This window comes from Danio rerio, chromosome 14, assembly GCF_049306965.1.
Source record: "Danio rerio strain Tuebingen ecotype United States chromosome 14, GRCz12tu, whole genome shotgun sequence".
NCBI classification, from domain to species: domain Eukaryota; kingdom Metazoa; phylum Chordata; class Actinopteri; order Cypriniformes; family Danionidae; genus Danio; species Danio rerio.
Window position 1 is genome coordinate 58,845,725 of NC_133189.1, and position 61,776 is coordinate 58,907,500.

Sequence of the window (61,776 nt, forward strand, 5' to 3'; positions counted from 1 at the left end):
GGCTAATTCATACAAATTCATATGAATTCAGTCACACGAAAATGCACGATTTTAAAAAGGAGGCGTGGCACCAAACCCCACCCCTGACCCAAACCGTCATTGGGTGATGAGCACATCGTACTAAATTACAGGAATTAAATCATACGAATTCATACAATTAGCCACTCAATTAAAAAGTTAGGAATTGCGGTGAGATTGTGCCGGTATTTTATGTACAGCTGTCTTAATTCTGAAGATGTGCTGTAATGGAAATCTCTCTTTCATTCCTGCATGTTCTCTCAGAGTACTGTTAGAGTTTGCAGCACTTCTGTGTCGACAGGAACGTCTACACTCAAAAAAATGAATTATGGCTTTAGTTGGTCCAAAGAATGTAACTATGTTTGAATTAAACAATTCGCTTATGTTTGTGTATTAAAAATAAAAGTGTTGTGTTGGAAAAAATGAGAAAAAGTAAGTTTTCACATTTAAACAGCTCGCTTATGTAACATGAATGCAAGGGAGTTGTGTTGCTTCTGCAGTACTGCATTTTGGTCAATAGGTGGAGTAATATCTGCACATGCGCAGTTTCAAAACAACACAGGAAGTAAGAAGATTCAAACCACAACGATCACTCTCAGCTCGGCGCCATATTATGGGAATCAAAAGATGAAGATTACAGTACAAATTGAGAACGTGCACAAAGCTTTCCCCAATGTGGACACACAGGTGAGATTTTTTTTTTAACTTTTTATGTATTTATACTGAGGCTGTGACAACATTTGAGTCATTAATGTACTCTCTTGTAATACTATGTTGTGTTTGTGTATAGTATTGCTATGAAATTGCCATGTTCCCTGTGTCTTTTCCACATTATAGACAGATAAATGTATAGTTTGTTTTGCATTCCTGTGAAATTTTATACTTGGTATATATTAACTCCCCCAGAATAAAGTTGCAAATGTTGGTAGTAAGGAATAGTCATGTTAGAATAGTCTAAGCTTTTCACTCATCATAGCACACGTGCTGCTGATAATGTGACAATAAAAGTGTTTTGATTTTTTATTTGATTTGATAGTCTTTATTTTAAATGAGTGTCAAGCAGTTTGTCAAGTTTGAATGCCAGTTTTGATAACTTACATAATATTAATTAAAATGTGGTGTTGGCACATTGTTATTTATTATTTAATTGTATTCAAGCCTGTTAACTTAAAAAAAAAAATCTTGACAAGCATATGTGACACTTAAATAGCATGACATCTAGCATGATGACATATTTAACGTAAGCTTATTTGTTTGGTCATCTAACACGTTTAAATTTTTAAGTTTAGTAGTTTGCTATTTATATTATTATATTTTATTATTTTAAATCTTTGCTCACTCACATCTATTTTCTCCCTCACAGGTTTACAGCTCAACCTCTAAAGTCCCATATCTGGCTGAGGAGACTGTGGATCATCCAGGTACTATGCCTTTAGATGCCTATACACACATTGAAATGATGTACAGTAAAAATTACTAGTAATTTTAACTAATAATTATTTAGTAAATTACTAATTGTCATTTCATGTCATTTAGAACATCACCAGTGGAAAAAAAAGGTGTGAATGCATCCTCAAAGCCCCTAAGTGAGGGAGTACATGGTAAGCTATTTTATTTTATTGTTTTAAACATTTTGTATTTTCCTCTTAAACCAATCCCTCCTTTCACCTTTGATCTGTTGGTAAATGTTTTATTTTTTACCTGACTTTTTTTTTAGGATGCTGGGCATGATGAAGCGCAAACCTTGATGTGCAACACCACCTTATGAATCTACAGTAGTTACATTAACATTTAGCAGACTCTTTTGTCTAAAGTGACTTACAATTGAGGACACATTCAGCAAATCAACGGGAAGAGGCGATACACCCAAGATGTGCTAATTATACAAAAAAATTTAAGAATTAAGAATGCTTCTACATGTGGTTTGTCAAGCCCACACACCTGTGTGAAGCAGACTTCATGCAAAATGTTTTGTTTTTTAGATATAGGGACTGGTTGTAAGAAAGTGTCTGGTGCAAATGTGCATAAAAGGTGCAAGTGTCAGAGAGATGAATGTGTGTAGCTATTGCATGTTCTGTGATGGTTGGTCTAATTTATGGTTTAGTGCTTTTCGTGTTACTTTGCTTTAAAATGTTAATCTTTCTTTGAACAACTGAAGTGTTATCTGCTTTTTCAGTGTAAAGAAGGTACAGCATAGTTTACAAAAGAAGACTTAATTTTTCTAAGTATATTTTTGATAAATCATTTGAAGGCAGGATATTATTTTATGTTTTTTGTAATATATGAATATATTATATTATGTTTTTTGTAATATATGAAAAGTATTATTTTGAAAAGTGTATTTTATGATGTTTTTGTAAGCATATTTTTAAAATAATTTATTGTTTTCAATTTACTTCATACTTGTATTACTATTATTTTTACTAGTATTGATATTTTAACTTATTGTAATAAGTGAAGATACAGATAAAGACAGTATTTGGATTTTGATAATCATTTTATTGCTGGAAAATGTGTAAAACTGTAAAAATGCTATTGAATAAACTCAATGAAACGGAAACTGTTTTTTTATTTGGTTAAACATAACAATATCAATTTTAGAATAATTGAACTTAAATAACTACATTGATTAAAGCTAAATTATAAATGTTACATTGATTGAACTAAACAACATTACATTACCTTTATGTAACTAACTTAAGTTCACTAAAATTAATATTCTTTCTTAAAGGTAACTTAACTCGGTTACGTGGAACCAGTGGACAAAAAAAAGTTAATTAACGCCAACATATCATTTTTTTGAGTGTACGCTAGACTGATATACAGCAGAAACAGCTTCACTATGAGCATCGTGTCTGAAGGACTGATCTGAGGTCAGGAACAGGTGAAAGTGATGGAACTGTGCAGAAGAACCACAGCGCAGAAATAAACCTCAGCAATCAGCTCCGATACAAGCCTGAAAACAGCAGAACACAGAGACACCAGCAGAGTGAGGTTGAGCGTACACACACACACACACACACACACACACACACACACACACACACACACACGCAATCACACACGCACGCACACACACGCACACACACGCACACACACACGCACACACACACACACACACACACACGCACACACACGCGCACACACACGCGCACACACACACGCACACACACACACGCTACCACAACCACACACGCACACACTACCACACACGCACACACTACCACAACCACACATGTGCACACACACACACACACACGCACGCACACACACACACACACACACACACACACGCACACACGCACACACACGCACACACACGCGCACACACACACGCACACGCACACTACCACAACCACACACGCACACACTACCACAACCACACACTACCACAACCACACACGTGCACACACACACACACGCACGCACACACACACACACACACACACACACGCACACACACACACGCGCGCACACACTCATGCACGCACACAAGCACGCACACTATCACAACCACACACGCACACACACACACACACTCTGTTGTTCAGTCTGGATCTGTGTGTGCTGTAATCTCTCCTGCAGCACAGATTGGACCAAAGTCTGTATTAAAGATTCTTCCAGCCCCAAATCTGCCCCGGAGGATCAGAACTCCATCTTTCCAAGAAGATCCATTATTAATGCATGCTAAATTATGCAGATCTTCTCTAATAGATCTTCACACTTTCTAAAACATTCTTCAGGAAATGTGTCCTACAGGGGCCGTAATTTTCTGCCAGAATTTGAGTCATTTTGATGGAAGAAAGTTTTATTTTTAGAGATGAGGCAGGATAAAGCCGCTCTTCATCACACCGGTGTAGAAGACTCTCCTGGAAAAAGTGTGTCTAGTGTGTGATCGCACAGAGGTGTAGTGTCAGAACACACTGATCAAGCAAACACACACACACACACACACACACACACACACACACACACACACACACACACACACACACACACACACACACACACACACCTGTTTGATATGGATCCCTCAATAGCTTGAAACAGCCGTGCATCTCTCCTGCTCTCCGTCTGTCTGCTGCCTGTGAAACTCAGTGATTGTGTTCAGCTAATATTTCATCTACAAGCGTTCTGCTACACACTTCATAAACCACCTACTCAGTTCCTCCTGCGTCTGACGTGGAGAGTTTGTGTTTAATCTGAACACAATGTCAGACAGATTTTACAGTTTCCAGACCGCACACTGCAGATCTCACACCTACTGCTATACAGGTGTCAGCCAATGCTAATCTGCTTTAATTTATTTACCACTGAACACTGCTGTCTGTCAAGATATTCAATAAAGCAGACAACATTATAAAGTCAATTACCTACAGTATATCATACACCTCTTCTGTTCACCTGAACACCTCTCAAATCTGTTTCAGGATATAATCAACAATACAGTATTATGAACACACACACACACACACACACACACACACACACACACACACACACACACACACACACACACACACACACACACACACACACACACACACCCATCGATGATCTTGCTCTTCAGTGTTTAGACTCTCAGTAATGATTTAAAAGCACACTGAACTGAACTGAACTGAGCTGAACTGAACTTACAAGAAACTGAACTACTCTATTCTACTCCTGAAGAAATGCAGATTATGTTTGTGGTCAGACGGTTTCATCTTTAGATTTTATAAGCTTTTATTTCCAGGAATAAATTGAGCAGTTTTGTGTTAGCGCAGTATCATATTCGATTTGTACTTGCTTTTCATTTAGCAGATTGTCCTGTCGGTTGTCGGTGTCTTCTTAAAGCAGTTCTGTCAGATGTTTGATTTCATTTTCCAGAAACCTTCTGCCATAATGCCGAGAAGCAAAAGCAGACGTGACGGATGATGTTGACCTCAGCTGAGCTGAATCATTCATGTAGTGTTATTTTACTATCAGCACTTGCAGATTCACCTCCACCCTATCAAATGCTGAAAACACCCGACTTGAACACATCCTTCAGCTCCTTCAGTCGATCTGCATCTGTGTGTGGATCAGTGCAGTAAAGGCACAGCCACACTGTTAGACATGTATGAGACTCACGGCTTCAGGATCTGTGTTGTGCTGTTAGTGAAAGCAGATTCAGCCTCAGGTAGTTTGATGAACCTGAAAGCAGAACGCTCCAGTTTCCCCCACAGGCCAAAGACATGCGGTACAGGTGAATTGTCCGTAGTGTATGAGTGTGAGTGTGTGTGTGACTGAGTGTGTGTGGATGTTTCCCAGAGATGTGTTGCGGCTGGAAGGGCATCCGCTGCCTAAAAACGTGCTGGATAAGTTGGCGGTTCATTCTGCTGTGGTGACCCCAGATTAATATAGGGACTAAGCCAAAAAGAAAATAAAAGAAGAGATAAATGAAATCAGAACACGAGCAGATTTACAGAGCGTCTCACAAAGAACTAAGATATACTGCAAAGCCTCACACATCAGTGGAGATCAGCAGTCACGGCCATCGGGAGAAGGACAGCTTTTCTTGACCATTTTAGCCTCGGGGTGTTCGGCTTGGCTTATTCTATTATGCAAATATTTACATATACATATACGGTGACATTCCTCCTAGATTACTCCAAATCCCTGAAATAATATTAGTTTATTTAGAGATCAGAGAAATGGACAAAGTCAGCATGCTCTGAATAAGCCAGATGTGAATCTGAAAAACCCACTGAATAAGAGAAATGCAAGATGAGATGAATCTGTAGCTCAATGCGTTTACGCTGTGACCCGTTTCAGATGCAGAGATCGTCGGTCTGTACAGGAGTGAAGGGCTCTTACAGGAGAAGAGGACCAGGCAATAGTTCCTCATGGAGCTCGTGTAGGGCTTTAATGATTTCTGTATTGCACAATCTCCAGTCCTGCGGCAAATCTAACCATTAACATTCACTAAACTCAGTCCACATCTTACGCTCAGATCAGAAGACACCGCAGCTGAAGGGATGAAAACAGAGAGTTTTACTGAACAGTAATTCTGTTTCTAATTCTTCCAGCAGTAGAGGAGAGTGTTTCAATCCAGACTGAGGAAGATCACTTCAAAGAACAGCGCATGAATTAAACACACACGGAGATCAAACGAAGATGAAGTCTGTAGGTAAAGCCTGTGTAAAATACAGTTCATTTATTTATTTCATTCTTCTTCCTCTTGGTGAAAGAGATGATCTGAGACAGAGCGACTGGCCTTTAATCTCCTCCAGTTCTGCTCTTCAGAGAAGGGAAAACAGCCATAAACTAAACAGACAGAAGAGCTCAAAACATGCCCGCTAATGGGAAAGATCATCAAATAAAGGAACATGAGGGATCTTCGAATGCAGAGTAAAGTCTCGCAGTGATGAAACAGCTCCATTTCTCCTTTTTAATTGTGGTAACACTTTATTTTACATTGACCTTGTTACCCGTTGCATGCACTCACTAACATAATGACAGTAAATAATGCATAATCACATGCACAAGCCTAAACCTCATCTTAAATTCACCATATAGTAAGTGCATCTAGTTGATTAATATGAGCCATTATTTAATCGCATGTTCACGCTGGTACAGGGACACTGTGTGAATTAAAGCATGAACGTGTGTGTTTGCCAGATTCACACTGAACGCCACAGATCTGCCTCTTCATTCATTTGGCCGACTGAGTCTGGTCTTTCCAGGATGATTTTCTGAAAGCTGCTGGAGTTTGTGTTTGTGTCTAACCTTCAGCTCATGGTTGGAGCTGCTCTTCAGTGAAACACAGCTAATACACATTAGACATTTATTCTGAACTCCACCACAGCATTTCTGTGCCTGATCTACTGACCGTCTTTCACATCGCTGCTCACCTGATTCTGCTGTTTATCTCTGTAAAGCTGCTTTTGACTATGAAACACAACAGAAATAATGTGAAAGATGACATGAACAAGACTAATAATGTTTGCCTCTTACTTTTTTATCCAGTTGATGTACATTTGCTGGTAACATGAATTAAACCATTTAATAACCTGAACTAAACTTGGGAATTTATTATCAAAGAAGTAATAATGTGTGATTTTATTATAGACAAATATCTTTATTTAATCTGTTTTAAAATGTATTTATTTCTGTTTCAGAGATGAATTTTCAGCATCATTTCATCCATCTTGATCACATTCAGAAATCATTCAATCATTTAACAATTAAGCATATTGAGCTTGTGTTTAATACAGTCCAACAGGCAATATGCAGAAGGGCTTTTAATGTGTCAGTAATCTGGGTCAAATGCTTCTGTATTTCATTACAATATCATTGTGTTTAACCCCCAGGGGTCGGAGACTGCGTGTACACGTTTTGATTTGTCTTCTCCTCATAACGCTGAACAGAACTTAATTTACACTTTCAGTTTTGGTTTACAGATAAAATCAGTACATCAATCGAATCTGTTAGGTGTCTAGTTTTTAATGTGTACGCTCACAATGACAACTAACGAGTGTGCTTTTGCAAAACAAGGTTTTTAGAAACGCGTCAGTAAAATGTGCTGAAACTCTGTGAAAACAATATATTTTTTAAGTGAACGCTACAGGGCGGTGTGACGCCGCTCCTCTTCGCACTCGCCGGCTGACAGGTCACCTCCGTTTGGAGGGCTTTCCTGATGCAACCAGTTTGTCCAGTTATCTCATCTTGTAGTGGCGGATTGGAGACCCGGAGGGGACCGACCGGGTTCTAGTTGGGGGAAGAGCCAAAAACAGAATAAATGCAACGATGCCCATGATCACAGAAATACTTGTGTTATATATATGAGGAAAAAAAGAGCACATTCAGCATGTTTTAATAAATAATTAATTATCTGTGCCCCTAATTCACCCGCTGAAAACACACACCTCATTTGGTCAAAATCTCCCACTGTCCAACATCTAATGCAGAGTGTTTAGTTTGTGTAAATCTGTGTAAAACAGGCCAAACCCTTGCGTTTCTAGTTAGTTATGCATTTATAAAGATGCCTGTGGTTCATGTTTTATTTAGGGCCGGCAGTGCATGCACCTGTGTTTATAACCTGGACATGTTGCTGTGGTCAAAACAAATTCTTTTTAGTTGTGTTCTTAAAGAAAAACATTTATATTTAACTGTTTTGAACTTAAATATATGAATCAAATAAAAATATTAATTAAACAAATTATATTAAATTGTAGCGAAAGAGACATTTTATTCAGTACCGCTTAAGTGTTTTTTCAGTGTATGTTTTCTTTTCTTTTCTCTTTAGTTTTACAATTGGGATTTACACCAAATCAGCTAATCATAATAACAACAAACATGCTGGACATGATAAAACTTTCCAGAAATGGGTCATTTACCATGGTCGTCATCTAGAAAGAGTCTCTCACACTGAAGCATTACAGTCAGCTAATTAAACGACTGACGCATCTGTCAAACTGTGCTTAACTCTGTAACTCGTAACTCATCCCGGCACTGAAACCTGTGGTTATAAAGTTTCCAGCAGCCCTTTTCACCAAGTGAAGTTGAGCGGCTAAGTATAGAGCATGGGCCCGTCAGCTCTTTATGTGGAGATAATCTGTTCACCGCAGGACTGTGATTTACTCTGTCAGGGAGGGTTTGTTCTGTTCTTGGGGTTAGCACGAGTTTGTGCTGCATGAAGCTGTGGAAACCAGCTCTCGTCTATGAAGGTTCAAAAGAGCAGCAACAAATTATCTCTGCACTGTGATTTCCTGAACATGCCAATTAAAGCATTGCTGCGTTTAGTTGAGCCAGTGGTTAGCACAGCACGACCAAACTAAAAATACTACATTAATGAACATGAGAATCCATGATTTGTCTGTTGTGGCACTTCAAAGAAGTTTAGAAGAAAAGAGGAGATGCATCAGAAGAAGAAACAGGGCTTAAACCAAATGAAGTGATCTCGTATGAGCCTAACCAGAGAAATACGGGACTGCTCACATTTCTGCAGTGGAGTAAAACTGTACCGTAATGTGTAATCCATCACAGAGATCTGGTGAAATAAACGAAGTGGCAGTAAAAAGGGCTGGTGTTATTCTGTTCTGCACATTATGATTGTGAGGCAGATCGTCTATGAATCCTGTTTGTTTGTGCTGGCCTCTGGCTGGATTGCTTCATATTATTTAGCTTTTGCTGTAAGTTTAGAGGAGATTGTGTATTAATTTAACATGGAAAAGATCAACCTGTTAGTGACGGTCTCCAGATCTTTCCTTTCTGAAGTGCTGTAATGAATATAATAAATGATGTGGAAACATGAAGCCCCAGACATGCTCAGGAGTTTCAGACATAATTAAGCAGATGTGCCAAGTAAACACTGCACGTTTGCTACAAAACTGTCATAAAAACATGCCCAAGCAACCTTTTACAACTGTTTGTAAGCATTTCCTCTGTGGTGCTGAGGCAGGATAAGGAAGAGAAGCTGACTGATAGATCAGCGGGAGGGAAACAGGTTTAAGGCTGTACAGATTGAGTCCAGAATAAACTGATGTCCATTAACACACACAGCATATTCAGTTTATTCTGTACATTACTGTTTACAGTGAAGTGTTTTGACTGCAGACTGCTGTCAGATATCCAGCTTTTCTTCATCTTATAGGTGTCACTGAATACTGCACTTGACATTGACATAACGCTCTATATATGCTGATCAAATGGCTACAATAAACACACAGGAGATGTATAACTGTACATTTATATTTCATCCTGCCATTGTTTTACCTATATCTTATTCTGATATCACACTTATATCTTAGGCAGAGGCATCTGGTATCTGTTTTTCAGTCGCATAACCGCCTCACAGTAAGAAGATCTCTGGTTCAAGTCCCAGCTGGGTCAGTTGGTGTTTCTGTGTGGAGTTTGCATGTTCTCCCCGTGTTGGCGTGGGTTTCCTCCGGGTGCTCTGGTTTCCCCCACAGTCCAAACACATGCGCTATAGGGGAACTGATCAACTACACTGACCGTAGTGTATGAGTTAGTGTATTTATTTAGATGGGCTAATAATGACAGCATGTATTAATAGTTTAACATTTACTAATGCATTATTAAAATCCAAATTCATGCTTGTTTGTTAATGCACTGAGTTAACATGAACTACTATTGAACAATTTTATATCCAATTACTAACATGAACAATAAATGAACACAGTAATAAATATATTGTTCAATGTTTAGCTTAGTAAATACATTAACTATCATTAACTAATGCAGGAATACTGTAAAGTGTTACCATTTATAACCCTAACTAACTAACTAACTAACTAACTAACTAACTAACTAACTAGCTAACTAACTAACTAACTAACTAACTAACTAACTAACTAACTAACTAACTAACTAACTAACTAACTAACTAACATTTTTTTAAGCTCCAGACTTTCTGTTTGACATAAAGCTCTTGAAAACTCCCCCAAATAGACAGATTTAGTTCTCTTTATCTGTAAAATAAGAATCAGCAGTGTAATAAACACAGATGCAGAGTGTAAAACAGAAGAAGATATCGGCTTCAGCTGAGCAGATCAATAGTTCTGGACTTGTGTGTAAGAGTTGTTTGTTTGCGTCTGCAAGTGTGTGTTCCCGAGAAGCAGAAACAGCATGAGCAGAGTTACTGACAGCAGCCAGATTTACTGGAATCAGTGTGTTTTGGGACTGAAGAATTAGAGGAGACTCTGGGCATAAACAAACACACGGCTGTTCAGATTAAATATCCAAGTTTGGAGGAAGATTGATTATACTTCTACTGAGAGCTGAATAAGCTCTAATATATCAGAGCAATAATAGGCTAAATACTTTTTATGTTCATGCAGATTAAGTTCCAGACCACAAACTTAGCATGGTTACTCTGATTTACCCAAAATCTAAAGAGGAAGTTTGATTAAATACAATTTATTTCAAATTAAATACAGCGAGTACATTACAGATCTCATCAGGGTATCAGCTAGAACATGTGTTAAAGTAGATAAAGTCATTGATTAAAATCATCCTTCATGTTTAACATCAAATAAAACCCACCCTGACTAGTGACAGCCGTGTAGATAAAACACTATCATTGTAATGATTTGAACTCATTTTATGTCAAATAAAACAGTGATGACTGAAACATGTCCACCAAACGCCGCTATTAAACCAGTGGAAAACACAGCAGTAGAGCAGGTTCAGTGTACACTGCCTAACGGGACATCAGGATGACTAAATAACAGCCATGTCTTTTCCTGTGAAGCATTCCCGTTAATGCCGTGTCCTGGTCTTAAATTATTCTGAAATGTAAACAGTAGATCTGCATGGCTGTCAGCATCTCTGCAGTTTAATGCTGCGTCGTGTCCTGCGAGGCCTGAAGAAGATGGATTTAGTTATTATCGCCTCTCTGTGCTGCTGTGGGAAACACTCGGGAAATCAATACACTCTCTGGAAAACCAAATGCAACATCTCTGACGCATAATAAGACCAGAAGACAGTCGCTAATTTATGAACCTTTAACAGAGCTTCTCACAGTCTGATCTCATATTGCACATCTCAGAGATTACGCGTCTCTCTCTTTATATATCGCTCACTCACTTTCCTTAACCTTATTCGCTGATTTTAATATTATTCATTTTTGACCTTCAGTATTCACCAAGGCGCTGATGTATTCATGTTGAGTATTACATTTTATGAATCAGAAAACCTTTAATGCATTAAACAGTATCTGTGAAGAGGACCATGGCAGAGGTGTGAAGGCCGCAGAGATAATTACTGAACAGATTCAATTACAGAAACATGGTAAACAAGACTTGTTCCAGCCTGAGCTGCTTAAAAGAGAGCTGTCTTTCTAAAGGAATTATGTGAGTGAAGAGTGGGTAAAGCAGGGGATTATGGGAAATGGAGTCCACATTGACAGTGCCAGTAGTCGGCTGAGGGATCCCTCTAGTGGTCAGTGCAGGAATTGTAGAGAAGACATTAAAAACACTTGCGAAGTGCAATACAACCAACAAATACAATTTAAAGCATTTGTGACAAGCAAAGACAGTTATAAACATCTCCTCATGTAGAGACACCTACAGTGTTCAGGATCTGTGTGGCAGGACTGTAATCAGTACTCCATAGGCTCATCAATCCTGTAATAACTAAATCTAAAAATAATAGCTCATATCCAATAAAAATAAAACAGTTTGCTGAGCGTGGCGCTCAATCTATTGACGGCCTCAAACTGACATTCAAAACAGACTCAAAACAGGCAATGAGGTGTTTCTGCCGTTTGATAATGTCACAACCTGTTATTTATAGCCCTGGTGTCTTCGAGAAGCGCTGAAATAGTAATCAGCAGAGGGATGAAGACACACTGAGCTGCAAATCACACAGCTCTGTTCAGCGGCAGGCCCAGATTCAGCACATTATTGAGGATGAATAAGTAAGAGCTGTTTGTGGTTGTTCTGGAGGACTGATCTGCTTTTCTAAATGTCTGCTTTGTGTCTTCATCATAGAGGCGACATGAGGCGACGCAGAAACACACACTTTCACCTTGACAGACCTTCACACTGCTGTTTCTTGCTCCCCCTACTGCCTAAAACGCAGAAGACAACAGAAATGTGCAGCAGGTCACAGCTTTATTTGCCCCAAATGCTCTGAGGGCAGAAGAGAAAATGGTTGATTTACAGTGTCAACCAACACACTAATCAGACCAGGGGAAATGCAGATGCTTCAGTAAGACAAGTTCATGAAAGAACACCTGGAGGTTCACAAATGCATTCACTACATGCTATGAGCAATTGAACAGCCAATACACCCTGCAGGTTAGGTTACATGTTTAGAAATATATATATAAAAATACATGGTAACATTTACCACACACTAAATGAGAACTGATCAATCGCATCTAAATGTGTTATTGTCTACATTTCATCTGTCAACAACACCAGAGCTGGTCATTGGCAAACTACACTGAAAAAAATGCAGGGTTCCACACAATTCTTTCATGTTGTCCCAACACAAATCTGAGGTTAACTTAACACTTAACAAATTTATGTGGATTGAACATACAAAAATTAAGTTGTCCCAATGAAATGTCAAGAACTGTGTTGTTACACAAAACAAATGTTCACAAAGGCTTGTATAAACACTGGATTTGTTCAGTCAGTGGCATTACTAAATCCTGAACCTGACCAGGTGCATATGCTTCCATCTGTTGACTTTTGAAAAACTGATGCTGTGTTGATGCGGAGCTTTTAGAAATGCGTCACTATTTTCTCTAGAATTGATTCTGAGCTCAGTTTTGACCAGCAGATGGCGCTCTAGGCTTTACAAACAGCCGAGCTCAGCTTACCTGCAATTCTTTACATTTCATTCATTCATTCAGTCATTCTCCTTCAGCTTAGTCCCATTATTCATCAAGGGTCACCACAGCGGAATGAACCACCAACTATTACAGCATATGTTTTACGCAGTGGATGCCCTTCCAGCTGCAACCCAGTGCTGGGAAACACTCATACACTATTGCCAGTTCAGTTGATCAGTTCCCCTATAGCGCATGTGTTTGGACTGTGGGGGAAACTGGAGCACCCGGAGGAAACCCACACCAACACGGGGAGAACATGCAAACTCCACACAGAAACACCAACTGACCCAGCTGAGACTCAAACCAGCAACTTTCTTACTGTGAGGCCACATTGCGACACCGAGGCACCGTGCCAACCTCTTTAAAAATCTTAAACCCATAATTAACTGTAATAAAGTGATGGGTTTCAGTGAATGACCTGCTTACATGAATCTGCTGATATAAAGGCTGATCGACAGCACTCCTCCTCCTCAGCACCGCCAGGCAGACATTCCTGCTGCTTCTGCTCTGAACTTTGTACAAAATCTGTAGACTTAAGTAGAATGATTTTGACAAAATAGTAAAAACTTATATAAGATATCGAACTGTTTAAAAAAAGTTTCTCACATAAAATATCTAGTAAACAGAAAATAACCTTTTACTAACTTTATTGCACAGAAAATAATAGACATTTGCATATTACTAAAATTAATACAATAACTATGATAGAATATAGAATAATGATTTCTATATGCTATTAGTGATGGGTTATTTCTGTGGGCAAAGTCTTCATGTGGGCCTACTCTGAGTATTTAAACTATAGCCTAGAGCGCCATCTGCTGTTATGAAAGTGTTATTCCAATATCATTCATTCATTCATTTTCTTTTTTGGTTTAGTCCCTTTATTAATCAGGGGTTGCCACAGCGGAATGAACCACCAACTATTCCAGCACATGTTTTACGCAGCAGATGCCCTTCCAGCTGCAACCCATCCCTGGGAAACACTCACACACATAGACTATGGACAATTTTACAGTACTGGGAAACACCCATACACACCAGCAACCAGCGATCTACTATCTGTGAGGCCACTGGGCCACCGTGTTGCTCAAAGACAATTTCTATCATGTAAATTAATAATATCAATAAACAGACACCGCAGATCCCTCTGTGTGGAAGCAGCCAGTTTGGATGTAGATTATATCGAATTTCGATAATAAAGCTAAAACAAAGCTTATCTGAATCAGGGGACGGAATCTCCTGCTGATGAGAAGAAACCTTGTGCAAAATGACAAAGCCAGGCTGAGCAAGCGCAAAGGCAGGAAGTAAACGCACCAGTGAAGAACTCAAAATATAAAGTCTCCTCACCTGTCCATAACCCAGCAGAACGCTTGCTTGTTAATAATCCAGAGGAACGCTCACCTGTCGATAACCCAGGGGAACCCTCAACTGTCGATAACCCAGCAGAACGCTTGCCTGTTAATAATCCAGTGGAACGCTCACCTGTCGATAACCCAGAGAAACGATCACCTGTCAATAACCCAGAGGAACGCTCACCTGTCGATAACCCAGCAGAACGCTCACCTGTCGATAATCCAGCAGAACGCTCACCTGTCGATAACCCAGAGGAACGCTCACCTGTCCATAACCCAGCAGAACGCTTGCTTGTTAATAATCCAGAGGAACGCTCACCTGTCGATAACCCAGAGAAACGATCACCTGTCAATAACCCAGAGGAACGCTCACCTGTCGATAATCCAGCAGAACGCTCACCTGTCGATAACCCAGAGGAACGCTCACCTGTCCATAACCCAGCAGAACGCTTGCTTGTTAATAATCCAGAGGAACGCTCACCTGTCGATAACCCAGGGGAACCCTCAACTGTCGATAACCCAGCAGAACGCTTGCTTGTTAATAATCCAGTGGAACGCTCACCTGTCGATAACCCAGAGAAACGATCACCTGTCAATAACCCAGAGGAACGCTCACCTGTCGATAACCCAGCAGAACGCTTACCTGTTAATAATCCAGTGGAATGCTCACCTGTTGATAGACCAGCGGAATGCTCACCTGTTAATAATCTAGTGGAACGTTCACCTGTCAATAGCCCAGTGGAGCGCTCACCTGTCGACATCCAAGATGAATGCTCACCTGTGGATAACTCAGATGAAAGATCACCTGTCGGTAACCCCGCAGAATGATCACCTGTCAATAACACAATAGAACACTCACTTGTCGATAAAGCAGTTGAATGACTGAGCACATGTCAGTGTCCTAGACAAACAATCACCTGTCGATAACCCAGTGGAACGCTCACCTGTCGATAGCCCAGAGGCACCTTCAAGTGTCAACTCTCACCTGTCGATAACCCAGCGGAACACTGACCTGTCGATAACCCAGATGAATGCTCACCTGTTAATAGCTCGAAGGTACACTCAGATTTCAATAACCCAGCGGAGCGCTCAACTGTCGATAACCCAGAGGAATGCTCACCTGTCCATAACCCAAATGAACGCTCACCTGTCGATAACCCAAATGAACGCTCACCTGTCGATAACCCAGCTGAACGCTCACCTGTACATAACCCAAATGAACGCTCACCTGTCTATTACCCAGCAGAACACTCACCTGTCGATAACCCAGCGGAACACTGACCTGTCGATAACCCAGATGAATGCTCACCTGTTAATAGCTCGAAGGTACACTCAGATTTCAATAACCCAGCGGAGCGCTCAACTGTCGATAACCCAGAGGAACGCTCACCTGTCCATAACCCAAATGAACGCTCACCTGTCGATAACCCAAATGAACGCTCACCTGTCGATAACCCAGCTGAACGCTCACCTGTCCATAACCCAAATGAACGCTCACCTGTCGATAACCCAGTGGAACGCTCACCTGTCGATAACACAAATGAACGCTCACCTGTCGATAACCCAGCTGAACGCTCACCTGTCCATAACCCAAATGAACGCTCACCTGTCCATAACCCAAATGAACGCTCACCTGTTGATAACCCAGCGGAACGCTCACCTGTCGATAACCAGGAGGAACGCTCACCTGTCGATTACCCAGCGGAACACTCACCTGTCAATAACCCGGAGGAACTTTCACCTGTCGATTACCCGGAGGAACGCTCACCTGTCGATTACCCAGCGGAACACTCACCTGTCGATAATCCGGAGGAACGCTCGTCAATTACCCAGCGAAACCTTCACCTGTTGATAACTCAGATGAACGCTGACCTGTTGATAACCCAGATGAACGCTCACCTGTCTATAACCCAGATGAACGCTCACCTGTCGATAACCCAGATGAACGCTGACCTGTTGATAACCCAGATGAACGCTCACCTGTCTATAACCCAGATGAACGCTCACCTGTCGATAACCCAGATGAATGCTGACCTGTCGATAACCCAGATGAACGCTCACCTGTCGATAACCCAGATGAACGCTCACCTGTCTATAACCCAGGTGAACGCTCACCTGTCGATAACCCAGATGAACACTTACCTGTCGATAACCCAGATGAACGCTTACCTGTCTATAACCCAGATGAACGCTTACCTGTCTATAACCCAGATGAACGCTCACCTGTCGATAACCCAGATGAACGCTCACCTGTCGATAACCCAGATGAACGCTCACCTGTCGATAACCCAGATGAACGCTCACCTGTCGATAACCCAGATGAACGCTCACCTGTCTATAACCCAGATGAACGCTCACCTGTCGATAACCCAGATGAACGCTCACCTGTCGATAACCCAGATGAACGCTCACCTGTCGATAACCCAGATGAACGCTCACCTGTCTATAACCCAGGTGAACGCTCACCTGTCGATAACCCAGATGAACGCTCACCTGTCGGTAACCCAGATGAACACTTACCTGTCGATAACCCAGATGAACACTTACCTGTCTATAACCCAGATGAACGCTCACCTGTCGATAACCCAGATGAACGCTCACCTGTCGATAACCCAGATGAACGCTCACCTGTCGATAACCCAGATGAACGTTCACCTGTCGATAACCCAGATGAACGCTCACCTGTCTATAACCCAGATGAACGTTCACCTGTCGATAACCCAGATGAACGCTCACCTGTCTATAACCCAGGTGAACGCTCACCTGTCGATAACCCAGATGAACGCTCACCTGTCGATAACCCAGATGAACACTTACCTGTTGATTACCCAGCGGAACACTCACCTGTTGATAACCCAGATGAACGCTCACCTGTCGATAACCCAGATGAACGCTCACCTGTCGATAACCCAGATGAACGCTCACCTGTCGATAACCCAGATGAACGCTCACCTGTCTATAACCCAGATGAACGCTCACCTGTCGATAACCCAGATGAACGCTCACCTGTCGATAACCCAGATGAACGCTCACCTGTCGATAACCCAGATGAACGCTCACCTGTCGATAACCCAGATGAACGCTCACCTGTCTATAACCCAGGTGAACGCTCACCTGTCGATAACCCAGATGAACGCTCACCTGTCGATAACCCAGATGAACACTTACCTGTCGATAACCCAGATGAACACTTACCTGTCTATAACCCAGATGAACGCTCACCTGTCTATAACCCAGATGAACGTTCACCTGTCGATAACCCAGATGAACGCTCACCTGTCGATAACCCAGATGAACGCTCACCTGTCGATAACCCAGATGAACGCTCACCTGTCGATAACCCAGATGAACGCTCACCTGTCGATAAGATGAACTTTTACCTGCTGTTTCTGGACTTGTCCTCTCACCTGTTGCTGCAGCTCCAGATCCCTGGAAAATACCTAACAAAAACCAAACTGTCAAACACACACCTGTGCGAAGTAAAGCTGAAGTTCTAGATGGCTTTGTGTTTTTCCAGGTGCACTCCAGGTGTTCTGCTGCCTGCCTCACCTGATTCCTCTCTATATGCTTCAGACACGTTCCTACAAACAGTGTAAGACGCGCTCCATCATACACAGCTAAACCAGCTCCTGCACATGAGCAACACACCAAAACCAAGACAGAAATCAACCACAGAACTAATCAAACAACCTGCATCATCAGACTGAAACACACAGGAGACGGTGACGAGCCCACAGTGTCAGCAGCAGCAGCAGGACGCTTGCTCACGGCACCGCAGTTACTCGGTCACAGACTTACTAAACAGAGGTTTACTGTGGTACCTCCAGAAAACATTCTCTGTTTGACACACACGCACGAACTTTTATGGTCCTGTTTGGATGTTCGCCTGCCAGCACTGATAACACACTAGACCGCTCTCAGCGTTTGGTCCCTCAACCCATCATTTCCCCTGCAGAAAGACGGAGCTGGAACTATTAAACTGCAGATGTTGAGGCTGATCAGCCACGGAGTATGCGGAGAGCACGTGTTAGGGTGTGTATGTTTGTGTGTGTGTGTGTGTGTGTGTGTGTGTGTGTGTGTGTAAGAGAGAACCGCATACATGCAGCATTGTGCCGGTTCTAGAAAGAGCTGCTCCAGTCAGTACATGGAAACAGAAGGAGCAGAACTTCATTTGAGCCGGATCTGTTCTGGGAAATGTCTGATCTTTGTGTTTTACACTCATGTATTTATTTTAATTGATTCGGCATTAATTTGTGCGTGGTAAATACCTGCATGTGTTTGTGAGCAGGTGTGTGTGTGTGTGTGTGTGTGTGTGTGAGAGAGAGAGAATATGAATGTATGGTAACTTTATCTCCTGGATCTGTTCTGGATGTAAAGCACTGGTTAACTCGTATGTGTGTGTTGTGCATTCACTGACGCCATATTGAATGCATGTACCTGTAAACAGTAGGGTTGGGTATCGTTTTTTTTTTCCGATACAGCTGCTAAATCGATACTTTTAAAACGATACCGGTGCCAAAACGGTGCCTGAATGGATACTTTTTAGCCACAAAATGATGGTGAATGACTCTACAAAAACATTTTATTTGACAAAATATATATTTTTTTAAATTTTATAAAACAATGATTAAAGTTTAAAAAGTAAACAACAATTCATATTTTATTACATTAATACATTTCCTTTGATCATTTGTTGGTTAGCATGAATTTAAGATTTGCATTATGAAATTACATTAGCTATGTGGGGGCGGGCAGGGTCGCGTTCTTTTAGGAGCACATTTTTACATATATATCACAAAATATTAAAACATTAATGGAAGTCATTTGTTTTCATGCATCACTCTGCAGTCTTCATTAACAATATAATTAAATAACTTAAACTCAAAATAATCTTCCCTGTTCATTCATTTGACACGTAACGTTATACTGGTGTAGGAGAACACGTCTCTAACATTCAAGTACATCAAGGCACATTGCTGCACCTGTAAACTTTAACAGGCCTACAGTTGAAGCCGATTTATTTTGCCCTCCCATTCATTTAAAATAATGTTTCTGAACATGTTTACAGTGTTTCCTAAAAATAATTATTCTGGAGTCATAATAAGTTCTATTTCTTAGTGTTTATTTCGTGAATAAAAGCCTTTTTCAATTTAAATACAAAAGTAGATTTTAGAATTGAGTCAGTTAAACTATTATGTTTAAAAAATAAATAACGAGTTGAATATAACTTACATGAGTGTACATCTGTTCTTTGGTACTTGCCGAGTGTTTGTAAATTCAACACTGCATTTCCTAATGTAAAACTATGATTTACACTAGATTTCTGATTAATAATGGTCTCTGCATAGCCGAGCACTTCCTATAGTAAAAGTGTTAATATCGCTATTAAAAACAGAAGTCTAATATCATCAACAGTGGACATTTTGATAGTGTTTCACAACATAAACATGACTAAAGTTTAATCTTTTTATTACTGGTGTCATTTTGGGCATCACCTGACGAATGCAGGGAACTGATGTGCGCACAGAGAGTGCCATGAAAGCAGAGGGAGCGCGTGCCCGAGGGAGCGATTGCGCGTGACACCTAAAGCACGTGAGAGAGGCAGTCCTCTGCCTTTGAGCCCTCAAATGTGTCATCAAGTCTGACATGTTTCCCACTTACATGCAACTTTTGTAAAGACAGTTGATGTGTCAGAATCCTTGCTTGTAAAATACGCTTTAGAATGCTTAGTTTAAGCAAATTGGATGAACGTTATCACGCATGTAGATCTGAAGAGTGACGCTCTCAACGAAAACCAGGCTAAATGCGCTGTACTACGTTGCGTGCGTCTGTTCCCCAGCGACAATAACAAATGCCTGATATCGCCTGTCCGTATTCTTCAAAGTTGTTTAGAATTAAATGTTTAGTGATGGTGTGACACAACGCCTATGTGTGACTTTTTTCAGGCACCCCTTTGATGCTTTTTACGTTTTTGCCGCAGCATCGAAATTAGGCACCGAAATTCATACGCTGATTTGATACAGGTACATACTGGTTACGGTGCTATACTGGCACTGGGTTTCAGTACCCAAACCCTAGTAAATAGACACACAAAGAGAAAGAAGATGAATGGACTGGTAAACAAGTATAATATCCCATATTATTGCAATGATGTGTGTGTGTGTGTGTGTGTGTGTCACATTGGCTCCCCGTGTTGTAGATCATGTTGATATCCTTTATCGCTCCACCATACTGGACTTCTGTGTTCTGCATCTTCAGGTTGCTCCTGTGTGGATCTTCAGACTGATGGTGATCATTTTTTGGATGTGAAAAGACCTGGAGGAAAAGACACACTCATCATCACTTCTCCTCAGACAAATAAAGTACATTTGTTGACAGAGACAGATTGTGTAACTGTATGGATTATTCAGCAACATGACTGATGCAGTTTTGTATTGAGAAAGGACTGTCAGGTGAGTAACACACAGCATCAGTGAGGTATCGTCCATTAGTGTTCACTTCAGTACACATGGAGATTACTGCTGAGGGCAGGTCTGGGGACGCACACAGGGTTTGTTCATAAATACACACATGATCATAGCTGCTGAGTTTATCTGGGTATTCAAAAACTAAAGACATAAAGAAACGCTCAAACTGATGGTCAGACGTACCTTCTGCTGCTGTGTAATGTGCTCTCCTGATCGGGTCCAGCCAATGTTGACAGCCGCTTCAGACATGTTGATTAAAGGTCTTTAAAGAATGGGTTAGATAAATAACACGCAACATAGAAATAATAATTCCAAATCAGCATTATTCTGCCATTAGAGGAAGGTCGCAGTGTGGAGGGCTGTACAAGTGTAGATTAGAGAAAATCTATTTTACAGACATTTTTATTCTCAAAATACGCCGCAGGTTTCAGCTGATCGCCTCCACATCAGCCCGTAAACCACACAAACACTTTATTAAACCCCAGAGGGAAATCAAGTTTATTACTGGAGCTCAATTAAGAATACATCAAATAAAAAATAAACAATATTACACCATGAACTCATTATTTAAAGATGGATTTCTATAGTTTAATAGCCACAGGTATGCACAGATATTGGTGTCGCTCTGTGGAGCATCTAGCTAATATCAGTGTTTGATTCAACACACTCCTGTGTTTATCAGGACATTATAAAGTGTGTGTGGTGGTGTCTGAGATTTGACAACATCCTGCTTTCTGACACCAGCATCAGAGAATCCAGTTCAACCCCCACAACAGCAGAGACGAAACCTGCGACTCATAAAACACCTCCAGCACTGTAGGACAGATGTTGAAGGACTTTAATAAAACAGCTGAGTTTGATCATATATTCAGACGCAGCCCCAGACAAAAACCAAGAGCCTCTCGAACACCAGCTTTCTCAGCTGATCCTGTCCAACAGTGTTAGTCACAAACCGCTAACATTCAGACACAGAGATGAAGCCTGTCCTAAAGCACTGAAGCATTGTCCTAAAAGCTGGAGGTTTGGGTATTGTGTGTATTATTGAGTGAATCAGCATTTTAGCAGAAGAGAAGTGCAGAGATATGCAGAGAGAACAGACGGAGAGGAATATGTGTAAAACAAGCAAATAATACAGAATGAGGGGAGGAGTTAAATATATACATGAACTGAAACCGAACAGAGGGAAGATCACAGTGATTAACATCTATAAACCTCATTTCTGTTCAGCTCTTCATTTACAGTAGTGTCAGACTCATCAGCAGAGAAAAACCCACAGCAATGACCATCACATCACACTTTACCACTTCAGGATAGAAAACAGAACCAGAGTTTCAGGACTGAGAGAAATGTAGAGACAACGGAGATCAGTCAATGAGGAAAATGCTGTTGATGAAGCTGAAGCGGATCATTAGAGTCTTTGCATTCGATAACAAAGATATCAAGCAAGGAATCAGGGCAAAAATTCAGAGTTTCAGAAGCATACTGAAAATAAAATGATGAAGTGTGCTAAAACACATAAAAAAGATAAGTCATATTTAAGGAGGTACTGATGTACACACGCGCACGCACGTACGCACACACACGCGCACGCACACACACACACACACACTTCACATTATCTTATCACGAGTCAGCAAAACATGAGAAGTACATAATACAATCTGGAATAAAAGAGGAATTCCCAGAATACTGTAAGACCAGGCAGAGACTGTACAACAGCAGAGACGAGGTGTAAGATTTAGGAAAAGACAAATGAAATGTTAAAGCTGGAAATGAAGAACACAATCAGAGCGGGTTTATGATGATCCAGCTTTATGACTGAAACATGAAAGCAGAAATAAACAGAGCGAGTCTATCAGGCATCTCAGAGATCAATGATCGATTAATGAAGACACTTCAGGTGTAAATGACAGATACAGAGAACCAGGTCAGAGTTATTTCTAAAGTGATTTTACCTTGTTGATTTTTCAAAAACACTTCACAGATGAACATCCATAACAGGAGGAAATAATTAATCTAAAATATGTGTTACTGTAAGCAGAAAAGGCATCATTTATAAATCAATAATGAGAATTTGGAAATCAGTTTAGGATGGTGGTGTGAAACTGTACAGGGCTGTACACGTCAGGGAAAAGATGAAGGCAAGAAACATTACATATAATGAGTGTTTGGTTGGTAGTGAATGGCAATGTGTGTGTGACAGACGATCTCAGTATTAGATTATAGATGTGTGGTGGTGGCGGACACAGTGCTTCAGAAACTAGAACAGCAGACACTGAGCTCATTTACAGGAGCTTTCACAACAACCCAGCAGAGGCAAAAATTCAGACCAACAAACCAAACCTCATCAACGAGCATACAGAGTGTGTGTTCAACATGTGTACCAGAGGTGGGACCAAGTCATTGTTTGGCAAGTCACAAGTAAGTCTCAATTCATTGCCCTCAAGTCCCGAGTCAAGTCCCGAGTCAAGACAGGCAAGTCCCGAGTCAAGTCCCGAGTCAAAGGCAACAAGTCTCAAGTCAAGTCCAAAGTCCTATAGTTTGATTTTCAAGTCTTTTCGAGTCTTTTTAACAGAAAAATAAAATTTAAACAGATTATGTATGGCTGTAAGATCTGTATTTATTAAACAAACCTTTTTTTAATGAAAGAACATTGCTTATATATATATAAAGATACAAATGTAATTTTCTAAAAAAGTGCTAAACAGTGCTGCGTCTCGTCTACACAGCATATTGCACAAGAATGAGTTCCACCAAAGAAAGTCCATTTTGCCTCACATCACACAGAAATTGCAGGTCTACTGCTGTCTAGTTCATAAAGTTTAGTTGTGCTTTGTTATGTCTTCAGTGATCAACTTGTGATTAACTAAAACTACATGAACAACCTCAATGAGGCAGCAGTAGACCAACAACTCCTGTATGCTGCAAAGTAAAATTGAGTGAAATTGGTATTTTGTCAATTGAATCTCGTGTGTGCTGAAGAGATGGAGATGCAAATCTGTCTAGCAGCAATGTAAAATGGTAGCACATATTCTAAATGAAGTAGGCTACTTCATACAAACAATAACGTTGTTTTCTTCACATAACAATGAAGAACTTTGCTCTCTACCTTGTGTGATGCTCGTGCACCGATTTCCTCTGTGGACAAAACTGCTTGCGAGCTCTCAAATATACGCTGCTCACGTGCAAATTTTCTCGCTCTCAAATATGCACTGCTCACGCACACATTTTCCTGCGCACTCTCAGAGATTATATACAGAATTTGTGTCTTGTGTTTGTTCTTCCTTTTGTGCTTTTTGATATGATTTATATTGAGGCACTATTTATTAACAATAACCAAAATACTAAAATAGACTTACATATTACATTTTTTATCTAATAAACCATAACATTTTGGCTGTATGTTTTATAATGAGATATTTCCAGTTTCAAACACTTAAAGACACAGAGAATAGAGGTTGGATGTAAAGAATGCATTTTGTTTTACAAACATTTATTAAACATCCAAAAGGTTCACCATAAGAATCAAATAAAAAAACATTTAAACAAAAATATAACTAACGCAAGCAGAAATGTAACTGTGATAAAAATAAGGAAAAACTTGATTTGGCATTATTGCCTACTGTACTATTCACTCTTTAAATAAATCTCACTATCAGTCCCATTTTATCATGGCAACTAAAATAAAGTGAACACGTCTCTGCTGTCTTCCACATTATTGATGAGATTGTGGAGGACATTTTCCATGTCATCCTCTTCATTTTGAGGAAAAGCTGTTCCACAGGGCCCCTGAACACATCTATTGGCATGGACAGGGTTTTGAACAGTACTATAGTAAAGTACTTTAATTAATCTGTTGGGGTAATATTATAGTTGCTATGGTAACACAAGTGTAATATAAACAAATGACCCAGTGCTGTAGTTTTTTTACAGTATTGGGTATATTATACTACAATTCACCACACTTTACTGTAGTAAAACTACACTCTGTATTTAATTTTATTAGTTCACTATTCTCAATACTACAGTATGCTGAAGCATTCATTAACAAGTTGTAAATAATACTTGGCTTAAACATAGGCAGTATACCTAACTCTCAAAAACACTAGTATTTATTATAGAATTTACCTTAACCTCATAGTTTTTCGTGTATTGTTACTAAATAGTTTAGCAATATATAAACCATATCAACATTCTGGAATAATCAATTTATCAGGAGGATCTCTGGAGAGCAAAAGCAGGAAAATTATGAAGCGCCAGTGTGGACAAAACTCAAGCAAATGCAGAGAGACTGAATACGCGCGTAAGAGACCAGCAAATCAGATTGAAGTACCTGCCCACTGGTGAAAGTAATGTCAGAGCCAATCAGATTTTTCTTTCTTTTCATAAAGAACAGGGTTCGAATCCCACTTAGGCACTTGTAAACAATAATTTTAGAACATTTTGTCAAAAATCCCTACTGAAAAAACAGCTTAAACCAGCCTAGGCTGGTTGGCTGGTTTTAGAGGGGTTTTGGTCATTTCCAGGTTGGTTTCCAGCCATTTCCAGCCTGGTCTTAGCTGGTCAGGCTGGGAGATGACCAGCTAAAACCAGCTATGTCCAGCTTTAACCAGGCTGGTCAAGCTGGTTTTAGCTGGATTTTGCTGGTCAGTTTCCAGCCTGAGCAGCTAAGACCAGGCTGGAAATGGCTGGAAACCAGCCTGGAAATGACCAAAACCCCTCTAAAACCAGCCTGGTCGACCAGCTAAAACCAGCTTACCAGCCTAGGCTGGTTTAAGCTGGATTTTTCTGCAGGGATATTGTTATGTTTAACCATTTATTAGAGCCACAAAGTATCTAAAAATTGTTTTCATGTTTGAATAGCCAATAAATGTGCTAAATAAATTAAAATAGAAATACCCACGGTGAAACAGTTATATAAATTTAAATATTAGTTTAAATACATTCATAGTGGTTTTAAATATCTTTTAATATGTAAAGTAGAGAAGTTCACATTCAACAAACTGAATAAAACAAGTCTTCGTTTTTAGTTTATTTAAAAACAATTACAAATGGAGTAATTCAACTCACAATTAAATGATCGCATTGAGTGATGGAATAATAAAGGTAAAACTTTAATTGAATGATCAGTCAAGTGTTTCCAAATGAAATCTGTTAAAATAAGAGTCCTACAAAACAGGAACAAAGACACTCATGAAACAAAATGTGATTGTTAATTGTATTTTTTATTAGATGGTTGGTTTTAAGTACTTTAAAAATAGTAGATAATCCTTAAATATAGAGGGGGAAATACAGAAAAACAAACAAACAGAAATTCAACAGTATAGATGCATTACACTACAATCTCGCAATAAAAAATTTAATTAAAAACCATATAGAGGATTAAAATATTGCTAAGAGGCATAACATCAACAATAATAAAAATACCTTTAAGGTTTTAAATACTAAATAAAATTAATAGTATTAATCCAAAATATGAAAAATGTAACACTTTACAATAAGGTTGTATTAATTAATTAAGTTTATCTGTGTACTAATGTGAACAAACAATGCAGTGCAGTTCATTACAGTATTCATTATTTTATTCTTTAATTAATGGAAATAAAATTATTGGTTAATTCTTGTAAACTCACAGTGCATTAACATTAATGTTAACAAGCATAACTTTAAATTGTAATAATGCAATAGTAAATGTTAAACTATAATTAATAAAGGTTTAGAAGTATAGTTCATTATTAGTTCATGTTAGTACATAGATTAACTAAAGAAACCTTATTGCAAAATGTCACCAGAAAATAACAAAAAACTTTTTTTTACAGTTTTAAGAGCTTTAAAAATAAATTATATATCTAGTTATTATGGCATGTAATTAATGTTACTACTAATTAAATAGTTAGAAAATACTGTCAGAGGATGGGCAAAACACAAAGATAAAACATAATATGCGCATTGACACAAACGACCAAGTGCAAAAACATAAATTACAGCCATGTTCATTCATAATTATATGATATAAATCACGAGAGGGTAAATTTGGTTTAAAAAAAAAATGAAGTTTATTGACTTATACACAACAGTAAAACAATGCTTTTGCACAACAGTAACACACTGCAAGTAGTAAAGTCTCTTACCTTTGACAGTTGTTGTAATTCCGCTGAATAAAACAAAAGGAGCAGATCGCGGATGTGTTTATTTCACTCTCCGAGTCAGAATGAAAATGGCATCTTTAAATTTCCCGCTGGTGCAAAAACACGGAAGTGCGCCACAAAGCGCTAGTGGTCGAAAGTATGCTTGCATGCTCTCTGTCACACACGCACACACACGCAGAGATAGAGTGCTCTGTCAACATACTTTTTATCTTTGGGCTTTTTATAGAAAGAAGCAAGTCTTTACAAGTCAATAGGCGCAAGTCCAAGTGAAAGTCCGAGTCATTTATGTTCAAGTCCAAGTCGAGTTGCAAGTCTTTTTATATTTTGTCAAGTCGAGTCTGAAGTCATCAAATTCATGACTCGAGTCTGACTCGAGTCCAAGTCACATGACTCGAGTCCACACCTCTGATGTGTACCACACGCAAACACACTGCACATATCTGAACACAAGCATAGCAGGAATTATCAGAGTCACAGGATCATGTGTTCATCCAGAATCAGAAATCAGCATTGAGGGAAAAGAGTCAGTGAATGCAGAGAAACACCTGCGTCATCATTATACAGACTCTGCTGCTGTGTGAAAACAGGATACAAATAAAATATATGTAGTAAATTACACAGTAGGGCAGTAAACAGAAGACAGAGAAGGGGATTCAGCTTCTCAATATCTGGATCACTGCTAACCCATTTCTGAAAAAAAGAGGGAACAACTCAAAGGTAAACACACACATGGTCACATATTAAAACAACTGAGGCAGATTTCCAGGATTATAGAGGGAGCAGTTGACTTTTAATAATCATATCCAAAATGGATTAGATGAATGTAAAAGGGATGAATGTAACGGGGTGAGGCCATCATTAAACAGATCAGGAGATCAGCAATAGCTTACAGCAGTTCAATATACAGCTCTACTTCTCAAACCAGCCTTAAACAATGAAAACTATTCAAAACACACTGTAGGATCAGTTCTGGAGCTTTCCAGACAACTTCCCAACAACTGACTCAGCTCTAGTGCAACTAGGAGAAACGCTTCTGATGAAGGAACACCAGTAAAACAGCACCACAGAATATTTAGGAATATGATTACGAAAAAATCAACATGATTGGTTGAGCAGTACATGAAACACACAGGTCAATGTGTCTGAGACACACACACACACACACACACACACACACACACACACACACACACACACACACACACACACACACTTGATTAATTTATTGGGAATGACTAATACTAATTAAAGCAACACATCATCAAAATAATCATAAAGAGCCGGTGATGTTTCACAGTGGAAGCAGTAAATACAGTCATTGAATTTATTTTGGTTGACGATATTAAAACACTCAATTAATTCTGCACAAAGTAGTAAATAAATGGGTTAGGCATGTCAAATTAAACCCCAATATTTCCTGACCTTTACATGAAATATTTTCATTAATGTACATCACACAGATGTGGGAAGGTCAGTTTATGGCATGTTGTGTTAACAGAAAGAGACAGCAGAGTATTTAGTGAAAGAGACGCTAAAGGAGTCAGATGTGGCTTTAGGATGTGTCTGATAGGTCTTTATTCTCTAAAGCAGATAAAAAGGGACTGATCAGCTACAAGATGAAGATTTGGCAGAACATACAGGTTATAAAGTGGCATGACGTCTATATGAAATGCAGATAAATGTGTGTTGGAAAGAAAATGTCTATTCAAACTTATCCTGAACTTCATACAAAACGAGGAAACACAAATGAAAGCTGTTATTGTGGACTGAAACACTCTCACGTATATTAGTGTAATGTGCAACAACAAATATTCCAGCAGTTTCAGTCACTAAAGATTGGGGTGGGAAAACCCTTTCACTGTTACATTGCAGAAAAGCAAAAAGCAAAATGACAAGGATTACATATTTGAAAGAGCAGAAGAGATGAAACAGATTAGACCTCCCCGTCCCTCCAGTCCTCAACTCAGCTGCACTCCACCCTTCAGTCCAGTAGGTGGCAGAATCTGCACCTTTACACTGTTTGCCAAACACCAGTAAACAGAAGAAGAAAGTTGTTTGAAACGCCTCATCTTAAACCCTTCAGAAACCCTGCTGTTTCCAGCTCTCAGATAAGACCAGTGTCTGATGATCTTGTGTAAATGATTGTCTGTGCAAATGATGTGGAGTTTTGTTGATTAGTCTTTAATGAGGTTATTGGTTTGTGGAGGCTTGTGTTTATACTGTAACTCTTATATTTGTCTGAGAACATGTTAAAGATGAAGCAGCATCTGTCTAGTGCAATATCACAGCTGAGCAAGAAGACAAGCACAAGAATAAAATCCCCACATTCTCTCCATCAGCTCATCTACAGATCAGATCAGTGAAGCGAGTGATCAGCTGTAACTCACGGCCTGTTTGTTGGCTGAGTGTTAGAGAAATGATGGTGAATTCACCACAGCGCTGTGTTTAATCTGTCTCAGACACCATCAAGCAGATCTATAATAGTGGAGGAACCCTTTCTGCTTACCTGGTGATGCTGACTGGCCGAGAGGAGCAGGAGAGAACACACGGACAGGTGAACCGCTGAGCAAACACTGGAGGAGAAACACACAGGTGGGTGAAACAGCAGGTAGAGCTCTTCTTCTTGTCTTATTGGCGGTTTGCATTCTTAAACAGAGCATTACCGCCCCCTACTGTGAGTTGTGGGTCAGAGACTGAATTTCCTTTTCCTCTGGACTCTTCAAGGCAGAGTTCTGATCTGACTGTGTGCTTTCAGAGAGGCTGTGATTGCGGTGCAGGTCAGTGTAATGCTGCAGAGTGTACCTGCGGTGGAGTGTGATGCTGAGCATGGAAACCCTACAGGTGAAACACACCTCTGCTTTGCTTTAATCTGGATATCTTGTGTTGAGTGATTTCATTAATGAAGGAGTCTTTGCTTTCACCACACCTGAGTGAAGTATTCCTGTTCATGTTATCAGTCTTCTCTAATGGATCTTCTGTCTGTCACTGGTGTTTTCTGTTGAGTTTACTCCCGGTCAGCTGTCATAGTAATGTCTTGATTAGCTGCTTTTGGTGTGTTGAATTAGAGTTTGCATGTAAACTGTTCTGTTCTGCTTCTGACTGACCTGTATTATGTGTGTTTCAGATATAGAAATCCTGCTTCAGCTTGCTCTCCTCGCTTCATTTAACAGTAGTGGTGGGCAAAGTGAGGCTTCATGAAACTGAAACAGTCGAAGCAAATGTGTCAAAGCTTTGAAACGTTTTGAAACTCTACAGTGACACCTAGAGGTAATTTTTATACATTGCTCTGGAGCAGCTTCAGCAAAGAACAGTTGAGCAAATTGAGGTATTAAAACCCACTTTGTACCTTTGAACCTACAAGTGTTATAGCAGAGCGGTCAGAGTTCCTGACTATCATGCAGGGAAACTGGGTTTGAATCCAGGCAAATGCAGGTATGTTAAATTGCTCTGTTCTTGTATTGTTTTGTTTCAACATTGGTCAGACATCAGAATAAACACTATTTGTGAATAAATATGTCTTGTTTTGGTCATAAAACAGGGTTGTTTCTAGATCAGACATGGTTGTGGTCAGAAGTTGACAAGACTTATTTATACTATTATTGAAATTCCTCATTTATTGTATTTTAATACCGTCTACTCAAACGCTAAACCCAACCGTCACAGTACTGTAAAAATATGAATTATTGCTATACAGTGTTACACAAATGATGCTGTATTGATGGTGTATCCGCAGCTGTATCCTATCTAGACTACATCATAACACAGTAGCATTATTAAAATAGAGAAAATCCTGATTTTGGAGCATTTGTACAAAGAAGGATTCAAAACCAAAACCCATTTGAAGCACAGTAACAGCATGCACATGCACGGTCCACTAGGCTATATAAGACAGATGTGTTTCTGACCCAGTCAGTCAAATGCAGACTCGCCAGGTCTCAGAACAGTTCTGAAATGATGTTAAAGAGCACAATCACAGAAGGAGAAAATGAGAAATAAACACAAACAGCAACAGCCTCACACCAAAGCAACTGATTTAAACACCTCCACAAACAGCATCAGCAGCTCCACTGAAAAACATTTGATAATGAACAGCGCTTTTATTTCTTTATTGATTTCCAGTTTGACCTCACCATCCTGGAGATCAGAGGCTGCTTTAGTTGGGCTCTTGATCCTTTACTCTTCTATCTTATTGTTTCTGAAACTCATCAGCTATGGCAATAAAGGCAATGAGAAGCTTTATGTAAATAATTGTTACAGCTATAATCGTTAGTGATCCATAACTTAAATAAAACAATTGCAGGTTTATGTGATGTGGTTTGGGGCATTTGGAAAGTTTCCCGTGGAGAGTCAACAAACAAGAATTAATTCAAATTAATTAATATAGTTTAATACGCAAAACCTTGAGAGCTCAAGAAGCACATTTAAAGGTTCAGGACACCCTGGAGAACTTTTTTTTTATATTAACAGATGTGTGTGTGTTGAGCATCAGTTAAGACCATGTTAGCACCTGTCAGCTTTAAATGTGGGGAAAACTGGATAATTTTGAGCTTTTGTCTGCTAATTTCAGCTTCCGGGTTTAAAATGATTTTTGGGGCGGATCAAAATCGGCGACGTAGCGCAGAACTGCAAGTGCAATGATGACGCGTCGGTTTCTCATTATTATTCATAGCGGAGTTCTCTTATCCTATGAGAAGAGCCGGCTGCTTACTTATTCATGAGAGCACGTGTTTTCTGAAGGCAAGACAGACCTGCCAGTTTCAAGCAAGCTGTGAGACACGAACCCACGGCACGCAGTAGCCGTTCATGAAGGCCCGTATGTGTTTGTTTCCATGATCCAATGGGTTTGTTGCATGTTTTTTTCCCTGCGATCTTGTCAGGGCTGATACAGCAAAGCTGTGTGTGTGCTGCAAGCATTTTTGTCGGGAGAGCAGTACGAGAATTGAAGAATGGCAGACGTTGACTTTTATCAGGAGTTCGTTCACATTCAGACACATCGCCGTGCTGCTGTGTTTGCCTAAATCCTCTATATTACCAGCAGGGCTAATGGTTAAAATAGACAGGTCAGGAGACCTGCTGCACTGAGTCTGCATTCAGATCTATAATTTAGACCCGGGGATCGAGGGAGAATCCTCATTTATAGGGTTTACATGAACACACTTATCTTCATAATGATATAAATTGTGGTTATGTGTATATGAAATTACAAATAACAAATGTAGCAGGGCATTAAATTACTGTTTATTCCCTTGCATTTTACCTTTGAGAACTATAAACTCATGCATCTCCTCACAGTTTGTCTCATTTTGTGAGCTAACTGTCAACAACAGTTGTTCACTCCCCTTCTCCCTTGCTGGCCACGCCCACTCCTGCCCTGTGCTCGCGGAGCTCCGCCCATTAATCATGCATCTTTTAAAAAAATTCTGAAGTAGACTTTAACCAAAAGTGGGGGGTGTCATGGCCCTTTTAGACACAAAGACATCAAGAATCAAGATAATGACCTCAACCACGGTTACTAAAATTAAAAAGCTGCATGATTCATCCATGCCATAATGCATGCAGGGTCAATAGTACAAAACTCCCAGCATGCATTGCAGCATAAATAAGCTGTGCCACTTAAAGTTCTCGAAATGTCTTTCTTTGCCTTTATAGTGTGCTGTTCTTGGCTGTTATATTTCAGTAGAGTGTTTTGTGTTGTTCTGGGTAGATTTTCTTTTGTTTGTCACCATTGTTGTAATTGAAAGGCTGATTCTTGATAAGATGATCTTTTATGTGAAGCTTTGACCCAATCTACGTTGTAAAAGGACTATATAAATAAAGGTGAATTTAATAACTTGATTACATTTATTCTTAAATTTCCTTTAGGCTTCTCATGCCATACAAATTGTTTGATCAACACAACTATTTTTGGCTACCTAAATAAATTTAGTGTTAAAATAAGCAGCTGAAGAAGCCAACTAAAGCAGACGCTGACCTCCATCATGGTGACCAACTGAACAACAGCAACTCCATGAAGAGTTTTGTCCACATGACAGAAAAGTCCGAGCTCAGTAATGAGTGAAGCTCCACTGATTTAAGTTGTTTAATGATCTCTGCGGAGATCTTCAGAAAGAACATTTATATTGTCTAATTATTTAGCACTATTATTTTTATCTAGAGTTTTATTTTCAGTTGATGTCATCTTTGGTTTTGGCTGTAACTTGTGTTTTTCTTTCCTTTAGTGAATCTGCTTACTGGCAACCACAGCTGCCGGTCTTGTCCTGCAAAATCAAGAAGAAAAAAAAAAAAAACTAAACAAACAAACAAACACCATTGTGTGCCGCCATTGTGGAGGATAAGTGTCTGTGTTCAAGTCCACGATGAACTGAGAGTATTGCAACATATAAGAGACTGAAAAAATGCAATGAAATATTTCAGAAAGTTGTTCAGCTCATGTATGCAGCACCCTACCACCAATATTATCTGGGCCCGGGCTTTTTTTTAGTATTAATTCTCTGAAAGAGGTCTTTGACCTGAGTCCTACTAATGTTTACGGATTTACTACATGACAGGTGTTGTTTTAAAATGTAATTTTCCGACTTAAAATCACCCTCATCAAACCTTAAGTAAAACGTATTTAATTCCTCAGTAAACTCTCTCACAGAACTAAAACCATTTAAATTGGTTTCAATGCCCGCTCTATCTTCTTTACTCCCAGCCATTGTGTTCACGCCTTGCCAGGCTGATCTTAAATTTTTGCTGCTGGTCTGTTTCTGTAATATCTGTTTCTCTATTTTATTATGTACACTGTTTGTACACTGTTACATCATGCTAGTCAAAACACACAACTGTGATGTGTATGTGTTATCATATCATTGACATGACGACTTCAGCACTATCAGCTCCAATAAACTGCATGAATCAGTTTGCCAGAATGTAGTCATTAATCTGTATACACAGATTGTGAATTACCACACTAAATCAGCTGTACTCCTCATAAACGGTAACCTCACAGAAATATTTTTGATCAGTAATGACAGTTTATTTGCTCAACACTTATTCTACACAACATACCGATTAAAATGCCGAAAAAAGTAAACCAAAACATTAAAAAACGGCCGAGATATAAAGGACTAAACCTGACTGAAAGCACACTCAGCTGAGGACACACAGGATTGGTCTAAAAACACGAATACTAATGAGTCATTTGCATATGGTCTATTCTCTAATAAAACACGATTTTAAAGGGCTTCATAAGCTTAAATATGATAATCAAAGTATGGCAAAACAACCTAGACATCAGATAATCAAATTCTGAATAAAAATATACAAACAAGAACAAAGAAAAACACAAACAAACAAATGGTCATCACCATTGCCGAAATGCTGTGACTCAAAACCTGGTCAATAGGCCAGGGTCTCCTGTTCTTCAGGGTAATGCTCCCAACGGTTATCCCTGATAAGGATAATGTCTGCTTGGTTCTTGCATTACCTTAGGGGAGATGTTTGGTAGAAGAATGATATATCTACAGAGATATATCCGCCAGACTGAACCTCGACCTGGCCTCTTAAATTTTTTCATTTCTAGTAATTAGAAGGAGGTCAGGAATATCTCTTTGAATGCTTCTAGTCACATTCAGGTGAGTTCTTTGATTATCTTGAATTCATGGTACTCCTTGGATGTTGACTGGAAGTATTCTGGAGCAAATCAACAGGGAGTGAGGAGAAGGCAATGACTAGTTCATGGCCAACTGTAACTCCTGACTCCTAGCTGATTTGGGCAAGGGCTCTCCTGTTCCCTGGAGATATCTGGGGTCCTGGGGAGCCTGGTCTCTGGATTAGCCAGAGTAAGCCTCATAGAGAAACATCTTCAGACTCTTCTCGGGTGACCTGGGCAACCTTGCGGTGTTAACAAAAGGTCACTTGGGGGAGTGGTAAGTATTCAGCCCCCCTGGGTCCACTTGGACAGCACGCAGGGATGGTGGCCTTGGGTGAATGGCCTTAAATGAAGCCCAGTCTTCTACTGGTGATTAGCACCTCCACACAACAGCACATTGTGCATCAACACCACCTACACCAGTCATTTGAAGACCTTTCCAAAAATCAATTCAAACATCAGATCTACTGAAGATTTATAATCCCAGAATTTACTAGGATTAAGGTTGATTAGGACTAGTACTTCCATAGGGACACTTTAAAACACCAAATCTCAAATTATAACCTTACAACTTTTCAGAATGACCAGATTTTCTCTTTCTTTAAGATCCATTATTTCCATGGGAAAATTTAAAATATTTATTCTTCTAAGACTTAACCCAGAACTTTTCAGGAAAATAAACCCTACATACCTTCCCCAGAACATCTAGTGTAAATGGCTGGTTTTAAAAATAAGATCTTCTGTAACTCCTAGAAAATCCAACCCCAGAACCTCTGTGTAAGTAACCACACTTCACTCTTTTAGAATATCTCAATTTCATAGGAATATTGGAACCTATAAATATTTCAACCTTTAAATATTGTTCCAGTTTCTTCTTCAAAAATCTCAAATTTAAGTGAAAACATCTCAAGTATCAAGAATTCCTTTTGGTAGTGAGAATCCTTTCAAAAACAAAAGCCCTCACTTTAAGGCTCTCACTTAAACATAGAAAATCAGTTTGGTTCTATTGTGAATTATTTTCTCTCCACATAGCGTGATTGTAGACGTTCACAACTACACAAAATAGCATAGACCAGTGGTTCTCAAACTTTTTTTTTTTTAACCAACTACCACCTTAGAAAATTGTCTCTCCAAGTACCACCATAATGGCCAGTATTAAAAAATAACATTGTAGGCCTAATTAAGCTGTGCACAGTTTAAAAATGAGGCAGATTAATTCCTATCATTAAGAATATGTTATTGTCAGTCACTTATAAATTTTAAATAGTCTGAACATTAACTGTGCTTGCAGATAAAAAAACAATAAATTGAAATGTGCTCTTAAAGTTCATAAAAAAATGTCACTGTTCTAAAAGTAAATAGAAAACTGCTGTACTTAAATCTAAAGTATTCATATTAGCCTATTAATCAAAGCTGGAAATGTTGATTGGACCTCACAAATATTGGCTTTGTCATTCATACACTTTCTGACAAATCTTGATTTCTGACATATGTTAAATGTACTTATGACAGGGTTCATACTGGCACAGGCTAATGAAAATATGGGCATTTTGAGCACTTTTTTTCCAGTACCTATTTTTTGGTAGACTGATATGCTATGTATTGAGGACCTGAAATGTATTCTCAGCAACCCATAAAACATTGCATTGATAAAAAAAAAAAAATCAATCATATATTAATAATATAATAAACCTGCACTAAATGCTTGTGAATTTTTTTTACTCAAGTAAAAATACCATTATACTGCTAAAATAACACAAATTTTAGTAAATACTAATATTAAGTAAAAGTACAAAGTACTCTTTTAAAAAGTACTAGTTTGTTACTTTTGAAAAAAAATCAGATTCATTGAAATCAAGTTTAAACCTGATTAATTGGTTTAATTGCTTAAATCCCAAAGCTACATGTATAGGAATTGACACTAAGTATGGTGTTTTTTAAAATTTATTTTTCCTTTCATGACAATGTTTTTCAATAGCACTGGTAAAACTAGCACAATCTTTAAGGCAATAAAGACATTTTTTGCCATTTTTTTTAAACAATATTTTCAAGCTTTGAAAGGTTTATTTAACGTATGATAAAGATTTAAATTTGGCCTTTTATTTACATATTTTACACCTTTTCTTTACAATATGGCAATTTTTTTTCTCAAATAGCTGTACATTACATGAAAATTTTATTTTACATTTGATCTTAAACTAAAATACAAACTTTACAAACATAAGTACACTGTCAGTAAAAATATAACAAGACTATTTTACTTGAGGTATTTGAAATGACAACAATACATTTATCAAAGCAGTGCTTTAAGAGCCTTATTGTTAATTTTGACAAACAATAAGTAACAACTGATTGCTTTGACATGTAATGCTTTAAGACAGATCAGAATACAGCTAAATGTATAAATCACACAAATACCTCATCCAGAAACATTTCCAGCATAATTCTTTGTAATAAAGTTCCACCTTTGCTAAGTTTAACTTGACACAGCCAAAGAAGACCATTAGCATTTTCATCGATCATGCATCAATCTAATTCTAAATACTTAAACTTTTGACTAAATTTAGTCAAGTAGCAAAGATAAATAATTCCTGCCCTTCCTTTCATACCGTTTAGAGGAGTGACAGGTCAGTGGCGAGTCGACTCTCTGTCGGAGAGCAAAACGTGGATGTAGATCATCAAATAGGCAGGAAATATGTCCGCGGTTTAATTGCTCTTCAAGATGTCTCTATAGTGAAAACATGCAAGAAGCATTATTCCAACAAAACATTTTGGTTTTTTTTTGTCTCTGCTACTCAAAGCCTTTGTCCCGCCCTTGCGTTTAACGCAAAACTTGACAAGGTTGACTGTGATTGGCCACTTTTCTTGTCAGTCAAATCATGCTTTGGATTCTGATTTTCAACAGTTTGACACATTGCACTAAAATAAACACAAAGCACAGTGCTGTGATCGTGCGCTACATAAAACTGTCTATGCTGATCACATCGATGTTCTAGTACACAAAGGATTAAGTGTTAATTGTTGCATGATTTGGTGATTCCTCCATGTACCACTAATAGGAAGCCTGCGTTTGAGAACCACTGGCACAGACAGTACACCTATTTCCAAAATTTATTTCACACAGTACTCCATGTCATTTGCAGTGGTCTCATAATTATGTTAACCCTTTGGGAGATATTTCTGATGACTGGTTTAAAATCTGTCCAGAACCTTAAAACTCAGTATAATTTGCCTGGCAGCTGCTTTGAGGTTTATTCACATTAAATCAGCTCTTTGGGCAGGTCAGTGCTCCGGGCATATGGGTTACCTTGGAAATCTCTCAACGACGTATTCACTCATTGTATAAATAATTCTTCCTTCTGTGGAATCTCCCTTATCTGCTTCAGTTTCTTGAACATTCATACAAACTTCTATCTATTATAACTGTTCGGGCAAAGGATCTTTGAGGATGTGCATGCTTTTTCACATCAGGTATGAGGTTTAAATCAGCTCAGTTTTCAGAGATTAATTTCGCTGTTTAATTTTCACTGCTGAAAGTCCAAACAATGAGAAAATCCTTCCATGCTCAACTATACGAGCCCCAAACCAAGCGAGCCAGTTTGCCAACCGACCAAAGTAAAGGGGAAAAATAACCTCCAACCAGGCTTAGTTGGGCATGATCACTTCTCCTCTTGCCAAACTTCCTGTACAGAGCTGCAGTCTAGGCACCGGAGGCTGGAGAATGGTGGACATCCATTGTGGAGTTGCTGCAGATGGAAGAGGTCACCGGCTGGTGTACAGACTGACCCTTCAGGATCAATACATGGACTTGTGGGTCACTATAGGGTCTTAAAGGAATCATTATCATGCTCTACACCAGGAGCTCCCTCAAATACTGGGCAGCCAAAGCATTGAGGGCTTTGTAGGTAAACAGTAACATTGTAAATTAAATATTTAATAGGGAGTCAATGCACCGATGAAAGAACTGGAGTAGTGATTTCTTGGTTCTAGAAAGCACTCTAGCAGCTGCATTTTGAACCAGCTGCAGTTTGTTAGTGAGGCCAGCAGGGCAACCACCTAGTAACTCATTACAGTAGTCTAACTGAGAGGTCATGAAAGCATGACTAAGCTTTTCTGCATCAGTTATTGATAGTTTGGCAACATTAAGATGAAGAAATGGAGTTTTGCAGATGCTTAATCTGGCTTTACACAGGTTGCTGTCAGAAATGGCCCCAAAATTACTGACTGAAGATGAGGACTAGGTTAGGGCACACTTGTCAGCTCTACAAAGCTGACCAATCACAGCTTGCTCTCTTCACTGAGGTGTGCATCAGTGTCTGACTGCCACAGCAAGGGCTATGTGACAATCCAAAGGGTTGTGCTGAAGCATACTTGTGTGCTTGATGCAGAAGTATATAACATGCTACATTTTGATGGTAAAATATAACCCTTTAAACCAGGGGTGTCAACTCAATTCCTGGAGGGCTGAAGCCCTGAACAGCTTAGTTCCAACCCTGCTCCAACACACTTACCTGTAGGTTTCAAACAAGCCTGAAGGACTCAATTAGTTTGATCAGGTGTGTTTAATTAGGATTGGAACTAAACTGTGCAGAGCTGCGGCTCTTTTGGAACAGAGTTTGACACCCGTGTTAAACGATGGCTGTTAAGTATTCAAGCATTAAATGAATGCAGCAAGTGAAAAACGGATTTGAAAATGCATCAGGATATAAAAAACTATATATCAGCTTGACATTTTTAGAAAATATTTGCATAGCTACCCAGTATATTAAAGATCAGGGAACAAAACAACACAAGTGTTACACAGCCCCATAAATGTCAAACTTGTGTATAACTGAATCACATAATGGCCTACTGCTGAAATGCTGAATTGCTCATTAACATGTCAAAACCTAGTGATTATTTTGAGAGCAATACCGACTATTAGTTTATTAAATTCATTCATGCGACTAGTTTATTAGAGCATATATAGACTAAGAAATCATACAACAGTACCCTGGACAGCAGTGCCACTCTAAAGCTTTAGAGCAAAGTCCAATTATTGTAAGTTGACTTTCTACCATAGGCTTCGATAAGCATTTCTTATTTGCTTTATTCGATGCGCAGCAGGAAAGTCTGCATGTAGTCATTGGTTTAGTTCTCTCCTGGATCATAGCGAGATTTGTGCTACCAAATACAGTGCTGCATGCAATAAACTTGCGTCAGTCAGGCGAATTAAAGGTCTCAAATGCTCAGGATGTCAATGAAATTATTAAACTCACCATTAATAAAATAATAGGCTATTTCATTATTTTAGATGACTGGTTAGAAAATAAACCATGTATAAAATAAGTCAATGAAATAACGGAGATTCACTTCTCTTCCAGAGAGTGCTCTATTGTTTAAACCCTTTTAAAACTATTGTTAGACCAGGCAGCACTAATACAGTTTTATTTTCCACTCATGCTGCAACAGCTCTTTTTAACATTACACAACCCATCAGTAGTTGCCTTTAATGCAATGTAAACCACTCCCTTTGTTCAATTAAACTGAATAGCTGAAACACTTTCAAGTTAATAAAAACAAAAGCAACCAAGTGTCTAAACTGTTATGCCGCTCTATCATATTGGGGTGCTACATATAGGTACATGTTACAGCACCTTTTTTAGAGGTCGTATGTTGCGCGCCTCTGGCTTAATTTTATTTGGAGGGAAAATGACAAATGCAACAATTAAAAATGTTTGCAGGGGAATAAAGGTATTTAAGATCTTTGAACATGACAATTAAACTATGATAATGTATCAATAATGCATTTGTATTACAATAGCAGAAATATATTTACTGTGGCAACCCCAGATTGATAAAGGGACGAAGCCAAAAAGAAATAAATGATTACGCATAGAAGATGTTGACCAGATGTTTGATATCTCTGACCCTGCTGATTTCACTTTTGCACACATTATACAGTGTCACTTTGTTATCTGCCGCTCCACTGACTGTAAAATGCTTCCACACAGAACATGCATTTTTTTTTTGACTGGTGGAGGACCAAGAAATGGCTCAGCAGCAGTCTCACTCTTTTTGACTTTCTGGGTGCCCAAATGTATATGAGGAGTTTCAAGTTAATAAAAAGTGACGGGAAACTATGCTAAGGTTAACTAGCCTATAGCATATATCTTGCTGTCTGCAAAAGACAGTAATTTAGACGTACCATATAACTCCCATAAGTGCATACTATTCGACACCACTGCACAGCATCATTTTAACCTTTATAAACAAACGTTAACGTTACTGTCATCAGTCTATTGTCTAAATTACCATGCTAACAGAGCTAACGTTGCGTAAACGGAGCACCCGATTGCAGATATCAAAAATGCAGTGTAATGGAATATCCCGATCAAACTCCGCTTCAACTACGCTACAAGTTTATAAACTGCATCTGGAACCCAATTAAGGTACAAAAATCTATTTAACAAAAATAGTGATGCAGTAAAGTGTTCACTCAGCTGAGCCTTCTCGGTTCCTGTGGAGAAGCTTGTGCCAGACACCTTTTACCTCCGCCCCACCCTCCGACTTCTGACTGAGCCTCACTCACTCACTCACTCTCACTCATGCACTGGTCTCATGAGGAAATGCTGCTTTTTGATGTTTTTCTTGCTCCCGAAAACATATTTTTTTCCAGAATTTGTTCGAAATAAGTATTCGTAAAAACACGCTATTCATGCCTTTCCGAATACTGCATTTGGGTTCGGCTCCACCCTTAATATATATAAATGACGCTTGATGGCTAGTTTAAATGAGTTTAGATTAAGTTCATTGTCTCCTTTCCATAAGATCGAGATGGCAGTTTTATCTGGATTAGCCTAAACATTGACCCTAACTCTTTGCCCACCTGTGTCCTGTCCCATATGGATTGTGGGGAGGGACTCGGACTGGTGCATGAACCTGAAGCTCAAAGGCTGGGAGTGCATGGCCTAAACTGTTCTAGAATCCTTTGGTTACTTGTCCTGAATCGTAAAAGAAGAAAGCAGTGGGTGTCTACATCAGCAGTAACTAAATCTACTTTTTATAAATTGAAACGGCCCTAACCAACCCCCACCCCTAAACGACCAAAAGAGGCTTGGCATGTATTTAGATGTTCATCTACTTTTCTATCGAAAGATAGCTCTAACCAAAAGCGGTTTGGTATTTACTTGAATCTCTTTCATCTCATATCAACTATTTGATATTTCTTTCACCTTTATCATTGTTTCCTGTATCTACATCCTTGTTTCCTGGATTTCTTTAGTATTCTTTGAAAATTTCTTAGGTTTCACAATCCTTTGATCTTTTAAAACACTAGCCTGTTATTTTGGATCAATGTCATCTACTTGGATACCATCTTTCATTATTTGAATGAAATTAGGAATAGGATTTGAATCCTCTTCGTGTACTTGTTTCTAGACTGGAATATAGCACTGGCCCACACCTAACCCTAACCGCAAGGGATTCTAACCCACTCATTAACTGAACTGTTAGTAATCAAAGCAGCAAATTCATTAAAGCATTTAAGGAAAATTGAGGGAGGGTATTTATTTACAATTAGGTTAGACATTTAGTCAAACAAACTTGTGTTTTGTAACTGAAGAACAAACTTAAAGTCAAACAATTCTTGGATCATCTTGATTTCTCAATTTTGAATACTCTCCTACTCCTAGACTGTAATAGCCCTCACCCACCCCTACACCTAACTACAAGGTGTATTTTGGATCTATAGAAAGGGGAAAATGAAATGGCAATTTAATCTTAACCTAAAAATTAACCAACTCTTTGCTTACCTCTGTGTCCTGTCCCATATGGACTGTGATAGACTCAAGACTGGTGTGTGAACCTGAAGCCCAGAAAGGCTGGAGTGCATGGCCTAAAAAGGTCTAACATCCTTGGGTTCCTCTTTCTGAACTGTCAAGTAGAAAAATATAGCAGCAAATATGGCCCAACATAAGCAGTTACTAAATTTAATGCGGATGAAACAGCCCTAACCAACCCCCACCCCTAAACAACAGAAAGAAGCTTGGCATGTGTTTGGATCATGTTAATACTTTTTATAAATAGAATCTGCTAACCCAACCAAAAAGTTTTATTCAGATCATTTTAATGTCAGATCATCTATTGGATCTTCCATATGCGTCATGGTTTCATTTTATCTACATCTTGGTCATCTGGATTTCCTTAGTGCAATCTTTGAAAACTCTAATCAGTTTAACAATCCTCATCTTTTTTTTTCTCTCTCTTCGAACACTAGCCTTATCTTGGATCGATGTCATCTACTTGGATACTATGTCACTTGAATCATCATTTATTCCCATCCACACCAATCATGGATCTTTCACCAAGATTGTTCAATGTTCAGTTCTTTCTTGCATTCTTAACCAGCATTTTGAATCCTCTTCATCTACTTTTTTTGTAGACAAAATATACCACTGTCTTACATGTAACAGTAACCGCAATGGTTTCTTAACCAATCCTAAACTTCTCAAGCAACAAATCATTTTTTTAAAGCATTGAAGGAAAATTGACTAAACCATGTCTACCCTTAAGTCAAACCTAATTGTAAATAACAACCTTCCCTCAAACTTAACCCTAAAACCAGATGTTTTGTAACTGAAGAACATAACTATTTTAACACACAACCCTAAACAAAATCTGGTCATTTCTTAAGTTAAGAACATTACCCCTACTGAACTCTACCCCTAGTATACTGAATTAGTAGTTAATTATTAATATAAAAATATATTATTATAAAAATATATTATAATATATAAATATTATAATATATAAATATTAAAGTCAACTAGGGGTAGTCAACTAGGGGTAGTCAACTAGGGGTAGTCAACTAGGGGTAGTCAACTAGGGGTAGTCAACTAGGGGTAGTCAACTAGGGGTAGTCAACTAGGGGTAGTCAACTAGGGGTAGTCAACTAGGGGTAGTCAACTAGGGGTAGTCAACTAGGGGTAGTCAACTAGGGGTAGTCAACTAGGGGTAGTCAACTAGGGGTAGTCAACTAGGGGTAGTCAACTAGGGGTAGTCAACTAGGGGTAGTCAACTAGGGGTAGTCAACTAGGGGTAGTCAACTAGGGGTAGTCAACTAGGGGTAGTCAACTAGGGGTAGTCAACTAGGGGTAGTCAACTAGGGGTAGTCAACTAGGGGTAGTCAACTAGGGGTAGTCAACTAGGGGTAGTCAACTAGGGGTAGTCAACTAGGGGTAGTCAACTAGGGGTAGTCAACTAGGGGTAGTCAACTAGGGGTAGTCAACTAGGGGTAGTCAACTAGGGGTAGTCAACTAGGGGTAGTCAACTAGGGGTAGTCAACTAGGGGTAGTCAACTAGGGGTAGTCAACTAGGGGTAGTCAACTAGGGGTAGTCAACTAGGGGTAGTCAACTAGGGGTAGTCAACTAGGGGTAGTCAACTAGGGGTAGTCAACTAGGGGTAGTCAACTAGGGGTAGTCAACTAGGGGTAGTCAACTAGGGGTAGTCAACTAGGGGTAGTCAACTAGGGGTAGTCAACTAGGGGTAGTCAACTAGGGGTAGTCAACTAGGGGTAGTCAACTAGGGGTAGTCAACTAGGGGTAGTCAACTAGGGGTAGTCAACTAGGGGTAGTCAACTAGGGGTAGTCAACTAGGGGTAGTCAACTAGGGGTAGTCAACTAGGGGTAGTCAACTAGGGGTAGTCAACTAGGGGTAGTCAACTAGGGGTAGTCAACTAGGGGTAGTCAACTAGGGGTAGTCAACTAGGGGTAGTCAACTAGGGGTAGTCAACTAGGGGTAGTCAACTAGGGGTAGTCAACTAGGGGTAGTCAACTAGGGGTAGTCAACTAGGGGTAGTCAACTAGGGGTAGTCAACTAGGGGTAGTCAACTAGGGGTAGTCAACTAGGGGTAGTCAACTAGGGGTAGTCAACTAGGGGTAGTCAACTAGGGGTAGTCAACTAGGGGTAGTCAACTAGGGGTAGTCAACTAGGGGTAGTCAACTAGGGGTAGTCAACTAGGGGTAGTCAACTAGGGGTAGTCAACTAGGGGTAGTCAACTAGGGGTAGTCAACTAGGGGTAGTCAACTAGGGGTAGTCAACTAGGGGTAGTCAACTAGGGGTAGTCAACTAGGGGTAGTCAACTAGGGGTAGTCAACTAGGGGTAGTCAACTAGGGGTAGTCAACTAGGGGTAGTCAACTAGGGGTAGTCAACTAGGGGTAGTCAACTAGGGGTAGTCAACTAGGGGTAGTCAACTAGGGGTAGTCAACTAGGGGTAGTCAACTAGGGGTAGTCAACTAGGGGTAGTCAACTAGGGGTAGTCAACTAGGGGTAGTCAACTAGGGGTAGTCAACTAGGGGTAGTCAACTAGGGGTAGTCAACTAGGGGTAGTCAACTAGGGGTAGTCAACTAGGGGTAGTCAACTAGGGGTAGTCAACTAGGGGTAGTCAACTAGGGGTAGTCAACTAGGGGTAGTCAACTAGGGGTAGTCAACTAGGGGTAGTCAACTAGGGGTAGTCAACTAGGGGTAGTCAACTAGGGGTAGTCAACTAGGGGTAGTCAACTAGGGGTAGTCAACTAGGGGTAGTCAACTAGGGGTAGTCAACTAGGGGTAGTCAACTAGGGGTAGTCAACTAGGGGTAGTCAACTAGGGGTAGTCAACTAGGGGTAGTCAACTAGGGGTAGTCAACTAGGGGTAGTCAACTAGGGGTAGTCAACTAGGGGTAGTCAACTAGGGGTAGTCAACTAGGGGTAGTCAACTAGGGGTAGTCAACTAGGGGTAGTCAACTAGGGGTAGTCAACTAGGGGTAGTCAACTAGGGGTAGTCAACTAGGGGTAGTCAACTAGGGGTAGTCAACTAGGGGTAGTCAACTAGGGGTAGTCAACTAGGGGTAGTCAACTAGGGGTAGTCAACTAGGGGTAGTCAACTAGGGGTAGTCAACTAGGGGTAGTCAACTAGGGGTAGTCAACTAGGGGTAGTCAACTAGGGGTAGTCAACTAGGGGTAGTCAACTAGGGGTAGTCAACTAGGGGTAGTCAACTAGGGGTAGTCAACTAGGGGTAGTCAACTAGGGGTAGTCAACTAGGGGTAGTCAACTAGGGGTAGTCAACTAGGGGTAGTCAACTAGGGGTAGTCAACTAGGGGTAGTCAACTAGGGGTAGTCAACTAGGGGTAGTCAACTAGGGGTAGTCAACTAGGGGTAGTCAACTAGGGGTAGTCAACTAGGGGTAGTCAACTAGGGGTAGTCAACTAGGGGTAGTCAACTAGGGGTAGTCAACTAGGGGTAGTCAACTAGGGGTAGTCAACTAGGGGTAGTCAACTAGGGGTAGTCAACTAGGGGTAGTCAACTAGGGGTAGTCAACTAGGGGTAGTCAACTAGGGGTAGTCAACTAGGGGTAGTCAACTAGGGGTAGTCAACTAGGGGTAGTCAACTAGGGGTAGTCAACTAGGGGTAGTCAACTAGGGGTAGTCAACTAGGGGTAGTCAACTAGGGGTAGTCAACTAGGGGTAGTCAACTAGGGGTAGTCAACTAGGGGTAGTCAACTAGGGGTAGTCAACTAGGGGTAGTCAACTAGGGGTAGTCAACTAGGGGTAGTCAACTAGGGGTAGTCAACTAGGGGTAGTCAACTAGGGGTAGTCAACTAGGGGTAGTCAACTAGGGGTAGTCAACTAGGGGTAGTCAACTAGGGGTAGTCAACTAGGGGTAGTCAACTAGGGGTAGTCAACTAGGGGTAGTCAACTAGGGGTAGTCAACTAGGGGTAGTCAACTAGGGGTAGTCAACTAGGGGTAGTCAACTAGGGGTAGTCAACTAGGGGTAGTCAACTAGGGGTAGTCAACTAGGGGTAGTCAACTAGGGGTAGTCAACTAGGGGTAGTCAACTAGGGGTAGTCAACTAGGGGTAGTCAACTAGGGGTAGTCAACTAGGGGTAGTCAACTAGGGGTAGTCAACTAGGGGTAGTCAACTAGGGGTAGTCAACTAGGGGTAGTCAACTAGGGGTAGTCAACTAGGGGTAGTCAACTAGGGGTAGTCAACTAGGGGTAGTCAACTAGGGGTAGTCAACTAGGGGTAGTCAACTAGGGGTAGTCAACTAGGGGTAGTCAACTAGGGGTAGTCAACTAGGGGTAGTCAACTAGGGGTAGTCAACTAGGGGTAGTCAACTAGGGGTAGTCAACTAGGGGTAGTCAACTAGGGGTAGTCAACTAGGGGTAGTCAACTAGGGGTAGTCAACTAGGGGTAGTCAACTAGGGGTAGTCAACTAGGGGTAGTCAACTAGGGGTAGTCAACTAGGGGTAGTCAACTAGGGGTAGTCAACTAGGGGTAGTCAACTAGGGGTAGTCAACTAGGGGTAGTCAACTAGGGGTAGTCAACTAGGGGTAGTCAACTAGGGGTAGTCAACTAGGGGTAGTCAACTAGGGGTAGTCAACTAGGGGTAGTCAACTAGGGGTAGTCAACTAGGGGTAGTCAACTAGGGGTAGTCAACTAGGGGTAGTCAACTAGGGGTAGTCAACTAGGGGTAGTCAACTAGGGGTAGTCAACTAGGGGTAGTCAACTAGGGGTAGTCAACTAGGGGTAGTCAACTAGGGGTAGTCAACTAGGGGTAGTCAACTAGGGGTAGTCAACTAGGGGTAGTCAACTAGGGGTAGTCAACTAGGGGTAGTCAACTAGGGGTAGTCAACTAGGGGTAGTCAACTAGGGGTAGTCAACTAGGGGTAGTCAACTAGGGGTAGTCAACTAGGGGTAGTCAACTAGGGGTAGTCAACTAGGGGTAGTCAACTAGGGGTAGTCAACTAGGGGTAGTCAACTAGGGGTAGTCAACTAGGGGTAGTCAACTAGGGGTAGTCAACTAGGGGTAGTCAACTAGGGGTAGTCAACTAGGGGTAGTCAACTAGGGGTAGTCAACTAGGGGTAGTCAACTAGGGGTAGTCAACTAGGGGTAGTCAACTAGGGGTAGTCAACTAGGGGTAGTCAACTAGGGGTAGTCAACTAGGGGTAGTCAACTAGGGGTAGTCAACTAGGGGTAGTCAACTAGGGGTAGTCAACTAGGGGTAGTCAACTAGGGGTAGTCAACTAGGGGTAGTCAACTAGGGGTAGTCAACTAGGGGTAGTCAACTAGGGGTAGTCAACTAGGGGTAGTCAACTAGGGGTAGTCAACTAGGGGTAGTCAACTAGGGGTAGTCAACTAGGGGTAGTCAACTAGGGGTAGTCAACTAGGGGTAGTCAACTAGGGGTAGTCAACTAGGGGTAGTCAACTAGGGGTAGTCAACTAGGGGTAGTCAACTAGGGGTAGTCAACTAGGGGTAGTCAACTAGGGGTAGTCAACTAGGGGTAGTCAACTAGGGGTAGTCAACTAGGGGTAGTCAACTAGGGGTAGTCAACTAGGGGTAGTCAACTAGGGGTAGTCAACTAGGGGTAGTCAACTAGGGGTAGTCAACTAGGGGTAGTCAACTAGGGGTAGTCAACTAGGGGTAGTCAACTAGGGGTAGTCAACTAGGGGTAGTCAACTAGGGGTAGTCAACTAGGGGTAGTCAACTAGGGGTAGTCAACTAGGGGTAGTCAACTAGGGGTAGTCAACTAGGGGTAGTCAACTAGGGGTAGTCAACTAGGGGTAGTCAACTAGGGGTAGTCAACTAGGGGTAGTCAACTAGGGGTAGTCAACTAGGGGTAGTCAACTAGGGGTAGTCAACTAGGGGTAGTCAACTAGGGGTAGTCAACTAGGGGTAGTCAACTAGGGGTAGTCAACTAGGGGTAGTCAACTAGGGGTAGTCAACTAGGGGTAGTCAACTAGGGGTAGTCAACTAGGGGTAGTCAACTAGGGGTAGTCAACTAGGGGTAGTCAACTAGGGGTAGTCAACTAGGGGTAGTCAACTAGGGGTAGTCAACTAGGGGTAGTCAACTAGGGGTAGTCAACTAGGGGTAGTCAACTAGGGGTAGTCAACTAGGGGTAGTCAACTAGGGGTAGTCAACTAGGGGTAGTCAACTAGGGGTAGTCAACTAGGGGTAGTCAACTAGGGGTAGTCAACTAGGGGTAGTCAACTAGGGGTAGTCAACTAGGGGTAGTCAACTAGGGGTAGTCAACTAGGGGTAGTCAACTAGGGGTAGTCAACTAGGGGTAGTCAACTAGGGGTAGTCAACTAGGGGTAGTCAACTAGGGGTAGTCAACTAGGGGTAGTCAACTAGGGGTAGTCAACTAGGGGTAGTCAACTAGGGGTAGTCAACTAGGGGTAGTCAACTAGGGGTAGTCAACTAGGGGTAGTCAACTAGGGGTAGTCAACTAGGGGTAGTCAACTAGGGGTAGTCAACTAGGGGTAGTCAACTAGGGGTAGTCAACTAGGGGTAGTCAACTAGGGGTAGTCAACTAGGGGTAGTCAACTAGGGGTAGTCAACTAGGGGTAGTCAACTAGGGGTAGTCAACTAGGGGTAGTCAACTAGGGGTAGTCAACTAGGGGTAGTCAACTAGGGGTAGTCAACTAGGGGTAGTCAACTAGGGGTAGTCAACTAGGGGTAGTCAACTAGGGGTAGTCAACTAGGGGTAGTCAACTAGGGGTAGTCAACTAGGGGTAGTCAACTAGGGGTAGTCAACTAGGGGTAGTCAACTAGGGGTAGTCAACTAGGGGTAGTCAACTAGGGGTAGTCAACTAGGGGTAGTCAACTAGGGGTAGTCAACTAGGGGTAGTCAACTAGGGGTAGTCAACTAGGGGTAGTCAACTAGGGGTAGTCAACTAGGGGTAGTCAACTAGGGGTAGTCAACTAGGGGTAGTCAACTAGGGGTAGTCAACTAGGGGTAGTCAACTAGGGGTAGTCAACTAGGGGTAGTCAACTAGGGGTAGTCAACTAGGGGTAGTCAACTAGGGGTAGTCAACTAGGGGTAGTCAACTAGGGGTAGTCAACTAGGGGTAGTCAACTAGGGGTAGTCAACTAGGGGTAGTCAACTAGGGGTAGTCAACTAGGGGTAGTCAACTAGGGGTAGTCAACTAGGGGTAGTCAACTAGGGGTAGTCAACTAGGGGTAGTCAACTAGGGGTAGTCAACTAGGGGTAGTCAACTAGGGGTAGTCAACTAGGGGTAGTCAACTAGGGGTAGTCAACTAGGGGTAGTCAACTAGGGGTAGTCAACTAGGGGTAGTCAACTAGGGGTAGTCAACTAGGGGTAGTCAACTAGGGGTAGTCAACTAGGGGTAGTCAACTAGGGGTAGTCAACTAGGGGTAGTCAACTAGGGGTAGTCAACTAGGGGTAGTCAACTAGGGGTAGTCAACTAGGGGTAGTCAACTAGGGGTAGTCAACTAGGGGTAGTCAACTAGGGGTAGTCAACTAGGGGTAGTCAACTAGGGGTAGTCAACTAGGGGTAGTCAACTAGGGGTAGTCAACTAGGGGTAGTCAACTAGGGGTAGTCAACTAGGGGTAGTCAACTAGGGGTAGTCAACTAGGGGTAGTCAACTAGGGGTAGTCAACTAGGGGTAGTCAACTAGGGGTAGTCAACTAGGGGTAGTCAACTAGGGGTAGTCAACTAGGGGTAGTCAACTAGGGGTAGTCAACTAGGGGTAGTCAACTAGGGGTAGTCAACTAGGGGTAGTCAACTAGGGGTAGTCAACTAGGGGTAGTCAACTAGGGGTAGTCAACTAGGGGTAGTCAACTAGGGGTAGTCAACTAGGGGTAGTCAACTAGGGGTAGTCAACTAGGGGTAGTCAACTAGGGGTAGTCAACTAGGGGTAGTCAACTAGGGGTAGTCAACTAGGGGTAGTCAACTAGGGGTAGTCAACTAGGGGTAGTCAACTAGGGGTAGTCAACTAGGGGTAGTCAACTAGGGGTAGTCAACTAGGGGTAGTCAACTAGGGGTAGTCAACTAGGGGTAGTCAACTAGGGGTAGTCAACTAGGGGTAGTCAACTAGGGGTAGTCAACTAGGGGTAGTCAACTAGGGGTAGTCAACTAGGGGTAGTCAACTAGGGGTAGTCAACTAGGGGTAGTCAACTAGGGGTAGTCAACTAGGGGTAGTCAACTAGGGGTAGTCAACTAGGGGTAGTCAACTAGGGGTAGTCAACTAGGGGTAGTCAACTAGGGGTAGTCAACTAGGGGTAGTCAACTAGGGGTAGTCAACTAGGGGTAGTCAACTAGGGGTAGTCAACTAGGGGTAGTCAACTAGGGGTAGTCAACTAGGGGTAGTCAACTAGGGGTAGTCAACTAGGGGTAGTCAACTAGGGGTAGTCAACTAGGGGTAGTCAACTAGGGGTAGTCAACTAGGGGTAGTCAACTAGGGGTAGTCAACTAGGGGTAGTCAACTAGGGGTAGTCAACTAGGGGTAGTCAACTAGGGGTAGTCAACTAGGGGTAGTCAACTAGGGGTAGTCAACTAGGGGTAGTCAACTAGGGGTAGTCAACTAGGGGTAGTCAACTAGGGGTAGTCAACTAGGGGTAGTCAACTAGGGGTAGTCAACTAGGGGTAGTCAACTAGGGGTAGTCAACTAGGGGTAGTCAACTAGGGGTAGTCAACTAGGGGTAGTCAACTAGGGGTAGTCAACTAGGGGTAGTCAACTAGGGGTAGTCAACTAGGGGTAGTCAACTAGGGGTAGTCAACTAGGGGTAGTCAACTAGGGGTAGTCAACTAGGGGTAGTCAACTAGGGGTAGTCAACTAGGGGTAGTCAACTAGGGGTAGTCAACTAGGGGTAGTCAACTAGGGGTAGTCAACTAGGGGTAGTCAACTAGGGGTAGTCAACTAGGGGTAGTCAACTAGGGGTAGTCAACTAGGGGTAGTCAACTAGGGGTAGTCAACTAGGGGTAGTCAACTAGGGGTAGTCAACTAGGGGTAGTCAACTAGGGGTAGTCAACTAGGGGTAGTCAACTAGGGGTAGTCAACTAGGGGTAGTCAACTAGGGGTAGTCAACTAGGGGTAGTCAACTAGGGGTAGTCAACTAGGGGTAGTCAACTAGGGGTAGTCAACTAGGGGTAGTCAACTAGGGGTAGTCAACTAGGGGTAGTCAACTAGGGGTAGTCAACTAGGGGTAGTCAACTAGGGGTAGTCAACTAGGGGTAGTCAACTAGGGGTAGTCAACTAGGGGTAGTCAACTAGGGGTAGTCAACTAGGGGTAGTCAACTAGGGGTAGTCAACTAGGGGTAGTCAACTAGGGGTAGTCAACTAGGGGTAGTCAACTAGGGGTAGTCAACTAGGGGTAGTCAACTAGGGGTAGTCAACTAGGGGTAGTCAACTAGGGGTAGTCAACTAGGGGTAGTCAACTAGGGGTAGTCAACTAGGGGTAGTCAACTAGGGGTAGTCAACTAGGGGTAGTCAACTAGGGGTAGTCAACTAGGGGTAGTCAACTAGGGGTAGTCAACTAGGGGTAGTCAACTAGGGGTAGTCAACTAGGGGTAGTCAACTAGGGGTAGTCAACTAGGGGTAGTCAACTAGGGGTAGTCAACTAGGGGTAGTCAACTAGGGGTAGTCAACTAGGGGTAGTCAACTAGGGGTAGTCAACTAGGGGTAGTCAACTAGGGGTAGTCAACTAGGGGTAGTCAACTAGGGGTAGTCAACTAGGGGTAGTCAACTAGGGGTAGTCAACTAGGGGTAGTCAACTAGGGGTAGTCAACTAGGGGTAGTCAACTAGGGGTAGTCAACTAGGGGTAGTCAACTAGGGGTAGTCAACTAGGGGTAGTCAACTAGGGGTAGTCAACTAGGGGTAGTCAACTAGGGGTAGTCAACTAGGGGTAGTCAACTAGGGGTAGTCAACTAGGGGTAGTCAACTAGGGGTAGTCAACTAGGGGTAGTCAACTAGGGGTAGTCAACTAGGGGTAGTCAACTAGGGGTAGTCAACTAGGGGTAGTCAACTAGGGGTAGTCAACTAGGGGTAGTCAACTAGGGGTAGTCAACTAGGGGTAGTCAACTAGGGGTAGTCAACTAGGGGTAGTCAACTAGGGGTAGTCAACTAGGGGTAGTCAACTAGGGGTAGTCAACTAGGGGTAGTCAACTAGGGGTAGTCAACTAGGGGTAGTCAACTAGGGGTAGTCAACTAGGGGTAGTCAACTAGGGGTAGTCAACTAGGGGTAGTCAACTAGGGGTAGTCAACTAGGGGTAGTCAACTAGGGGTAGTCAACTAGGGGTAGTCAACTAGGGGTAGTCAACTAGGGGTAGTCAACTAGGGGTAGTCAACTAGGGGTAGTCAACTAGGGGTAGTCAACTAGGGGTAGTCAACTAGGGGTAGTCAACTAGGGGTAGTCAACTAGGGGTAGTCAACTAGGGGTAGTCAACTAGGGGTAGTCAACTAGGGGTAGTCAACTAGGGGTAGTCAACTAGGGGTAGTCAACTAGGGGTAGTCAACTAGGGGTAGTCAACTAGGGGTAGTCAACTAGGGGTAGTCAACTAGGGGTAGTCAACTAGGGGTAGTCAACTAGGGGTAGTCAACTAGGGGTAGTCAACTAGGGGTAGTCAACTAGGGGTAGTCAACTAGGGGTAGTCAACTAGGGGTAGTCAACTAGGGGTAGTCAACTAGGGGTAGTCAACTAGGGGTAGTCAACTAGGGGTAGTCAACTAGGGGTAGTCAACTAGGGGTAGTCAACTAGGGGTAGTCAACTAGGGGTAGTCAACTAGGGGTAGTCAACTAGGGGTAGTCAACTAGGGGTAGTCAACTAGGGGTAGTCAACTAGGGGTAGTCAACTAGGGGTAGTCAACTAGGGGTAGTCAACTAGGGGTAGTCAACTAGGGGTAGTCAACTAGGGGTAGTCAACTAGGGGTAGTCAACTAGGGGTAGTCAACTAGGGGTAGTCAACTAGGGGTAGTCAACTAGGGGTAGTCAACTAGGGGTAGTCAACTAGGGGTAGTCAACTAGGGGTAGTCAACTAGGGGTAGTCAACTAGGGGTAGTCAACTAGGGGTAGTCAACTAGGGGTAGTCAACTAGGGGTAGTCAACTAGGGGTAGTCAACTAGGGGTAGTCAACTAGGGGTAGTCAACTAGGGGTAGTCAACTAGGGGTAGTCAACTAGGGGTAGTCAACTAGGGGTAGTCAACTAGGGGTAGTCAACTAGGGGTAGTCAACTAGGGGTAGTCAACTAGGGGTAGTCAACTAGGGGTAGTCAACTAGGGGTAGTCAACTAGGGGTAGTCAACTAGGGGTAGTCAACTAGGGGTAGTCAACTAGGGGTAGTCAACTAGGGGTAGTCAACTAGGGGTAGTCAACTAGGGGTAGTCAACTAGGGGTAGTCAACTAGGGGTAGTCAACTAGGGGTAGTCAACTAGGGGTAGTCAACTAGGGGTAGTCAACTAGGGGTAGTCAACTAGGGGTAGTCAACTAGGGGTAGTCAACTAGGGGTAGTCAACTAGGGGTAGTCAACTAGGGGTAGTCAACTAGGGGTAGTCAACTAGGGGTAGTCAACTAGGGGTAGTCAACTAGGGGTAGTCAACTAGGGGTAGTCAACTAGGGGTAGTCAACTAGGGGTAGTCAACTAGGGGTAGTCAACTAGGGGTAGTCAACTAGGGGTAGTCAACTAGGGGTAGTCAACTAGGGGTAGTCAACTAGGGGTAGTCAACTAGGGGTAGTCAACTAGGGGTAGTCAACTAGGGGTAGTCAACTAGGGGTAGTCAACTAGGGGTAGTCAACTAGGGGTAGTCAACTAGGGGTAGTCAACTAGGGGTAGTCAACTAGGGGTAGTCAACTAGGGGTAGTCAACTAGGGGTAGTCAACTAGGGGTAGTCAACTAGGGGTAGTCAACTAGGGGTAGTCAACTAGGGGTAGTCAACTAGGGGTAGTCAACTAGGGGTAGTCAACTAGGGGTAGTCAACTAGGGGTAGTCAACTAGGGGTAGTCAACTAGGGGTAGTCAACTAGGGGTAGTCAACTAGGGGTAGTCAACTAGGGGTAGTCAACTAGGGGTAGTCAACTAGGGGTAGTCAACTAGGGGTAGTCAACTAGGGGTAGTCAACTAGGGGTAGTCAACTAGGGGTAGTCAACTAGGGGTAGTCAACTAGGGGTAGTCAACTAGGGGTAGTCAACTAGGGGTAGTCAACTAGGGGTAGTCAACTAGGGGTAGTCAACTAGGGGTAGTCAACTAGGGGTAGTCAACTAGGGGTAGTCAACTAGGGGTAGTCAACTAGGGGTAGTCAACTAGGGGTAGTCAACTAGGGGTAGTCAACTAGGGGTAGTCAACTAGGGGTAGTCAACTAGGGGTAGTCAACTAGGGGTAGTCAACTAGGGGTAGTCAACTAGGGGTAGTCAACTAGGGGTAGTCAACTAGGGGTAGTCAACTAGGGGTAGTCAACTAGGGGTAGTCAACTAGGGGTAGTCAACTAGGGGTAGTCAACTAGGGGTAGTCAACTAGGGGTAGTCAACTAGGGGTAGTCAACTAGGGGTAGTCAACTAGGGGTAGTCAACTAGGGGTAGTCAACTAGGGGTAGTCAACTAGGGGTAGTCAACTAGGGGTAGTCAACTAGGGGTAGTCAACTAGGGGTAGTCAACTAGGGGTAGTCAACTAGGGGTAGTCAACTAGGGGTAGTCAACTAGGGGTAGTCAACTAGGGGTAGGGTTAGGGTTAGGGTTAGGGTTAGGGTTAGGGTTAGGGTTAGGGTTAGGGTTAGGTTAGGGTTAGGGTTAGGGTTAGGGTTAGGGTTAGGGTTAGGGTTAGGGTTAGGGTTAGGGTTAGGGTTAGGGTTAGGGTTAGGGTTAGGGTTAGGGTTAGGGTTAGGGTTAGGGTTAGGGTTAGGGTTAGGGTTAGGGTTAGGGTTAGGGTTAGGGTTAGGGTTAGGGTTAGGGTTAGGGTTAGGGTTAGGGTTAGGGTTAGGGTTAGGGTTAGGGTTAGGGTTAGGGTTAGGGTTAGGGTTAGGGTTAGGGTTAGGGTTAGGGTTAGGGTTAGGGTTAGGGTTAGGGTTAGGGTTAGGGTTAGGGTTAGGGTTAGGGTTAGGGTTAGGGTTAGGGTTAGGGTTAGGGTTAGGGTTAGGGTTAGGGTTAGGGTTAGGGTTAGGGTTAGGGTTAGGGTTAGGGTTAGGGTTAGGGTTAGGGTTAGGGTTAGGGTTAGGGTTAGGGTTAGGGTTAGGGTTAGGGTTAGGGTTAGGGTTAGGGTTAGGGTTAGGGTTAGGGTTAGGGTTAGGGTTAGGGTTAGGGTTAGGGTTAGGGTTAGGGTTAGGGTTAGGGTTAGGGTTAGGGTTAGGGTTAGGGTTAGGGTTAGGGTTAGGGTTAGGGTTAGGGTTAGGGTTAGGGTTAGGGTTAGGGTTAGGGTTAGGGTTAGGGTTAGGGTTAGGGTTAGGGTTAGGGTTAGGGTTAGGGTTAGGGTTAGGGTTAGGGTTAGGGTTAGGGTTAGGGTTAGGGTTAGGGTTAGGGTTAGGGTTAGGGTTAGGGTTAGGGTTAGGGTTAGGGTTAGGGTTAGGGTTAGGGTTAGGGTTAGGGTTAGGGTTAGGGTTAGGGTTAGGGTTAGGGTTAGGGTTAGGGTTAGGGTTAGGGTTAGGGTTAGGGTTAGGGTTAGGGTTAGGGTTAGGGTTAGGGTTAGGGTTAGGGTTAGGGTTAGGGTTAGGGTTAGGGTTAGGGTTAGGGTTAGGGTTAGGGTTAGGGTTAGGGTTAGGGTTAGGGTTAGGGTTAGGGTTAGGGTTAGGGTTAGGGTTAGGGTTAGGGTTAGGGTTAGGGTTAGGGTTAGGGTTAGGGTTAGGGTTAGGGTTAGGGTTAGGGTTAGGGTTAGGGTTAGGGTTAGGGTTAGGGTTAGGGTTAGGGTTAGGGTTAGGGTTAGGGTTAGGGTTAGGGTTAGGGTTAGGGTTAGGGTTAGGGTTAGGGTTAGGGTTAGGGTTAGGGTTAGGGTTAGGGTTAGGGTTAGGGTTAGGGTTAGGGTTAGGGTTAGGGTTAGGGTTAGGGTTAGGGTTAGGGTTAGGGTTAGGGTTAGGGTTAGGGTTAGGGTTAGGGTTAGGGTTAGGGTTAGGGTTAGGGTTAGGGTTAGGGTTAGGGTTAGGGTTAGGGTTAGGGTTAGGGTTAGGGTTAGGGTTAGGGTTAGGGTTAGGGTTAGGGTTAGGGTTAGGGTTAGGGTTAGGGTTAGGGTTAGGGTTAGGGTTAGGGTTAGGGTTAGGGTTAGGGTTAGGGTTAGGGTTAGGGTTAGGGTTAGGGTTAGGGTTAGGGTTAGGGTTAGGGTTAGGGTTAGGGTTAGGGTTAGGGTTAGGGTTAGGGTTAGGGTTAGGGTTAGGGTTAGGGTTAGGGTTAGGGTTAGGGTTAGGGTTAGGGTTAGGGTTAGGGTTAGGGTTAGGGTTAGGGTTAGGGTTAGGGTTAGGGTTAGGGTTAGGGTTAGGGTTAGGGTTAGGGTTAGGGTTAGGGTTAGGGTTAGGGTTAGGGTTAGGGTTAGGGTTAGGGTTAGGGTTAGGGTTAGGGTTAGGGTTAGGGTTAGGGTTAGGGTTAGGGTTAGGGTTAGGGTTAGGGTTAGGGTTAGGGTTAGGGTTAGGGTTAGGGTTAGGGTTAGGGTTAGGGTTAGGGTTAGGGTTAGGGTTAGGGTTAGGGTTAGGGTTAGGGTTAGGGTTAGGGTTAGGGTTAGGGTTAGGGTTAGGGTTAGGGTTAGGGTTAGGGTTAGGGTTAGGGTTAGGGTTAGGGTTAGGGTTAGGGTTAGGGTTAGGGTTAGGGTTAGGGTTAGGGTTAGGGTTAGGGTTAGGGTTAGGGTTAGGGTTAGGGTTAGGGTTAGGGTTAGGGTTAGGGTTAGGGTTAGGGTTAGGGTTAGGGTTAGGGTTAGGGTTAGGGTTAGGGTTAGGGTTAGGGTTAGGGTTAGGGTTAGGGTTAGGGTTAGGGTTAGGGTTAGGGTTAGGGTTAGGGTTAGGGTTAGGGTTAGGGTTAGGGTTAGGGTTAGGGTTAGGGTTAGGGTTAGGGTTAGGGTTAGGGTTAGGGTTAGGGTTAGGGTTAGGGTTAGGGTTAGGGTTAGGGTTAGGGTTAGGGTTAGGGTTAGGGTTAGGGTTTAGGGTTAGGGTTAGGGTTAGGGTTAGGGTTAGGGTTAGGGTTAGGGTTAGGGTTAGGGTTAGGGTTAGGGTTAGGGTTAGGGTTAGGGTTAGGGTTAGGGTTAGGGTTAGGGTTAGGGTTAGGGTTAGGGTTAGGGTTAGGGTTAGGGTTAGGGTTAGGGTTAGGGTTAGGGTTAGGGTTAGGGTTAGGGTTAGGGTTAGGGTTAGGGTTAGGGTTTAGGGTTAGGGTTAGGGTTAGGGTTAGGGTTAGGGTTAGGGTTAGGGTTAGGGTTAGGGTTAGGGTTAGGGTTAGGGTTAGGGTTAGGGTTAGGGTTAGGGTTAGGGTTAGGGTTAGGGTTAGGGTAGGGTTAGGGTTAGGGTTAGGGTTAGGGTTAGGGTTAGGGTTAGGGTTAGGGTTAGGGTTAGGGTTAGGGTTAGGGTTAGGGTTAGGGTTAGGGTTAGGGTTAGGGTTAGGGTTAGGGTTAGGGTTAGGGTTAGGGTTAGGGTTAGGGTTAGGGTTAGGGTTAGGGTTAGGGTTAGGGTTAGGGTTAGGGTTAGGGTTAGGGTTAGGGTTAGGGTTAGGGTTAGGGTTAGGGTTAGGGTTAGGGTTAGGGTTAGGGTTAGGGTTAGGGTTAGGGTTAGGGTTAGGGTTAGGGTTAGGGTTAGGGTTAGGGTTAGGGTTAGGGTTAGGGTTAGGGTTAGGGTTAGGGTTAGGGTTAGGGTTAGGGTTAGGGTTAGGGTTAGGGTTAGGGTTAGGGTTAGGGTTAGGGTTAGGGTTAGGGTTAGGGTTAGGGTTAGGGTTAGGGTTAGGGTTAGGGTTAGGGTTAGGGTTAGGGTTAGGGTTAGGGTTAGGGTTAGGGTTAGGGTTAGGGTTAGGGTTAGGGTTAGGGTTAGGGTTAGGGTTAGGGTTAGGGTTAGGGTTAGGGTTAGGGTTAGGGTTAGGGTTAGGGTTAGGGTTAGGGTTAGGGTTAGGGTTAGGGTTAGGGTTAGGGTTAGGGTTARGGTTAGGGTTAGGGTTAGGGTTAGGGTTAGGGTTAGGGTTAGGGTTAGGGTTAGGGTTAGGGTTAGGGTTAGGGTTAGGGTTAGGGTTAGGGTTAGGGTTAGGGTTAGGGTTAGGGTTAGGGTTAGGGTTAGGGTTAGGGTTAGGGTTAGGGTTAGGGTTAGGGTTAGGGTTAGGGTTAGGGTTAGGGTTAGGGTTAGGGTTAGGGTTAGGGTTAGGGTTAGGGTTAGGGTTAGGGTTAGGGTTAGGGTTAGGGTTAGGGTTAGGGTTAGGGTTAGGGTTAGGGTTAGGGTTAGGGTTAGGGTTAGGGTTAGGGTTAGGGTTAGGGTTAGGGTTAGGGTTAGGGTTAGGGTTAGGGTTAGGGTTAGGGTTAGGGTTAGGGTTAGGGTTAGGGTTAGGGTTAGGGTTAGGGTTAGGGTTAGGGTTAGGGTTAGGGTTAGGGTTAGGGTTAGGGTTAGGGTTAGGGTTAGGGTTAGGGTAGGGTTAGGTTAGGGTTAGGGTTAGGGTTAGGGTTAGGGTTAGGGTTAGGGTTAGGGTTAGGGTTAGGGTTAGGGTTAGGGTTAGGGTTAGGGTTAGGGTTAGGGTTAGGGTTAGGGTTAGGGTTAGGGTTAGGGTTAGGGTTAGGGTTAGGGTTAGGGTTAGGGTTAGGGTTAGGGTTAGGGTTAGGGTTAGGGTTAGGGTTAGGGTTAGGGTTAGGGTTAGGGTTAGGGTTAGGGTTAGGGTAGGGTTAGGGTTAGGGTTAGGGTTAGGGTTAGGGTTAGGGTTAGGGTTAGGGTTAGGGTTAGGGTTAGGGTTAGGGTTAGGGTTAGGGTTAGGGTTAGGGTTAGGGTTAGGGTTAGGGTTAGGGTTAGGGTTAGGGTTAGGGTTAGGGTTAGGGTTAGGGTTAGGGTTAGGGTTAGGGTTAGGGTTAGGGTTAGGGTTAGGGTTAGGGTTAGGGTTAGGGTTAGGGTTAGGGTTAGGGTTAGGGTTAGGGTTAGGGTTAGGGTTAGGGTTAGGGTTAGGGTTAGGGTTAGGGTTAGGGTTAGGGTTAGGGTTAGGGTTAGGGTTAGGGTTAGGGTTTAGGGTTAGGGTTAGGGTTAGGGTTAGGGTTAGGGTTAGGGTTAGGGTTAGGGTTAGGGTTAGGGTTAGGGTTAGGGTTAGGGTTAGGGTTAGGGTTAGGGTTAGGGTTAGGGTTAGGGTTAGGGTTAGGGTTAGGGTTAGGGKTWGGGTTAGGGTTAGGGTTAGGGTTAGGGTTAGGGTTAGGGTTAGGGTTAGGGTTAGGGTTAGGGTTAGGGTTAGGGTTAGGGTTAGGGTTAGGGTTAGGGTTAGGGTTAGGGTTAGGGTTAGGGTTAGGGTTAGGGTTAGGGTTAGGGTTAGGGTTAGGGTTAGGGTTAGGGTTAGGGTTAGGGTTAGGGTTAGGGTTAGGGTTAGGGTTAGGGTTAGGGTTAGGGTTAGGGTTAGGGTTAGGGTTAGGGTTAGGGTTAGGGTTAGGGTTAGGGTTAGGGTTAGGGTTAGGGTTAGGGTTAGGGTTAGGGTTAGGGTTAGGGTTAGGGTTAGGGTTAGGGTTAGGGTTAGGGTTAGGGTTAGGGTTAGGGTTAGGGTTAGGGTTAGGGTTAGGGTTAGGGTTAGGGTTAGGGTTAGGGTTAGGGTTAGGGTTAGGGTTAGGGTTAGGGTTAGGGTTAGGGTTAGGGTTAGGGTTAGGGTTAGGGTTAGGGTTAGGGTTAGGGTTAGGGTTAGGGTTAGGGTTAGGGTTAGGGTTAGGGTTAGGGTTAGGGTTAGGGTTAGGGTTAGGGTTAGGGTTAGGGTTAGGGTTAGGGTTAGGGTTAGGGTTAGGGTTAGGGTTAGGGTTAGGGTTAGGGTTAGGGTTAGGGTTAGGGTTAGGGTTAGGGTTAGGGTTAGGGTTAGGGTTAGGGTTAGGGTTAGTAGGGTTAGGGTTAGGGTTAGGGTTAGGGTTAGGGTTAGGGTTAGGGTTAGGGTTAGGGTTAGGGTTAGGGTTAGGGTTAGGGTTAGGGTTAGGGTTAGGGTTAGGGTTAGGGTTAGGGTTAGGGTTAGGGTTAGGGTTAGGGTTAGGGTTAGGGTTAGGGTTAGGGTTAGGGTTAGGGTTAGGGTTAGGGTTAGGGTTAGGGTTAGGGTTAGGGTTAGGGTTAGGGTTAGGGTTAGGGTTAGGGTTAGGGTTAGGGTTAGGGTTAGGGTTAGGGTTAGGGTTAGGGTTAGGGTTAGGGTTAGGGTTAGGGTTAGGGTTAGGGTTAGGGTTAGGGTTAGGGTTAGGGTTAGGGTTAGGGTTAGGGTTAGGGTTAGGGTTAGGGTTAGGGTTAGGGTTAGGGTTAGGGTTAGGGTTAGGGTTAGGGTTAGGGTTAGGGTTAGGGTTAGGGTTAGGGTTAGGGTTAGGGTTAGGGTTAGGGTTAGGGTTAGGGTTAGGGTTAGGGTTAGGGTTAGGGTTAGGGTTAGGGTTAGGGTTAGGGTTAGGGTTAGGGTTAGGGTTAGGGTTAGGGTTAGGGTTAGGGTTAGGGTTAGGGTTAGGGTTAGGGTTAGGGTTAGGGTTAGGGTTAGGGTTAGGGTTAGGGTTAGGGTTAGGGTTAGGGTTAGGGTTAGGGTTAGGGTTAGGGTTAGGGTTAGGGTTAGGGTTAGGGTTAGGGTTAGGGTTAGGGTTAGGGTTAGGGTTAGGGTTAGGGTTAGGGTTAGGGTTAGGGTTAGGGTTAGGGTTAGGGTTAGGGTTAGGGTTAGGGTTAGGGTTAGGGTTAGGGTTAGGGTTAGGGTTAGGGTTAGGGTTAGGGTTAGGGTTAGGGTTAGGGTTAGGGTTAGGGTTAGGGTTAGGGTTAGGGTTAGGGTTAGGGTTAGGGTTAGGGTTAGGGTTAGGGTTAGGGTTAGGGTTAGGGTTAGGGTTAGGGTTAGGGTTAGGGTTAGGGTTAGGGTTAGGGTTAGGGTTAGGGTTAGGGTTAGGGTTAGGGTTAGGGTTAGGGTTAGGGTTAGGGTTAGGGTTAGGGTTAGGGTTAGGGTTAGGGT

General features: G+C 42.2%; 3 long non-coding RNA genes across 3 annotated transcripts; all 3 read left to right on the forward strand.

Moving 5' to 3' along the window:
- Window positions 1-576: 576 nt before the first annotated feature.
- LOC141377502 (uncharacterized) lies at window positions 577-2,000 on the forward strand. The gene is made up of 4 exons (XR_012389692.1): window positions 577-705; window positions 1,382-1,439; window positions 1,555-1,619; window positions 1,736-2,000. It is a non-coding gene; the product is annotated as an uncharacterized lncRNA (long non-coding RNA).
- Window positions 2,001-29,378: 27,378 nt separating this feature from the next.
- LOC141377623 (uncharacterized) lies at window positions 29,379-33,574 on the forward strand. Its single transcript, XR_012390057.1, has 3 exons — window positions 29,379-29,905; window positions 30,069-30,154; window positions 30,438-33,574. It is a non-coding gene; the product is annotated as an uncharacterized lncRNA (long non-coding RNA).
- A 1,146-nt stretch (window positions 33,575-34,720) lies between these two features.
- On the forward strand, window positions 34,721-43,485 carry LOC141377704 (uncharacterized). The gene is made up of 2 exons (XR_012390266.1): window positions 34,721-37,720; window positions 40,240-43,485. It is a non-coding gene; the product is annotated as an uncharacterized lncRNA (long non-coding RNA).
- Window positions 43,486-61,776: the final 18,291 nt, after the last annotated feature.